Source organism: Juglans regia, chromosome 10 (assembly GCF_001411555.2).
Source record: "Juglans regia cultivar Chandler chromosome 10, Walnut 2.0, whole genome shotgun sequence".
NCBI classification, from domain to species: domain Eukaryota; kingdom Viridiplantae; phylum Streptophyta; class Magnoliopsida; order Fagales; family Juglandaceae; genus Juglans; species Juglans regia.
In genome coordinates, this window is record NC_049910.1 from 27,367,641 (window position 1) to 27,439,729 (window position 72,089).

General features: G+C 36.4%; 1 protein-coding gene across 1 annotated transcript; it reads left to right on the plus strand.

Annotated features, from left to right (window-relative positions):
• Positions 1 to 39,084: 39,084 nt before the first annotated feature.
• LOC108979236 (protein SIEVE ELEMENT OCCLUSION B-like) lies at positions 39,085 to 42,543 on the plus strand. The gene is made up of 7 exons (XM_035694537.1): positions 39,085 to 39,318; positions 39,515 to 39,622; positions 39,796 to 40,253; positions 40,440 to 40,537; positions 40,674 to 40,753; positions 41,023 to 41,496; positions 41,980 to 42,543. Exons 1-7 carry the CDS (start codon positions 39,133 to 39,135, stop codon positions 42,292 to 42,294), a joined length of 1,719 nt encoding a protein of 572 aa, XP_035550430.1. The 5' UTR covers positions 39,085 to 39,132; the 3' UTR covers positions 42,295 to 42,543.
• The last annotated feature ends 29,546 nt before the right edge of the window (positions 42,544 to 72,089 follow it).

A 72,089-nucleotide genomic window follows, 5' to 3' on the forward strand; every position in this document is an offset into this window, starting at 1 on the left:
GTTTTTTTACCTAATACAGTAGCATTAGCATCTTGTAAGCACATGAAATGGGTTAAAATATGCTCATTTGGTTGGTTTATGGATGATGAATTGTTGATCAAGTTTCTTATATTTAATTGATGAGTATAGGAATCCAAATAAATGGACCACTTCCTATGTGCTCTTAAGTGTATATATATGGAACCCCATGATCAATATTTGTTCTTAAGGAATATGAGAAATACTTCATCAACATGATGGGAACGATTTGATTTGGTAATAAGAAAGGCTAGTTTCTATTTGGGAACTGATCAGAGTTCTTATGATGTAATTCAAGACGACTAATTAATTGTAGAGTAGAACTGACCGAAACCTAATTATAATATTTTCTTTTTCTTTTTCGCATTGAACAACTATATGTAACGCCCCGGTCCAGCAGGGATCGAAGAGTTACTTCCTATAACTTAAAACTCACAATTCATCAATAAATTTATAGACTCCAAAATATAACGTCATCAGAATACTACAAAGTCTCTTAATAAAATCCGCCACTTCTCAGAAATCTTCTATGAGTAATCCACTATACTTAAATAATCATCTCACTGATACTCCATAATCCTGATCCTTAGCTAGTCTATTAAAAAATCATCTGAAAAATGAATGGAGATAAGGGGTAAGTTATCAACAACTCAGTAAGCAAATGACATATACTAGTGTGTAAACATGAGCATTTTCACAGAGTTCAGAATGCAAAAACAAAACATTTCAGTATCAATATGCAATTCTCAAAAAAATAGATTTTATCAGAAAATCAGAGCGACTTCACAAATATTTCATATTCAGAAATCAACTTTTCATATTCAAAGACTCATTTGGCACAACATGACTGAATATCTTCGTCTTATCATATCATATCAGAGCATCATATCATAACAGAGACCATGTTTAACCCCCGTGGTAGGGTTGTGCATCCTGTGGAAAGCGAAGCAGAACATAAATCACCATGTTACCAAAGCGATTGCACTCAGAACAGAAAACCACTATTATATCCCGTGGCAGGCCAGAGGTCACTATTATCTCCCGTGACAGGGCCAGAGGTCACTATTGTATCCCGTGACAGGGCTAGAGGTCACTATTATATCCCGTGACAAGGCCAGAGGTCACTATTATATCCCGTGACAGGGCCACATATCAGAGCAAAACAGAATCAGAATCACCATATCAGAGTCAGAATCAGAGTCAGAAAGTCATGCCAAAAGTTTTTCAAATGCCACATCATAACATAGTACAGAACAGAACAGAATCAGATCACAAAACATACCAGTCATGATAGAAAATACTTTCTTCTTAAACAGAATCTCATGAGTAATGCAGAACAATTATCTGAGGTTGTTTTCAGATTTCTTTTCATAACAAAACATGCACATTTTCCAAAAAGGACCTCAGTTCATTTTATTTTAATGCAAAGTCTAGCATAGGAACCCCGCTTACCTGGACTTCTTAGCTTTTTAGAATTTTCCTCAAAAATGCCGAACAAAAATTAATCGTCACCTATAAAATAATCACGTAACTTCCATAAATTTCCAACCAACCACGTATTTCGATATTAAAACTTAAAAATGCTAAAAGAACCTATTTTAAGAACCTCAAAATCTAAAATTCTCATAATACCTAAAATACCAACATTTTCTAAGACCATCACTATCCACTTAATCGAATTCGTACTGGAGAAGAAAATTTATTGAATAAGTATTATGATAATTATAGAACTCAATAAAAATTAATATTCAAAATATCTAAAATACCAACAATATTTTATAACTAAAAAGAATACACTAGTTAATAAACTTTTCCTAAAATAATTCATGAAAAGCTCACGTCTTAAGAAAAATAGATTTACTTACTTTAATTAACAATATTATTAAAATACAATACAATACTTATTGAAACTTAAAACAAAATTCTATTTAAATATAAACTCAACACAAAAATACTTCTTAGCCGAAAACTCAAACCGTGAACGTTCCTAATATATATTAGGTTAAAACTGGTAAGTGCCCAAGTTAAAACTTTACTTATAAATATACACACACACACACATATATATATATATATAAATATATACATAAACACCCTATACGTAAAACAAACGGTAAACATACAACAGAATAAATGAAAAACATGCAGCGACGGCAGGGACTCACCGAGATGGTGAAGTGCGACGAGAGGTGGTGCACTCGATGGCTATGCACTGGACGAGAAAGAGAGAGAGAGATGCACGGTGAGAGAGAGCTTACGGGAGAGTAAACCGAATGTGAGAGACAGAAAACAGAGAGGGAGATTACCGTGCGGCGGGGTGGCAAGAGGCGGACCTAGGGTGACGGAAAACTTCACCGGCAGTTTCTGGAGCCGCAACGTGAAGGAGCTCACGGTGGTTAAAGGTTGCAATGGCTCACAATAGGAGGAGAAACATCCTCTGTGTCGGGAGTTGAAAACAAAGGCTTGCGGGATGGCTATCGAAGGCTACACTGGTGGGGGTCACGGTGGCGGTGTATGGCAGCGTTGAGGAGGAGCATGCGGCGACTTGACTTCCTTGGGAGGGTGCGTTTTCTAGGAGATGGTTGGGTAAAACCGTGAAGATGCAGGTTGGCTTTTGGCTGGCCGTGCGCGGGCGAGTCTCTTGCCGTGCGATCCGCGTGCTCAGCGTCTCACGTGGTGCAATGGTTGCCCGCGGTTGCTGACCTCCTTGTATGAGCGGAACGTTCTCATGGTAATGGCATGCTGCTGCGGCTGAGGCCGAGACAGACGTGATGGCGCACAATGAGGCGTTGAGCCTTGGTGATGGACGTCTACTGGCGTCAGTTTTACGTGCGTGGAGATTGAAGTTGGTGTCGAACTAGGAGGGGCTGCAAGATGGTGAACTCTGGAGGCTGGTGGCAGAGACGGCACAGGGTAGTTTCGAAGGTCTAGGGTGTAAGTGTGAAAATATACGGGTGCTAAGAAAACCCTAGAGAAAGAAAAGAGATAGACGTGCACCGTGTAGTGACGTGCATGGGAGAAAAAGAAAAGAAAAGAAAAAAATAAATAAATAAAACAATAATAATTAAAATCCAACAATAAAATTATTCATTAAAGAAAAAAGCAAATTTAAAAACAAACATTAATTAATATCACCAAAACACAACAAAGTAAATTTCACAACTTAAGAATTATAAAATAAATCCAACGAGAAAAAAATTCGATAAATTTTTAAAACAAGAACAATACTATTTGAATTAATAAAAAAAAAATCTTCCGCATAAAATAAATAAATATGCTAAAATACGGGGTATTACACTATATGTATTTTAAGAAAGCCATAAGGCGAATGAGGAATTAATCCATCACCATAGTTTTTATAAGGACATGTATGATGTATGGACTTAATATTTGGTTGAATTTTCTTAAAATTATATCAGATTTTTTAATTGAATATTTGTTATGAAATAGCTTTTTTGTAGTATTTGTGTTTTTAGAAAGTTGTTATATATATATATATATATTTTTTTTTAGAGGAAAAGCTAAGGTGATATTTTAGTCATCTTCAATGCTCTAAGAAGAAGCCCTTCCAATTCTTCTCAACATAGTACCACAATCCAATAGATGAGTTTAAACATTAATTTCATGAACATTGATTATTGATATGACCTTGTGAATTGTTTTAAGAGTTTCCAAACTCATCATCCCCACACACTGCATAAAACATTTTTTTTTAATTTTTTTTGGGTTTTATTTTTCTTAAACTAATTGAATTCGGCTACTCATCATCCATATACCACACATTATGTAAGAGAAAAAAAAAGAGTGGTGTGTGGTGTGAGGATGAGGAATATAATTTTTCTTGTTTTAATAGTATTTGAATTTATGCAAAGATAAATGATGCTATTATTGAAAATAGAATGAAATTGTATTACAAGAAAAACAATTATTTGTGATGGGTTATTTGCAACAAGAATGGACATATATTGATAAAAGGCCGATAATTTTCATCGCAAACAATTGATCACATATATATAAGCGTTTTTCTTGTAGTAGAATTTACTGCATAAAGTGATACTACTTGTAAGTATCAACTTCTCGTTGTATTTAGTACATTTTTGCTACATTATGAACTGATTTGTTTTCAAATTCTATATAAATATTATTTGATCTGATCATCCTTTAAACTCCTTAGAAAAACGGTTGATGTTTGAAAGGAAATGATCTCTTCAAGATGGTTCTATTTAATGAATTTCGCGAATAAGCTGGTAAGAATTAGTATGCACAGTGGAGTTTCTTAAGGCCGTTGTTGATACAAGCTGATTTTATTTTCTTAAGAAGCTATATATATATATATGTGTGTGTGTATATATATACATATATATAGAGAGAGAGTGGTGCTAGATATAAAATTCTACACCTTTTTTCTGCCGAATGGTGTAGACTTTGTTTATATTTTTTTTCAAACATTTTCTAAGCTCGTTTAAAAATTTTTAAAAATTAAAATTTTTTTTTCACAAACTCATTAATCATCCACCGATCTATTGGACAAATCTATATGTTTTTATGTATGTGTACGTGTGTGTAACTTAGATGTATGAGATAAGAGAATCTAGTAGTTTGTCATAGGTAATTATAGTATTTTAATCAATTAATTACATTCATCTGATGCTGTATATTTATAGTAATTGGTGTCTGGCAATACCTAATTACTAAGCTTTGATAAATAATAATCGAGACAAGCATATACTATATATATATATATATATATATATATATATAATAGCCATATGTAGCACTCATAGCTGAACAATCTTTGTTCCTTACAAAGACTTCTTAATTCAATACGCGCTGCCAAGACCGAAACTTTCTCTCTAAACCCAGCTCATTCAGACCGGCTAGAGGGGGTGGGGGCTTCGGCTCCTTCCCCCTTCACTCTTTCCCTCTACTTCTCTGATTTTCTTTTGTATTTTGTTTTTTTCTTTTTCATTTTTCAGGCCAAATAAAGGGAGAATCGCCGTTGGTGGTCTTCGGGGTCCCTATAGCCAACACGCGCCCCACCAGGAGGTTGCCTAGCCGCCGATCTACACGTCCACCGAACACGGCCCCAACCAGAGTGGAGCGTAGCCTGCACGCGCGGGACGAAAATTCCGAAGCTCGTCGGCACGTGGCCCTCACGCGCCACCAAGGAGCTCTCTGCCGTTGCAACGCGCGGCAGCTCCCAAACCGGCGACTCTGGATCTTCCAAGACCGACCGTCGGTTTTCCCTTCCGAGGCGTTTTTTGTGCACTGTTTTTCCCTTTTAACAGTGTTTTCTCTATGTAATTTATTTATGCATTGTCTTTATTTTCAAGAAAACAAAAAAACTCAAAAACATTTGTCCCTTCGGACTTAGGTCCAAAGGGTGTTGTCCCCCCTCCGCTTAGTCGGTGATGTTGGGGTTTGGTTTCTCCATACTCAATCTAGTTGGATATGGAGTTTTATGTTTGGTTGAACTCTGTTGGGAACAGAGTTGTGCTATCTCTTAGACTTCGGTTTTTAGAGATAAGCCGTCTGGATTAGACCATGTCAGTCACATTAGTGTACTGAGATTCTACTAACGTTTGTAATTGACTTCTTGTTTAAAGTCAAATATGTATGTCCTCTTAAATGAATGGAATGAGATCCTTTTTATCAAAAAAAAATATATATATGTAGCACTCATAGCGGGTGCTTACCTTGGATGTTTTTATACAAAACAAGCTAAGTTCTTTAATGGCAAGACAGATTCAGATTTCCTTAATTATGGCAAATCATGCATGATTATTTTATTGCGGCGATTTGTTTCAGAATATCTTTTAGTGTCTTTTTATTTAAGAAAATATGTGCTTTATCCTAAATTTTATTATCTCCATTAATTAACCTCGTAATGTGACATATTTTAAATAACTATTCATTTAAATATTATATATATATATATGAAAGTTTCTTTTCTTGTTTGGTATCGTCACACCATGGTTTGTAGATAGCAATTGAATGTTGAGATGAGATGATTATTCATAGCTCTCAATTTATCTCTTCTTATTACATCTTTCTCAACATTCAAACATCACTAAACTACAAGCACCTTTAACTTTCATTCACCATAATTTATTATCTAATCATTACATAATTATCACAACTTTTTCGACTTTTGAACAAAATAATTAGTCAACTTTTTTAAATCCCAAAACAAAAATTATATTCTAACAGTATTATAAATAATATTGTTCTTTCAAAATTTGCTCTTTCCTTTCTTAAAACCTCATAAAATATCCCTCCTTCATATTATTCTACTATTACTCATGCACATATCATTTTATTACTATTTATATTATTTGTTTATTTTATTTTATCTCAATTTAGCATTCAAACGAGTCCTAAATATGTATTATAAAATTTGATGCTAGATATACAAGTCTATCCCTCTTGCATTGGAACCTATTATATATTGTTAAGAAATACAAATAAAACACCCATTGTCATTAAATAAAAAAGATAATTATTATTACTATTGATGGCTAGGATGGCTATGATCAATTCAAACGAATAACAATTTTATCTAGAAACATAGAGAGAGGAGAAAGTAGCTAATTATTAATACTCAACGACCAAGTATTAGTTTTACATACCAAGTCACCATGAGAAACTTCTTTAATTAGTTCCTTTACAATCACTTGAAATTCAAGCCCACACATAAACCTGCCACCTATTTGTGCCTACATGGTACAAATTATGATCATTCTCTTACATACTCTTTCACATTCCTTTCTCGATCATCTTTTAAATTCAAGGACGAAAGGAATATTGGTTCCTTAATATCCAAATTAACTTAAGCAATTAGTAAGCTAATTTGGATATTCTTCATAGTATGCAATAAATTTGTTCCCTATGATGTCATGTTCAACCATAATGAGTTCAATCAATTGCTGAAAATAATTCTAGCATGAACAGTCAGATCTATGTTTGATTAAGCATGACAAGTTTATAGCCGTTTTTTTTCTTATTCAAGTATAGGATTACTCTTTTGATTTTTTCTAGTACTTCAACAACAAGTATATGTTACTGGTAGCTATGCACCTTGCCTTTAAAGTATGCGAATAAATCTCAGCAAATAGGCGATTTTTAAACATGCACCAACATAAATCCCTCTTTACACTTTCTTATCCCATATGTACATAGAACATCTCCAAAAACCTCTCCTATCATCGTTCACCGAGTCAAATAAATGAATTTGATGACTCCTCTTTTTATATGCAAGATGGACAAAAGCTGGATGAATTTGGGTGATAGACTTGTATCACCTACATATGCTGAAGGTGTTAAGAATTTCCTCACAATGGCACGAAACCATTACATGGGAAGTGATCGCATTCGGTGTCCTTGCCTTATATGCTGTAATAACCTCTTCTTGCCTATATTTGAGGTGGAGACTCACTTGTTCATAAAAGGGACCAATCCAAATTACACCCAGTGGATATTTCATGGGGTGGAGGAGACACTTCCCATGATTGACGACGACATAAATTCGGGGGTTGGAGTCGGTGACGAGTACATTGATGACATGGACCGTATGTTAGATGACATACGGGCAGGCACATTCAGAGATGCTCCTCAAGACGACACTACATCGCCAACTCAGCCATCAATACCACAACCCTCCCCAAACTCAACTTTTGACCAACTATTAGAGGATGCTCGACATCCCCTTTTTGACGGTTGCACAAAATTCTGAAAGCTCTCATTCGTCGTCAAGTTGTTACACATTAAAACGCTCGGTGGGTGGTCAATTAAGTCTTTTGATATGCTCATTAGCCTTTTGCAGTCTGCCTTTCCTGATGCTAAATTGCTTAGTTCATATGAGGAGGCAAGGTCATTGGAGCGAGATTTGGGTTTCAACTACCACAAAATTCACTCATGCTCCAACGACTGTATTTTATTCTGGAAGGAATATGCTAATCTTAATGAGTGCCCTATATGTAAGGCTTTGCGTTGGATGCCAAATACACATGGGTCACGAGTGATCCCACAAAAAGTGCTTCGACATTTCCCTTTGATGCCAAGATTGCAGCGTCTCTTTGTGACAAACAAGATCGCATGTGATATGAGATGGCATAAGGAGCAGCGGGTACCCGATGACACTAGTATGAGACATCCTGCTGACTCTGAGAAGTGGAAGACATTTGATCAAGCCCATTGTTGGTTTGCTAGGGATGCTCGCAATATTAGACTCGGTTTGGCAAGTGACGGCTTCAATCCCTTCAACAACCTGGCAAAGCCGTATAGCATTTGGCCAGTGATTCTTGTCCTGTATAACTTGCCGCCGTGGTTATGCATGAAAGACCAATTCTTCATGATTTCGCTCATTATCCCTGGCCCAAAATCACCGAGGAATGACATTTATGTGTATTTGCAGCCATTAATTGATGAGTTACTTGAACTCTGAGAACATGGGGTACCTACATATGATGCTTCCACTAAGGAAATGTTCATGTTGCATGTTGCGTTATTATGGACAATTAATGACTTCCCTACTTATGGGAATCTTTCTGGGTGGTCAACAAAAGGAAAATTGGCATGTTCCTCTTGCAATGCAAGCACAGATTCCAATTGGTTGGAGTATGGCAGAAAATAGTGTTACATGGGACATCGACGTCTCTTACAGGTAAGTCACATTTGGCGGACGAGAAAATGGTTGTTCAACGGTAGAGAAGATCATCGCATGCCACCAAATTTGCTTGAAGGAGAGGGTCTCTTAACTCAACTAGAAATGCTTGGAGATGTCCAATTTAGGAAAACAAGTAAGAAGAGAAAACGCACTGCTGATGGGTTGAACTGGACAAAGAAAAGCATATTCTTCAACCTACCTTATTGGTCAATGCTGCGGCTTCGACATAATCTAGATGTTATGCATATTGAGAATAACATCTCCGATAGCATATTGGGCACTTTAATGGATATTCTTGGCAAAACAAAAGATAACATAAATTCTCGGCGTGACCTGGAGAACTTGGGCTTCCAAAAAGAATTACATCTTAAGCGTGAAGGTATACGTGTTACAATGCCACGTGCATTGTACACATTACATGGAGATGAAAGGAATAAATTATGTCAGTGGCTCACAGAGGTTAAATTTCTAGATGGGTCTGCTGCCAATGTCACGCACTGTGTTTCTGTCTGTGATTGCAAAATCTCTGGGCTCGAAAGCCATTACCATCATGTTTTTTTGCAACGACTGCTTCCTATTGCTGTTGGGGGGTTCTTAAGGAGTGATATTGCATTGTCTTTGACTGAATTTAGTAGTTTCTTCAAAGAGTTGTGCTCCCGAACACTAGATGTGAATCGCTTATCTCAGCTTCAACTTGATATCGTCACCATTCTATGCAAATTGGAGATGATATTCCCGCCTTCTTTTTTTGATATTATGGTCTACCTAGCTGTCCATTTACCAGGTGAGGCCATACTCGAAGGTCCATTTCAATATTGGAGGATGTACCCCTTCGAAAGGTATCTCGGCAAATTCGAGCGGTATATTAAGAATAAAGCTCGTCCAAAAGGTTCAATAGTGGAAGTCTATATTCACATCGAGTGTTTGAGATTTTGCTCGATGTATCTCCAAGATGTTGAGATGAAGTTTAATCGAGCGGACCGCAATATTGATGGTGGAGAAGAGGATACTATAGATGGATTCAAAATTTTCAACTAAAAACTTCGTCCATTGGGTATAACCCGTAAGGTGCGATTAGAAGATAGACTTCGTACCTCAACCATATGGTACGTCCTTAACAACTGCACTGAGATTGGACCCTATCTCGAGTAAGCAATCATCATGACTTTCAACGTCCTTTTTGAAACAACCAACTTGATATCCATAGTCCATTACGTTAATAACGAATATTGATTGTCGATTGTGTTGACCAAATGCAGGGAGCGCTACAACAAATGTAAGGTGTCAAACCCAAATTCTGTCGATCGCACGCATCAAACTGAGTTTCCAACTTGGTTCAAGCAACGTGTAAGTCCCAACAATTGGGATAGTCATCTACTTATAATAAACCTAACCTTTCTTGATGCTATGTGCTTGGAATTCAAAGTTCACAATTTATCCCGATATTCATGTAGGTTTAGGACCAGCGTACAGGAAACCCACCAAGTGTATCCGCTGATTTGTATGCGTTAGCTTGTGGTCCTGGCCCTTGGGTTGCATCATATGCTGCCTGCATTATAAATGGTAAACGATTCCATACGAAGCAGCTTGAACTTCGTCGGCGATCACAAAATTCAGGGGTGTTGGTAATTAGTGACGAAGATACTAATAATGTAGACTTTTATGGTGTTCTTAATGATGATGTAGAGTTACGCTACATGGAAGGTCATCAAGTGTATTGGTTTAGTTGTGTTCGGTTTAATGTTGGTGATAAGAAGCGTGGGGTACGAGTAGACGATCATCTAACTAGTCTCAACATGGACAGAACTTGGTATAAGGATGAACCATTTGTGTTGGCATGGTCTAAAAAACCCACTTTTGAACGGGTGTAAACGAAGACCCGAGATTGATAGGGTAGGGCTTAGGGATGTCGGTGAGGCTAGTGGTGGTGGTCGTTGGCCGTGGGTGGCGGCGCAATAGGCGGTTGAAGTGCAAAAACACCCAAAACAGAAATAGAGTTGGAAGTGCTTCACCAGTGACAGATCGGAGGTGGGGTTGGGTCCAATGGATTGCTAAGAGGTCGAGGATGATGTGGTGAGAAGATTGTGGCTGGAGGTGGCGCGACGGCGGCGCGGCGGCGCAAGGAGTGCTACGGCTTAGTGTGGTGCCTGGGGGCTATCGGCGGCGAGTTAGGGGCTAAAATCACAGGGGGGTGATCGCCGGTCAAAGGGGAGGTGAGAGGGAGGGGCAGTGTCGGTCACTGCCGGGGCACGGCGGCGGGCTGGGGCAGGATGCATGGACGGAGAGAAGAGAGTGGGAGAGACGTGCAGCGCGTAGGAGAAGAGGAGAAAAAGAAAAGAAAAAGAAGGAAAAGAAAAAAAAAAGAGAAGAAAAAGAAAAGATGAAAGAGAAAATAGAGGGAAAGAAATGAGGTACAATCCTCATATCTTGGGTCACAAAAATGATCCAACGGAAACGATTTTAAAACAGCAAGTAAAATAAAATAATTCAAACGTAATGATTAAAATGAAAATAAATAATTAAACCCAACAATAAGTTAATTTAATATGAAAAACAATTTAAATGTATTACAACAATCAATTATAAGAAAGCACTTCCGAATAATTTTCACAAAATTAAAATCATAAAAATAAACCCACTAAAAATCCAACCAATTTAAAAACAAGAGAATAAATTTTTAAATTAATAACAAATAATCTTTCAATTAAAAATTCACTAAAATACGGGGTGTTACAGCACCTATGGGACATGTGGTTTTACCCAGAGCCGAACTGCTCTGATACTACCTGTGGCGCCCCCGACCCCCATGTAAGGAAACACAAGAATTGAGACGCCAGGATGATGACAACACAGTCACGCATCCCAACGTAAGTGCCAAGTGTGTGTACATGCAACAGTGTACAAAAAAAACAACGCATCGGATTAGTCAACTAAGTACCAGAATTTAAATATAATTTAAACATCAGTAAAAGGGTTTAAATAGTTATACAGTCATCCCAAAATAAAGTTTAACACATGTCCCAAATAACAAATGAGTGATCTCAAATCATTCCTCGGGTGGAGCCGACTCCTCAGGCTCACCCTCATCTTCATCTGCATCAAAATCTACGTTACCGTAAAACGGTACCGCAGGTAAGTATAAACCAAACAATTCTCAGGAATAAAATGCATTTAATGCAACCAACATGCATGCATATGATAAAATATGCATTATTCTCAAAACATCATTTTCCCCGAAAGTGAATATTTTCAAACACACGCCAAAATCCCAGTTGGCCCAAAAATATTCGTAAGCACATTTTCCAGAAAATGTTATACACAAAATCCAACACATGCTATTTTCCCAGAAAATAGCCCATTTTTAACGTATGCACTATGATCTCCCCTATGGGTCATCCGCACACCCTGGCTTCGTAGCGATGGCCACTTCCGTGCCCAACACGTTCGTGGTAAAACATCCACTACACAACAAGCGATGTCCAGTTCCGCGCCTAGCGCGTATGTAGCCAAGCATCCTCTAGTCCCTACCAGCAGAAGGACCACGGAGTCGGCACGAGACCCTCTAGTCCGATCCCATTGTTGCTTGGCGACAATCCAGGGGACGTCACTCAGTATATTACGCTCCCGAGTGACCAGAGGAGCTCCACCGAGATAACACCCCATCTCGGCTTGGGGTTCGTGATACACACGCACCCAAGAAATCATTTCACATGAAAACCCAGTTTTCAAGAAACACATGAACATGAATGCAAAACATGAAAAACCCAGTTTTCCTTTACAAACATGATCATGCATGAAATCATGAAATTTACATGTACCGACACTAATCAACAACCATCAATAACCAATTCAATCAAATCCAACCAAACAACTTCATTCATCAATCCATCCGACCCCTGTACTCCTCGGACTCAATCTGGCAAAACCAATCAACAGTTCAAATACAGTGTAATGTGTTAGTGCAAAAATACATTAAATTCACAAGAATTCTTTGAAAAATACTTATAGCGCTATATAGCAATTTTCAAAGGATCACGAACCTGCAAGAGGTATCAACACAGCTACAAAACAGTGCCAAATGCACTGTGGCCGTGGGTCTCAAAGACTCACTTTTCAACGGAGACAAACAAAGACCCAAAATTGATAGGGTAGGGCCAAGGGAGATCGGTGAAGCTAGTGGTGGTGAAGGTTGGCCGTGGGTGGCGGCGTGGGCGGCGATAGAAGACCAATAACACCCAATTCGAAAATGTTGATGAATGTGCTTCACCGGTGACGGATCGGAGGTGGGGTTTGGTCCAATGGGTTGCTAGAAGGTCGAGGATGATGTGGTGAGAAGATGGTGGCCAATGGTGGTGCGACGATGGCGCGCGAGCACAAGAGGTGCCGCAGCTTCAATGGGCTCGTGGTGGCTAATGGCGGCGTGGCTGGGGCTGGAAATGGAGAGGTGGCGTCGCCAGTGGCTGGGGGAGCTGGGGAGCTGGGGAGCCGGGCGGTGTCGACCACCGCCGGAGCACGGCGGCAGGCTGTGGGAGAGGGGCGACGCACGGGAAGAGAGAGGGAGGGAGTGTGCGCACGGAAAAGGAAGAACCAGGAAAAGAAAAAGAAAAGAAAGAAGAAAAAGAAAAAGGAAGAAAAAGAAAAGAGAAAAGAGAAAATGTAGGGAAAGAAATGAGGTCCAATCCTCACATCTTGGGTCACAAAAATGATCCAACGGAAACGATTTTAAAACAGCAAGTTAAATAAAATAATTTAAACGTAATGGTAAAGTGAAATTAAAATAATTAAATCCCACAGTAATTAATTTAGAATAAAGAGGTTTTAAACGTATAACAATAATTAATAATAAAAAAGCACTTCAAAATATAATTTTCACAAAATTAAAAATCATAAAATAAACCCACTAAAAATCCAACAATTTTAAAATAAGATAATAAATTTTTGAATAAATAAAAATAATCCTTTAGTAAAAATACACTAAAATACGGGGTGTTACATATACTACGTAAATTCGAGTAGATCAACCATCTTTTTTTTATGTAACTGTCCATGACACTTACCTCGGGAGGTACTGTAACTGTTGAATATATCTAGTTGAAAGATATTAGGGTAGATTGAAGCGCACTGGTGGGAATAAAGCTCGAGTTGAAGATTTAATAGCAGAGACCTATATACATAATGAATGGTTGACATTTTGCTCTATATATCTTTGTGGTGTTGAGACATGTTTAATCGTGAAGAGCAGAATGCTGATCTTGCTGCTCCTCCCCCTCATGAGCTATCAGTGTTTTTCCAAAATGTACGACCCTTGAGTGCACAAATGAGATACAATTTAATTGGTGGAGAGTTAGGAAAAGCTCGGTGGTACGTGTTGAATAATTGTCGGGAGATTGATGACTATCTCAGGTATGTCGCTACATATTTAGAATAATTTTAATTAAAAAAATTTAACTATAATGAATGTGTTCAAAGATTCTATTTTTTTGTACTTCTATATAGTGAGCACATGGACAAACTTAGGACAAAATGCATAATAAATATAAAGACAAGACACGAAGAAGAATTTCTCTGATGGTTTGAACAATGAGTATGCATTTAAATGTCCCATGATGCAAAATATTTTTTAACCATTTTAATTCTTTCTAACTTTTAATAATTTTGTTACTATTTCAATTGTTAGATTTTGGACTAACGTACTCATGATCCTGCATCAGTTTTTTCTAAATTGCATGCATTAGCCCATGGTGCCTCTCACAGAGCAATTCGATATACTACATGCATGGTTTGAGGTTATAGATTCTATACTATGGACTGTGAACGTAACAAAAGACGCAAAACTATGGTGTGTTGGTTGAGTAAAGTCATAGAACAAATGATATTGACTACTATAGTATCATATATGACATTATCGGATTAAGATACATGGGTGAGAATGTGACATATGTTTTTAAATGTGAATGGTGGGATCAAGACGGTGGTTGGGGTTCAAAACATAGAGATAGTCACTTTATAAGTGTCAATACTGTATGTAAATGATACGAAAATTATCCATTCGTATTGGCTTGTCAAGCTACCCAAGTCTATTACTTGGTTAATCCAATAAAATGGGCCTATGAAGATAATGGAGAGATAACTTGGCGAGTTGTACATAAATTTTTTCCTCGTAATATCTATGTTGCAAGAATGGTAGTGGATCACAATCATAGTGGATATGAAGATGCCACTCCGATTATAGAGGCCTACCAGGAAGATGGACAAGGTATTAATTTATTTGTTGCTCTCGGTACAGTTGAACTAATCCCCTTATGTAGAGATGATGTCTCACCTGTACATCTCAACCCATCCGTATTAAATGATCATTCAATTGAAGTAGTGAGGAAGAAGAAGAAGAAGAGTTGGAAGAAGAAGAAGAAGAAAAAAAAAAAAGAGGAAGTCAATGAAGAAGATGACGACGATGAAGATGTAATTGAAATCGATTCTGAAACAAGTATGGAAAATACATTTGGAGATGAAGAATAAAAGTATTAAATATTTTATTTACATAGGTGACAGTACAATACATTTTTTTATAAATTATTCTATACTATTTTTTTTTTAAATATCTAATCCTTTTCAAGGATGCTATCAAAATAACAATGAATAAATGTGCCTTCTCCCCCAAGTCTCAAACCCATTTACGACTCCCCAACTGAGGACTTCGCTCCTGAACAAATTGATATATAGGAGACAGACAACCAGTCCACACCTACCAAGAAAGAAATTTTATTGATAATTAATTATATTTCAATACTTTAGGGACTGTATTTAATAATTTTAAAAATATTAACTGATGCCTTGTCACGTGGCCTTGCTCTGAAAAAAATTAGAAGGCACTGAAAAATCAAGGTCAACATTCCTGATAACTTCATTGGGGGATTGGATGATAGTGCACCATCGCTTTCCTCCTATGTCGGCACAATAGTCTGAGCTTATGCCTCATTTTATGTGCGATCATGGAGAGATGTTCCGAATGAGGCTAGGGATCACATTCGGAGTCATATACTGATGAATTTATATGCAATAATAACTTATTGTTTTGATTTTATATTTTTGACGAAATTCACTTTTTAGGATGAATTCGACCTCAATTTTGGCCGTAGTGAGGATGTGCGAACTATGACTGAGTTGATGGCTATATTATTTCGGCATCACAAGGGACGATGTTATGACCACTTCAAGAAACTCGAGATGTTGGAAGAGGCTGTTCAGTCCTCTTTTCAGAAAATGAAGTTAGATGATTGGAGAAAGTGTTGATGCAGTAAAAATCTCTCAACAGGTCGGAAGGAGAGAAATAGTCATTCCCGGCCCAATGGGACGACTTGGGTCTCGTTCGATGTTGTTTAGTGCCCCCGACAGTGTTCTGGTATTGCTGTACGGTGGCGATGAAAACGTCTATGGAGGTGAATGGAAAACATAAGTGCAAAGAAATAAGAGACATGAACACATAGATTTAGGTGGTTCGGCATAATGCCTACATCCATGGGCGTTTGGAGAGGAGAAATTAACTATAATATTCATGTTACAGTCAGGGGTGATAAATGGTCGGTCCGGACCGGACCGAGACTCGACCATGGTTTAGAAGAATGAAAAGTTTCGGTCTGATCCACGATCCAGGGTTTTTCCACCCCGTACCGAACCGAATGAAAAAAAAAATATTTTTTATATATTATTTATATAATAATTGTACAATTAAAAATATAAATTTTTAAATATGTTATTAATAATTGTTAATATTCTATAAATTAACAATATTTTATATATATCTTCATCTAACCTATCACTATTAACAATATGAAATTTTAAATATGTTATTAACACTTGTTAATATTTTATCAATTAACTAATATATAATATCAATTAGTTAATTATATAGTAATTATTTAAATTAATAATGTAATTTTCATCTAATTTATTATCATTGACCATATAAAATATTTTTTTGTTGAGTTTGTTATATAATCGACATTAATAAGTCACTTAGTTTAATTTAGTATTTTAAATAAATATTTTATTAATTGATTTGAAAAAAAAATAATAATTAGGCCGAACCGAATGGACCAGATCGATAGCTATCGGTCCAGTTTGGTCCTAATGGGTGTTCAGTCCAGTCCGGTCTAGAAAAAATGACGCCAGACCGGACCGAATCAGACCGGACTAACCGATTTGCACCCTTAGATTACAGTCTCTCACGGTCTTTTATATTTCATTGTATAATGGTGATGCTGAATATAAATTTACTAGAGAAGAGGCCTTCGTTGGAGCTCCCCTATTTGAAGGAGTTGTCGAAGAGGAAGAAGAAACACTGAAGAAGAAGAAGATGCCGCCCAGACAGAGAAGGGAGAGACTTTATTTATCTTGATTGCATTTTCCCACGTGCACACCTGTAGGTAAGGTCAAACATTTGCGTGTCTGACCACCCCCTGACATGCCCCTGCACCCACCATACCCCCTGACCCCCCTAACAACCCACTACTTCCTGCCAGCCCCATGTCGATCCCTTGTTGTCCCCTAGCCCTTACTTTTAGCACTCTTTGCAGGCCACCCTGCCCCCTTGTCCCCTACTAGGCCCAAGGCCAATATCTTTATCCCCTCATAGGAAGTGTTGTGATCTTTTTTCAGGTCTAGATTATCAGGTATTCTAGATTTATCTCATATAACTTATATACTAATATATTAGCTCCATATATTATAATTAACATTCTTAATTAATCTTGTAGTACTTAAATTCTATCAATGTATAGAATAGAATGACTTTGACAATCCACCATCGTGCCGGTTTAATGTCATTTCAACGTCTTGTCGATAAAATGGTAATTAGTAACTTATTAAAGTTCACTCATTTTTATTATATTCTTCTATTTAAGTACTAATATTATTTTTTGAAATTACTAATGTGGATTTGTTAGAAACGTGATTATCCTGAAAATGTCTCCCTCATTCATGTCAATGCTAATAATCACACTGATGAGAACAGTGAGTGGATTTTTCCTGTCGCTAAAGATAATTATGTAAGTGAGGTTATTTTTTGTGAATAAATTATGTAACTTGTGAATAGATATTATGTTTGATTCCTTATTTCTTTTAATATGTTACTTATTATGTGTTTTCTTTGTAATTGCAGGAAAAAATGATTGAGTTGCAGCCAACCTTGGAGGAATCATCTCCCAGTGACATTAACATATTCACGCAAGTGCTTGGGAGCAAGTCTGGTTTGGTAAGAGATTTGAGACGTTCTTTAAAGCGTGTCAGGTTCATCCTCTACGACCTTGACTTCGGAAGTTAATAATCTTACCAAAGATTTAGATGCAGCAAGCCAAGAACAAACGTTCGAACATTGCTTCACATTCAAATAGATATGTTCGGACGACAACCCAACATCTGAACGTTAAACATTTTACATTCGAATGCTTCACCATTAACATTTGAATGCTACATTCAAACATCTTTGAGCAAATGTTCGAACGTAAATATTAATCATGTGAAGCAAAAACAACGAACGTCTAATTTTTTTTTAAGTTTGAATGTCAATCGGTTGGGTTAATGTTCGAACGTTGGTTTTCACGTGCGAACGTTACTAATTTCTATGATGGATTTTAACTATTACAAAAAAACTTCACATTCGAACGTTACATCTCATTGAAGATTTCGAACCGTCACAAAAAAAAAAAAATTGTGATAGTTGAATAGTAAACCGTCACAAATTACTTTATGTGATGCTTTTTAGGTGACAGTCGTGATGACGGTCTCAAATCCTCACAAAAAAGTATTTGTGATAATTTACTTATTTTTTATGAGGGTTTCATCTGTCATAAAAGCTAAAATCTGTTATAGTCACGTGGTTCCCCTAATTAACACTCCATCCACAAAATAAAAAATAAAAACTACTGTCAGCTTGCTCCTGTCTAATTATCTATGGAAGATAACCTTTATTTCTTCTGATGTGATACACGAGTTTATCGATCCTTTCGTGATCTTCACGGCCATTATGTTCTTTGGGTGATCTTCATGGCGCCATTATTTCTTCGGCCACTAAGGACAGGAAAAGGAGTCGCAAGGTACCCTTATTTACATGATGATCAAACATCATCATCACGATTAGTACTATTCTAATTATCACCAACATGACTTTACTGCAACCACATGTACTCTTTATTCTTGCAACCAAACAATTGTAGATGGACTTCTTTCATCCAATTAATTAGAGGCCATAGAAGCGGCGGTGATTCAAACCCTAATGATCATGAACAAATTAAGTACTACGTACTCTTGTTATGAACAAAATTTCAATTTCTTGAGACATGATAAGGTTAAAACTTTGATTTGTCCCGCTCGTTATTTTCATGAACTATTAATTAAAGGACCCCGGCGGCCAACCACCAAAGCAGCGCGCATGGACAAATCAATATACTATTACCAAGTATTTTGTCAACAATTATATATATAGAGTCATAGACCACATAATATATAGCATTCTGCCCAATGGACTCATGTTGTCATGTTTTCTTAACTAAGTAATCTGTTGAGTCGGGGGCAAAACTAGAATTTGGTGTCTGGGGAGCGATTGGCAAAGTTTGCAAATGGTCCGAAGCAGAAAAGCATGATCTAAAGAACTATATAATATGATTTTAATTGGAATTCCATGGTGCGTAAGTAATTATAGGACCCAGCCACAGTCAACTATTGAGCAAAAAAATTCCACGGTGAATATATTTTATATGATTGTATCACTGAAAGAAAAATCTTCCACAGCATAAGTTCTACCGTATGAAATCGACTCATGACAAGGAATAATCTTCCACAGCATAAGTTCTTTTTTTTTTCAGTGTAAAAACAACAATTCCTGTCATAATATTTCCTTTGTTGAGGAATAATCCCACATTGACTGTGGACAAGATCTTGGGCATGTTTATAAGCAATGAGCAATCATTTCTTGTACAACCGGTTTTATGAGATGAGTTAGGCCCATTAATTTCTTCATGGTATCAGAGCCTGCCATAGGACGAATGGGGGTCCAGTACACTACTTATCCCGTGACAAGGACCAGAAAAAATACTAACCTACACGTGAGGGAGGGTGTTGAGGAATAATTACACATTGACTGTGGACAAGATCTTGGACATGTTTATAAGTAATGAGCAATCCTCTCTTGTACAACCGGTTTTATGAGATGAGTTAGGCTCATTAATTTCTTCATCCTTTACTTTTGCTAAAAATGTTTGGAGGTTGATTGCATTGGTTCTCCTAATGAATACACCATCGACTATTTTAACCATTATAAAGAAAAATAAAATCCAAAATACGGCCTCTACATCCCTAACATTACTAGTGTGTCTTAGAGTGTTAAGACCCGGGCTTGTAACTACCCTTTTTCCCTCGACAAATTCTCCCACACCTTCTCAAATCTTTTTATTCTTCTTGTTCTCCATACTTGTGAAATGGCCATATAGACTATTAAATAAGGTTAATTCAAATTACCTAATTCTCATAATTCTGGATATTTGCTCGTCTTACAACCAACGTCAAATTATTGTGATTGCAACTCTATAAGTTAATTTTCCTAGAAGTTAATGAACTATTAGTAGTGGCGATTTAATTAATTGCCAGTGTCCAAGAGTTAATTAAATACTTATAACTCTCCACCCATATGGACACAACATGAATAATTGGGTATCCATTACAAACATAGATAAAAAAAAACAATTCTACACATCATTTTGGATTTTTTCATTTCTAATTACACAAACTCATGTGACACATTTTAATCGGTTTCATAACTCAACCACTTAAATGGAAAGCCTCCTAAATGTGTCTTATAAACTTGTGTAACTAGGGAAGATGAAATTCATACTAAAGAACAATACGTCTATTAAGAAAAAATCTATTTATAAACTAATATAGGGAACAATACTCTCAACACCATTGATATGGAAAAAAAAAATTGATTTATAAGAGATCATTAAAAAAATTTCAAATGGTTGGCCTTCTGCTAGACGCAAATTTACTCAATTGGTCCAATTGATTCAGAAGTGCCAAGACTATAACTAGACAAGATTCAGAAAAAGCTCCACTAGACTAGTAACTCGTCCATCTAAGCTTAACCAATAATTAGTCCTATTCTATTTTGGAATATCAGAGGAGTGAGAACTTCTCAACTACGATTGAGGAAAATTATTAAAAAAGATAGGCCTAATATTGTAGCTTTGGCTGAACCTTTCTTGATGGAGGATAAAATTCCAAATATTTTGAGCAAATTTAGCTGTGACTCCTTTATTACTAATGAAGCGGTAGAAGGGAAAATTTGGTTGTTATGGAACTCGGCTGTCTCTATTCACTATTTGGCTAACTCTAATCAATTCGTAGCTGTGAAAGTAGAGGAAAATGGGCATGTTTTTATCCTTACCATTGTGTATACTAAGTGCAATCGGATAGAGAGGAGAACTCTTTAGGAGGACTTGGAGACTACTGGCAATGGTACTATTCCTTGGATCCTTTGTGGTGATTTTAACATCATCAAAGAAGATTCGGAAAGAAGAGGTGGGCACCCCCGCCCATTTGCTGCAATGGACGAGTTTAATCTGTGTACTCAATCTTGTGGATTGCTGAATATAGGCTCTAAAGGTCCAAAGATGACATGGTGGACTTCAGAAACCTCTTTGCAAGTTTGTACATTATGGCCTTATCGCTTGCAATTTAGGCAATATGTAGGAAGGGTTTCATAACAAACCTCCTGTCGCCTGCTATTTTGCATTCCAGGTCTCCCAATCCAAAAGTAAGAAAATGGGTCTCTAGATGCATCAACCTCAAGGCATACTCTATCTCCGTCCATTCTCATAGCATAGGTGGTAGTATTATCCCGACGAATAAATCGAGCAATCGGTGCCGTAAGCAATTTAAATACCGAAGTGTGATAAAAGTTTGGAGGCAAACCTGGCAGGAAAACCCACACAGGTACCCAAGGAGGCTCGCAGTCTTTGTTAAATTCTGGTGTCCAGGCAAACGGTCGGTAAGGAACTCCATTAATATCACAAGATTCCCTAGAAAGAGCTTTGTTAAGATTAATCTCATTCGATAATCAAATGAAAACATTACACAGGCGTTGCATCATCGAGACCACTGGCACAAATGTTAATCCCCATCAACTTCAGATAAATGCTCTGATGGAGTCAAGGGATGGCCGTTGTCGAAGGAACTTAAGGACCAAGGAAAAATGAAACGAAGTAGCTGTTCGATCAATTTCCTTTGCAGAGAACAAAAAACACAATTCCCCTTCTATAACTTTTGGTGCACGAAACGCCAATTCCATCTTTGGAAGAGGTTGTGGAGCCACTGTGACTAGGTCGGCATACGACCGTGAGAGGCCTTTCGAAGGTGGCAAGGCCTCAACGGCCGCCATGTATGCTAAGAGGCCGCAATGAAACACTAGCAGAGCTGTTTTTTTCTCATGAGCAGATCACATGTTTGTTTACTGCTAGACTTAATTGCCAACAATGGAACTCCATTGTAAGTTAGAACATAATAAAGAGTAAGAACTTTCTCATTCCTAATCAATATGGGATCTCATACACCACTTACTCTTATCACTTATCATTCAATATGGGGTATCATACGTACAATAATAAGATGATCATATTTTATTTTAGTTGCTAACTTAATGGTAACTACTACCAGTCATTACATAACGGATACAAGAGGAAAATTACTTGAAAGTACTACTTGTGCTTTGCCTATGCCACTTACTTCTTGAGCTTATATTCCACCCAATGCCATGTCAAACCACTTCCATTGTATACCTTAGTCTAGTGATTGACTTTTACCAATACACATGACCCTTTCAAGAAAATATCATCCCAAGTTCTTACTCGAATTTGAGGCTTTAAGCGGGATAAAGAGTGACAAATGAAATGGGTCTTACAACATTTATTGTTCATTTTATGTTGTCCAAAATATTTATACGGAAAATAATAAATATTGTAAGGTCTACAGTCTACTTCATATGTCACTCACTCTCTCACTTAATGCCTCGAGTTTGGACAAGAATTTGAGGTAATCTTTTGAATATGATGCAGATGTCATCACTAGGGCCACGTGTTAACTAGCAAGGTGTGGAGATGCGGTGGCACATGAAGCTCACACAAGGTCTTGAGTAGTGCGCAAGATGAGCCTCATGCACCAATCGTTTTCTAACGATTTTGCAATATATAGACAGATTGATGGTTAGGGAGAAGCGTGGGGTGGTGTTTGTATGTTTTTGTCATGGGAAGGTAGCAAATCAAGCATGAGTTCAAACTAGAGAAAAATAAAACTATAAAAAACTTATAAACATTGGGGAGAGGGAAGAGCTCTTTTTCAATGGGGAAAAGTACAAGAGAAGTATTAATACAAATAAATCTTATACAAATAAATTTATACGCTGCTGTCTTAATGTAATGCTTAAGACATACTTGACAAAAAAAAACTTTACAATCTAATGGATTACGTACAATAAACTACGTTAGTGCATAAAATTTACTGTATAAGGCCATTTATTGTAAAGCAAACATTTCCCAAAGCACAAATGGTAGATTAGAGTGTCTATGAGGTCATGTTTCATAGAGACATGAGTGTTGAGACCGGAGATCAGAGTGTAATGCATGGTTGTAATCTTTATTCAAGTAGTTAAATGTCCAGTCTTTCTTATTCAAGTCAATTATTCACGTGATTTAGTGATGAGAGATTATCCTTGGAAACGATACTCCCCTCGTAACGGATCCTGTCAAAGATGTGCAGTGGCAAATCTATGGGATCTCCATGTGCCACTCTTATAAAAAATTGTGCTTGAAGCAGACTGAATGTGGTTTTATGTGTCATAGGATCCATATTTTTTGCAACAATAAGGTGGAACATGCGAAAGAAAGGTAGCAGATGGTTCTAGTTGAATGTGTTCTTCCTCTCGATCTGCATGCGGTCCCTCCCGATGAAGATGTAGAAATCCACGTCTCAGTCATCATCCCGAGCCTCGAGGCCAGTATCATCGGCCTCTGACTAGTCTGCATCTCTAGCTGATGCTGGCTCAAATGGGCGGCCAGTAGATGATGCAGAAGTGCCTACATCCTCACAGGGTGTAGCGTGTGTAGATGTCTCAACTCCTCGACGAATCCCGATGTGCTCAGCGATGACATCTAGTGAAATCTCATTGGAGACATCGCGTACAGTCACGGTGTGAGAGGATGCATCCTGAGGCATGTCACACATCCCATATAGAACTCCTGAACCATTGAGGGGTATACCTTCCCCCTCAATGTGCAGATATTTCCCTAGCCTCTACTGACAAAAACATCTCTCAAGTTCGTCTGCTCCCATATGAGTTCGTCGAACTCATTAATCAGAACCTCTCACTCCACCATAGCAGTACGAGCCCCGATACGAGCAGTGTCCTGAGTGGCTCCTACCCTCCCTCATTTCCTAATATGCAGAGGATGAGCCATATCCTGAAAATAGAAAAGGAAAAAAAATTATTTACAATGATGTATTTGTTGTGTTAATTTTAAACTGCTCTGCATTAACGTTTGAACATAGTAAAATAAATGTTCGAACGTTAATATAAAATGTTTGGACCTGTATACTTTACGTTCGCATGTAAAACACATACGTGTGAACGTATAACATACACGTTCGAATGTAAGAAGTTAATAAATTTAAATGACGTACGTTCAGACGTTTATGTTATATGTTCGAACGTGTGGGTTTTATGTGCGAACGTAAAGGATGAACGTCCAAACATTGAAGGATAAATAAATTTAAAAAGTAGTACGTTTGGACGTTATAATTAAACGTTTGGACAAAACTTTTACGAAAAATAAAGTCTGAATGTAAAACAATACACGTTTGAACGTAGAAGCCTTAACGGCTATGTAATTGAAACATCGTATGTTCAAACGTCTTGGTGAAACGTTGGAGTGTTACAACACATAATGGCTGAGTTAACTCAACCATTATTGAAATCTCAAAAATTCTAATTGCCGAAATGTCACCGTAGAAATGAAGTATACACTTTAAGAAATTTTTCTACTGTGACTATTTGGCCAATGGCAAGCAGTGGTGGCCGGAAAATGGAGTTGAAAATCAGGCCACCAATAAACCCTTTTAAACAAAACCGAACCTAAATCTCAAATAAAATACATGTTATTTGATTAAAAGATGAATGCCTACCTTTTAGTGACGGTTGTGGCGAAGTTTGAGGGCAGCATCGACAGAAGAGTGGTGGCGTGCAAACGGGAACAAAGTTAGATAACAATGAAAGTGACGTTTTGCCGTTCTGTTTTGGCCTTATATACACGAGACATTCGAACGTAATTGTTAGTACGTTCGAACGTTTTTCTATTTATTTTTCAAAATATTGACTATAATATATTATATTATTAATATATGTTATATATTATAATGTATACTATAGTCTATAACATATAGCATAATATATATAATATAATATTATAATATATATAGTATATTATAGTACATATATATACTATGTATTATATATATAATGTATTGTATAGTATATTATATATAATACATTATTATATATATAGTACAATATATATCTAATATTATATTATATATTATAATATAATATATAATATATTATATATATGATCCATTATAAACTAATGAAAAAAACATTAGAGCCACAAGCTCTTATTACAAGCCCAAAATGATATACTTTATTATTACAATCTAATACCCAAAATTCTAGTGTACAAATTCATAAATAGATTAATTGGAATATTCAAATTACTCTCCCTAATGAATGACAATTAGTGAATTTGTGAGTGCTATTTATATTTCTAAAGTTTAGCAATATGTTTATACATGTTGTTTTGATTTTATGATTACTCTTGAAATAATTGTGATTTTTATTTGTGAATTTTATGAATAGTTTGTGAGTTTGTGAGTTTATGTTGTTGATTGATGAATTAATATGTATAGAAATATTGTTGTGGGAATATTATTGTTGTTGTGATATGGATTTGAAATATTGTGATTATTATTTTTAAATTTTTATTGAATATGTTTAACAAGAAAATTATAAGTTTAGGATCTTAATTTAAGTAAAGATTAAAGACGGAGCTGGCCATTAGATCAGTAAATAGCAAGATAGTTTTAATAAGAGGATCGATCCCTTTTGTTTTCAAAGTAATGTTCAAACATCCTCCATGATTGTGTTACAAGTAATAAATATATAGAGGACTGACTAGCTAGCTAGCTTGGTTAGCACGTTGTAGTTGCGTACCTTCATTTGTTGCATTTGTGGCTATAAAATGGGCCGTACGTATCTTCAGACATCGATATAGGTGTCCATTAAGTGAGTCTTAGTCGTACGTGCTTCTGTTGATAGTCGTAGTTACATTAAGTGTCTATATCGATAGTATAAAAATTTTTGTGCAATAGGATTGAATGAAGTTGAATGTCATATATTTAAAAATGGTATGGATCTGGATTGGATGAAGTTGAAAATCATATATTTAGATGAAATTGAAGTGTTCGATCATGATCGCTTTCCATGCACGTCCATCGGGGATCTTTTCATAAATGTTTATTCATGTGCTTTGTATTCAAAATCATGTGAACGTGCAAGGGGGATTTTAAAAGATATTTAATATTATTTTATCATGAACAAAGAGCTTGATAACATTCTGTTTTTATTATTTTCTGCTAAAATGAATTGCGATCAAATTCGGCCACAAAGTATTCAACGTGGCCTTAGCTTGTCCGGCTGAATTTGGTCATTCCAAGATAGTTTTTACAATTTTTCTCACTTATTTTATCTCATTTTATCTAATCATTATAATTTTTATAAATTTTTATATAAAATAAAATAAATAATTTAATTTTTTCAAATTTTAAAATAAACATAATATTAAAAATAATATATTCTAATATATTTTATTTTAATTTTAATTTCAGCTCAACTCATTTATTTTATTTCAGCTGTAAAACTAAATTGAGTAGGCGTGCTAACTAACAGGTGGTGGTGGGTTAGTTGAGAGGGCGGGGGCCGGGAAGCCTCCGGGAAGCCTCTCCTTCACGCAAGCAACTGTCTTTTTTGTTGTTCCCTATTTCCAATTATTTGCTTTTAGAAATTAATTGTTATAATTTTTATTCTAATTAATATTTAAAAAATAAAGAAAATTTAATTTTAAATATTGCAGTCTTACAAAGTGCAATTTTAATTTATTAGTTATGATGAATGGGATTTGTAATCAAGTCGTATCTTGAAATATGATATATTGAAGAAGAAAGCAACGAAACCCCACCTCCCATAAATGAAATAAAACTACAACTATACTTTTTTATTCTAGTACCTACTTTTTGGGTCCCTCATATTTTGTCTTTATCTAGACTTTTTTGTCATTGTTTCATTCTTTTTTCATTCTTAATATCGTCTTCGTCGTCGCCTTCTTCTTCCAAAGACGAGAATGACTATGGTAATGATAGTTCAAGCGAAAGAAGAGCAGGAAATTTTGGTAGTCTCTTTCGCGTAGCATTAGGAAAAAAAAATACTACACTAGTTATGTAATAATTGTTTTGTGAATTCTAGTGTCAAAAAAAAAACTGGGTTCAACTCGAAGCTCAAAATCAAAAACTCCAGATTCAAACTCAAATTTTCGACCCAGAACCTAGATGAATAGCGCTATTTGTAACATCTCATTAGAAAGCTCAGACCACATTGGTTATACTCCAAAAGGACTAGTCAATTATATAATTAATGGAACCCTATAGTAAGTTGAAATATTATAAAGAGTAATAACTTCTCATTCCTAATTAATGTGGGATCTCATACACCACTTATACTTATCACTTATCATTCAATATAGGGTTGAAAACCGAAAGTATCGATGCAATTTCGGTCCAAGACCAAAACCGCACCAATAAGGAGAAAATGTCTAAATCTCGACCAAAACCAGCCAATGAAGGGGAGACAACCGTTGATGTTGCTCTCGGTGTAAATCTGGTCAGTTTGTCAGTGTCTTCGGTGGCACAATGAGAGAGAGAAGGGAGAGAACGTCAACGATTGCGCCTGTTGTCTATCATGAAATCATTATGGGTTACCTACTCCAACTCAGCCCTCGAACACAATAATCACAAATTCACAAACACCATTGATTGACAGAAGTCGAAGAGGAACTTACAAAGAGGAACGAAGAGGAAACAAAGGAATTTACAGAGGAAATCTTTCTGTTTGCCAAGATTCACAAACACCTATTGTCCTTCATAAAATCTTTCTCTAGAGTGTATGAAATGGAACTTACAGAGGAAACAGAGGTCGTAACTGTGCTGCGTGAGAGAGAGAGAGAGAGAGAGAGAGAGAGAGAGGAATGAGAAACAGAGAGGGTCAGGAGTGAGAAAGTGAAAGAGAGAAATGAGATCGGGAGAAGATGAGGGAGGGGAGGGGTTTATTCAAACCCTAATTCCAAACAACACCATTTAAACCAAACGACATTGTTTCATTTTTAAAAGTTTTTTTCTAAACGATACATTTGAAATGACGCCATTTCACTTAAGTGAAACGACACCATCGTTTTACTTAATATATATATATATTATATCAGCTGGTTTGGTGGTTTGAACTTGGTTCAAACTGGAACTGAATCGGTCGACGTCGGTTTCATCAAATTCCCACTAACTACCAATCCGTTCCTAAATCTGGCAGTCGGTCTCTGTCAACGACGATTGGTCCAGCAGTTCCTGTACACCCCTAATTCAATATGGGGTATCATACGTAAAATAATAAGATGATCATAATTTATTTTAGTCACTAACTTAAAGATAACTACCACCGGCCATTACATAATGGATACGTGAGGACAATATTACTTGAAAGTACTATAAAATTGTATAGATCCGAATAGTGGAGCATTGGACCCGTGACATGCAAGCGAAGTTAGAGATGTTGCAGTCCAACATGCCGTGGTACATATTGCAGCGTTTTCCACCAACAGTTGACATCCAGGTCATGAAGAATGAATATTGCAGCTTAAAGAATAAGCCTATCGTCGTGGTGATAAACCCACAAGGGGAGGTGGAGCATCCAAATGCTCTCCGCATGATTCGGCTATTCGAAATGAGGGCCTCCCTTTCACGGCGGAAGCTGAAAAAGCGATAATGCCTGAAGGATTGCGTCTTCAATTTAGGGCGAAAGTGAGCATGCCAGAGAGTGGCCCGAGGCAGGTAAAGTTGTTTTCGAAAGTCTAAATACATGCATACGTACACTTAAATGGAAAGAGATGGTGAGGGGGCTTGGCCTGAGATATACATTCACATCAACTTTTTCATCTCACTCAATTTATCTCATCTCATCTAATTATTACAATTTTTTTAAACTTTCAAATCAAATTCAACAAACAATTTAACTTTTACAAATCTCAAAACAAAAATAATATTTTATTAATATTTTTTTCAACTTTCGACTCTAACAATATTCTAATAATTTGTTTCATTTCATCTCAACTAACCATTCAAATCAGGCCTTAGCTATCATATATGTTGTTTTAAGCAGAATCTATGCACAGTGTACTTTCCAACACAATTTAAGGTTTGACATCACTTGTTCAACATCATCAGGATGACAAGAATTACACTTTCAAGTGCTATGGAATTGCCAACACCAGCTTGGAGGCAGGATTTACTCATAATTTAAATATCATTCGTGGATATCTGGCTTCAAATTGTGATCCGGAGATTCGGATAAATATGAATTTGATTGGAGCAGGTAACAGTGGATGGGTTGAGCTCTGCAAAGGTACTCATGGCGACATAGTAGTAGTCGGTGATCAGGGGACACAAATTTTGAATGTCTTGGAAAAATTCTGTAAATTAGTTTGGCTTCGATATATGTTTCATGGATTGCTACGAAAGGCTTAAAGCTGGGCGCCTACCATGAAATTGACATCTCAATCGTTAATGTTGGAAAGATCCTCTAGTGTCCGATGTTTTTTACGTTTGCATTTGTGTAACCATTCCGCCACTTGACTACGTTGGTAATAAGCAGTGGACAATGTTATGGATCGAATGGATCCATGTAGTTTTTTAATGTTCTTGTACGTGTAGCTTAAAACTTTGCATGTTTTGTTTGTACCATTCTGCTCTAACTCCAGTTTCGTTCTAAAACATGCTCCAATTTAATGAATGTGTTAGAAAATACACAAACGTGCCTGCACACATGTCAGTTATTGTTGATATGCCAGAAATTATAAAATTTGAAATTCAAATTTTGAATTTAAAAACAAAACTAACAAAATGAGTCTTGTAAGTAAAAGTTGTAAGTATATATAGCACTATTCAAAACTAAAAAGTACACATGCAACGAAAAAGAAATATGAGATGTGTCGGAGGCTCACTAATTTAGACTCTTAGGGTTGGTTTGGGGCATAAGACAAAACACAAAATTCTATTCTTATCTCATCTCATCATTACACATTTTTCAAATTTCCATATAAAATATAATAAACAATTCAACTTTTTCAAATCTTAATATACATTTTTCAAATTCCACAACAATAATAATATTAAAACATAATATTTTAAACTTCAAAACAAAATATAAAATTCTCATCTCACCCCCCAAACCTGCCCTAAGTGGTGGGTAGGAATTTTCTTTTCTCCTCTGATATCTCGGGAATCATTTTCCAGTTATATTGGAGCTAAGCCGATACAGAAAATAATTTCAAATTTTTATGCATCTACTTTCTAATCAATACATGAAATTAGAATTTTCCCCAGAAATTAGGTGAGTAGATATATATATACTTCTGATTCAGATAATATATGGCTGCATTCCGGAATTTATTCACCTATCTTCGGGGAGAGAGTGTTCAAATGGGTTTCGGATTTTCACTTACAGTAGGGAATTGGACACAAATTAAGATCGGAATAATGGTCTGTATCACAACAATTTTGCGAAGCTATGGCCGGGTGATTTTAATTAAAATTGCAACAATAATCATTTGGCAACAAAGTTTTCTAAAAGTACAAGTCATTAATGTTCTTTGAATTATCAGAAAATAAATTAATACCATGCCTATAACACCTCGTACCCGGATGGGGTCGGAGATAATTTTCAAAGATTCCATACACATAAATTCATCTATTTCCACCAAATATACATATATATTAATCCTCCACATGGTCATCCATGAATGATTCAACAAATAAATCAACAACTTCTCAAGTCTTAATAAAAGTGTCAACATCCCAATAAACCAAATCCATAGAATAAATCAAATCTACTAAATAATAGTCTCCGGTAATCTTTGTACTTATCCCCTACACTCAAAAATCTTGTACCCTTATTCTAGATCCTCAGCTGAAACATTTGCATCCTGTGAAAATATTATGGAGATAATGTGTGAATTATCAACAACTCAGTAAGCAGAAAATATATACTAGTGTTGGTGAAATACACAATAATATAATAAAAATTACAATAAAATTAACATTCAAACGAAACCAGTTTGAACTTAGGCACAAAAATATCATTCTCTTTAAGGTGATTTCATCTGCGATATATAAAATCTCAAATTATCCGGTGTAGCAGAAATTTTATTGACTTAACTCCTATAAGATGCAATAGCCCAATTGATCATCGTATAACCCGAATCAATTATGCACAAGTGATTGACCTCAAAACTCTCCAGAAAAATACCTTTTTTTTATCTAGAAATTATACTCTCAAAAATATATACTCACTAAGCTTATTTTTCTTATCTCACTTTCTCTAAAATACATTCTTCTATCTAGGAGTGTGCATCCGGATCCAGATCCGGATATCTGGCTACAATTGGATCCAGATCCGGATTTTAAAAATTGGGCGGTTATCCGCCCGGATTAATCCGGATTTAATCCGGCTGGATAACTAGATTAAATCCGGATATTGGGTTATAACCGAATATCCAGGTTAAATCCGGATAACTGGATTTAATCCGGGTTACAACCGGATTTAATCCGGTTTTTTTTTTTTTTTTTAAGACAAACTTTTAAAACAAATTTATAGCATGTTTTTTTTTAAAAAAAATTCTGATACCATGCTTAAATTGTCCATATTTTGAAAAAAATAATAATTTAAACACTTTCTAAAGTTAATTTATAAAAAAAAAATTAAATAACAAAAAAAATAAAAATACAAAATAAATAATATTGTTGTTACATCACAATGCAAAACATAAATTTGCAAAGAACAAAATAAATAATAATACATCACAACTAATTAAACTAATACATAACAATGCAAAATAAATAACATTGTTCAATATTTTCTGATTATGCATCCCAGCTTTGATGATTCATTTTCTGGAATAGTTTCTGTGCATCAGCTTGATTTTGAACAGGGACAGACTCCACCACTGCACCAATAATGAGCTCTTTGCTGGCTTGGCCATCACCGACTGAAGGACCATGATCTTGAGTGGAGAATAACATCTTGTTAAAGGCTTATATGCTTATTTCTAAAATAGTAATTAAATGAAGGAGCTCATAGATATAATGGGACAAGAACTTCAGGAAACTCACACGTATGTTTGAGATTACATCAAAAGCCATGAGGCAACTCAAAATCAAGGTACAGATACCTAAATTCTGGTAAATTGATGGTTCTCAACAAGTAAGGAAGCTATTACTTTTAAGAAAGTGAATCAGGTATACATACAATATGGTATGCCTGAATTCTCCTTGGCCAAGTATGACTTTCGAATTCTAGGTGGTCCATACAATAACCCAAGTTCACTGTACTTTATGGTTTTTTATGGTTGACGAAGGTAAATTACTCATCTGTCCTTTATATGTATAGCTTCTACATTTAGCTTACCTCATAATAATTTTGTATATATTTTGAGTAAAAGGATTTGGTTCTTTAATGAAAAAGCAAGAGAAATACGATTGATCAAGATCCATGGATTACAGAGGTAATATCCAAGTAATACTTGACCTTGATCACCTAAAAAGAATTAGGCCCCATAACATAGAAACTCAAATGTTTGTGCCTTTGAAGAAACGTGAATAGAACACCACATTAAATTACTTTTAGTCATGAGATTTATAGTATATTACAGCTGAATTGCATAGCCTAAGCATACCTAAGCCCCAGAGAATTAATAGTCATATAGACATTAAGAAAAAGGAAAGAAATTGAAAACATAAACACAAAATCAACCATGACTAATTAATGGGCATCATGTCATATAAGCTATAATGACCCAAGTTCACTGTACCTTCGTCAACAATAAACACAAAATCAATCATGACTAATTAATGGGCATCATGTCCTTTGCATTGACTAGAGGGTCTAAAAAAGCATTATTGGAGTAAGTAGTCTATAGCTAGTCCGATGAATTTGATAAAATGGATATGATAAACTTAATGCATGCCTTGTATATTACTCCTAGCTAGCTGTCACAACCCCTACTGGCATGTGATCAACTTTATCATCGTCTAATTAAAGACGGCACACGACAAGATGTCATGATCAGAACAATATTTTTTTTATAATTTTATAATTTAGATATTTTAAAAAGATTTCAAGGGAATAGATAATATATAGTTCACAGTATTGAATATTATTACTCATTAATAATATGAATTTCAGGATTAAATAGAGTGTGGCCCATGTATTATATCTATCTCGATTCAAATTATAAAAAATCCTCAAGTAATTATAAATCTACATTTCATTCTTCATATTACTTAATATATAACATTGTCGTCTCAATGGTAGTCTCATTAGTAATGCCATCTACGTTGATATGTTTCCACAAAATGATGTTATATTTCTTGAAAACAAATAGTATAAACCACCCTTGACTCTTTTCTCCCCTTTTTTTTTAACTCTCTTTTGGTCTCTCATCTGAATTTCCAGACCCCAAGACCTCTTGAATTAATATTGATAATTCATCAAAATCATGTCATACATAAGAAAAAAAAACCCCTCTCATTCTCTCTTTCATAACTCGGTCGTTTACAATCAAATCCTAAAACATCCAAAAATACAATAAAACCCTAAAACACAAAAATCCCAAAACACAAATCGTTTACAAAAAAACCCAACACTCATAATCAAAAATCCCGAAACCCATCATTTACAGAAACCAACAAAGTAGAGAAAGAGAGATGACCATACCGTACAAAAACTAACAGAGTAGAGAAAGAGAGATGACATAGTAGAGAAGGGATTGAGAAATATATTTTACAAGCTTAGACTTCAAAAATGTTGGATGGTAGCCTCCACGTCTCTCCCAAATGCGCAAACTGCAAAGGACTTCGAAAGGAGAAGATAGGTTGCGTCGAAGAGAGTAGGAGAAGAGATGCTGCGTCGAATAGAATAGGAGCAGAGAAAGGATAAGACTCAGAAGAGATAGACGGGATTCAAATGAGAGATTCTGAAGTTAGGGATTTTGCATGGGACGGTTTTTTCTTTTAATGACCCGGTTACGGATAACCGGGTCAAAGAATCCGGATCCGGATCCGTAACCGGATCCGGATTCTTCTCACCCTCCCGGGTGTAATCCGGGCAGATAACAGCCCGGATACACCCGGATTTCCGGGTTCCGGACCGAACCGGGAAAAAAACCGGTCCGGATGCACACTCCTACTTCTATCGTCCCGTACAAAGAACTATAAACAATATAAATATATATAAGACTAAGAAGGATTCAGGATGTATAAAGACGTAAACGGGAAAAGAATGAAAATGAATCAAATGGCCAACGTTAACAGCTTAAAGAAGCCAACGTCTACAACTTAAAAACCCTCTTTAATAACCCATCAAAGCTAACGTTCTTCCGAAAGAAATAAACGGCAACTTTTTCATGCCCGTTAAAAACAACATTGAAGATATATATCTATCTTTGGCACTTGAATGCTGCCATATTTTGTTCCCATAATAAACACGATCGTTTAATTTGCAAAAAATGCCACAAAACTTCAATTAATGGAAACCAACTGTTATGACCTCTTAAAAAACGTTATTAATAAAAGTTATTTATTAAAAAATACCAACAACTAGTATGTAAATATAAACATTTACAAAATTAACTTAGAATGCGGATAAAAATATTTTTAATTTTATGATGCAGAATCAACACACGTTATCAAAATATTAGAGCAGAGTTCAAAACATTCATATTTGAAAATATTTTGATATAACATAATTGAGTATCATCATAAATATATCTTATCATATCAGCGCATTCTTACCAAAACAGATGCCATATTTATGATAGTTATGAGCTCAACGCTCCTAAATTCTTAAGGAGTTTGGACTTTGGAACCACATGTGAATTAATTGGTAGTGTCAGCTCGTACTTTGTTGAGAGAATTTAATAAAATATAATAATAAATTTATTTGATTGACCGTTAATTTTCAAATAATCAAAGGAAAACGTTTGTAACGTACACATATCTCAATTCATCATTATAATTTTTTTAAATTTTAATATAAAATATAATAAATAATTTAATTTTTTTAAATTTTAAAATAATAATAATATTAAAAAATAATATTTTATCATCTTAACTCAACTTAATTCATTTAAATATCTAAACGCAGCCTAAATCTTAACAATAGATCCGATTGACCAAAAACTGAAAAGTCCACATGCAATGAAAAAGAAATATGCAGAGATGTGTCGGCGGTTCTTTCGTGTTAATTAATGGAAACAAGTGGTGGGTAGGAATTTTCTTTTCTCCTCCCTCTGATCGGGAATCATTTTCCAGTTATATGCATGCATCTACTTTCTGACCATGCATCTACTTTCAAAGATTCCATAATCATAAATTCATCAATTTCCACCAAATATACATATATATTCCTCCACAAGGTCGTCAATGAAATGATTCAACAAAAAAAAATCAACAACTTCTCAAGTGTTAATAAAAATGTCAACATCCCAATAAATCAAATCTACTAATTACTAATTTCAAGTAATCTTTTTACTCGTCCCCTACACTCAAAAATCTCGTCCTCTTATTCTAGATCCTCAATAGAGTACATTTACATTCTATGAAAATATTATGAAGATAATGAGTGAGTAATCAATAACTCAATAAATAGAGAATATATACTAGTATGTAAATATGAGTATTTATAAAATTCAGAATGCAGAACAAAACATTTTTTGTTACAGAATGCAAAATCAATACACGTCATCAAAATATCAGAGCGACAATTGAAAACATTCATATTCGGAAATCTTTTGGCATAGCATAACTGAGCATTATAAATATATTTTATCATATCAGCGCATCATGACAAAATAGATGCCATATTCATGTGCTTTGTATTCAAAATCATGTGAACATGCAAGGGGGATTTTAAAAGATATTTAATTTTATTTTATCATGAACAAAGAACTTGATAACATTTTGTTTTTATCATTTTCTGTTAAAATGAATTGCGGTCAAATTTGGCCACAAAGTAAGTATTCAACCTGGCCTTAGCTTGTCCGACCGAATCTGGTCATTCCAAGATAGTTTTCACAATTTTTTTCTATTTATTTCATCTCATTTCATCTAATCATTATAATTTTTATAAATTTTTACATAAAATAAAATAAATAATTTAATTTTTTCAAAATTTAAAATAAACATAATATTAAAAAAAATATATTCTAATATATTTTATTTAAATCTTAATTTTAATCCTAATTCAACTCATTTATTTCATCTTTGCTGTAAAAATTGTTTTGTGAATTCTAGTGTTAAAAAAAAAAAAAAACTGGGTTTAACTCGGAACTCGAAATCAAAAGCTCCAGATTCAAACTCAAATTTTCGACCCAGAACCTAGATGAATAGCGCTATTTGTAACATCTCATTAAAAAGCTCAAACCACATTGATTATACTTTAAAAGGACTAGTCAATTATACAATTAATGGAACCCCATAGTAAGTTGAAATATTATAAAGAGTAATAACTTCTCATTTCCAATTAAAGTGGGATCTCATACACCACCTATACTTATCACTTATCATTCAATATAGGGTTGAAAACCGAAGGTATCGATGCAATTTCGGTCCAAGACCAAAATCGCACCGATAAGGAGAAAATGTATAAATCTCGATCGAAACCAGCCAATGAAGGGGAGACAACCGTTGATGTTGCTCTCGATGTAAATCTGGTCAGTTTGTCGGTGTCTTTGGTGGCACAATGAGAGAGAGAAGGGAGAGAACGTCAACGACTGCGCTTGTTGTCTGCCATTAAATCATTATGGGTTACCTACTCCAACTCAGCACTCGAACATAATAATCACAAATTCACAAACACCATTGATTGACAGAGGTCGAAGAGGAACTTACAGAGAGGAACGAAGAGGAAACAGAGGAATTTATAGAGAAAATCTTTCTATTTGCCAAGATTCACAAACACCTGTTGTCCTTCATAAAAGCTTTCTCTAGAGTGTACGAAATGGAACTTACAGAGGAAACAGAGGTCGCAATTGTGCTGCGTGAGAGAGAGAGAGAGAGAGAGAGGAATAAGAAATATAGAGGGTCAGGAGTAAGTGAAAGAGAGAAATGAGACCTGAGAAGATGAGGGAGGGGAGGGGTGGGGTTTATTCAAACCCTAATTCCAAACAACACCATTTAAACCAAACGGCGTTATTTCATTTAAAAGTTTTTTTTTCTAAACGATACATTTGAAATGATGTCATTTCACTTAAGTGAAATGACGCCGTCATTTTACTTAAAATATATATATTATATCCGCTGGTTTGGTGGTTTGAACTTGGTTCAAACTGGAACTGAATCGGCCGACGTCAGTTTTATCAAATTCCCACTGACTGCCAGTCCGTTCCTAAATCTGGCAGCCGGTCTCCGTCAACGACGATTGATCTAGCAGTTCCTGTACACCCCTAGCTAATTCAATATGGGGTATCATACGTAAAATAATAAGATGATCATAATTTATTTTAGTCGCTAACTTAAAGATAACTACCACCGGCCATTACATAACGGATACATGAGGACAATATTACTTGAAAGTACTACTTGTGCTTGCCTATGCCAGTTCCTTCTTGAGCTTATCTTCCACCCAGTGCCACGTCAATTCACTTCCATTGCATACCTCAGTCACGTGATCGACCTTTTCCATTGCACATGACCCTTTCAAGAAAATATCATCTCAAATTCTTACTTGAATTTGAGGCTTTAAGCGGGATAGAGAGTGACATATAAAATCTGTCTTATAATATTTATTGTTCATTTTATGTTGTTGGAAATATTTATACGAAAAATAATAAATATTGTAAGGTCCATATATAGCTAGTCTACTTTATATGTCACTCACTCTCTCACTTAATGCCTTAAATTTGGACAAGAATTTGAGGTAATCTTTCAAATATGATCATGTCATCACTAGGGCCACATGTGTTATACTGGCAAGGTGTGGAGATGCAGTGGGACGTGAATTAGCTCACACAAGACCGTCTTGAGTACTGCGCATGATGAGCCTCATGCACCAATAATTTTCTAACGATTTCTCAGTATATAGACAGACTGATGGTTAGGGAGAAGCGTGGGGTGGTGTGTTTCTGCATGGGTTTTCGTCATGGGAAATAAAACTATAAAAAACTATAAAAAACTTATAAACATTGGGGAGAGGGAAGAACTCTTTTTCAGTGAGGAAAAGTAGAAGATCAGAAGTATTAGGTTTACGCCCAAATCTTATACAAATAAATTTGCACGTTTTTGTGCTGAATGTAATGCACGTAATACAATCTAATGGATTACGTACAATAAACTACGTTAGTGCATAAAATTTACTGTATAAGGCCATTTATTGTAAAGCAAACATTTCCCAAAGCACAAATGGTAGATTAGAGTACTGTCTAGCTATGAGGTGTTTCCTAGAGACATGAGTGTTGAGACCGGAGATCAGAGTAAATTGCATGGTTGTAATCTTTATGCAAGTAGTTAAATGTCCAGTTTTTCTTTATATTCAAGGCAACTATATATTCACGTGATTTACCTCTGGTGTAGAACAAAGTATCGCGACAAGCTGCGCAAACAAGGGAGATCAAGTCTAATTAACGCTTCAATTAGCTAGAAAATACTTTAATTACGAAAAGATTATTTAAAAATAAAGTCACAAAATATCATGATTTAGTGCAACAAATTGTAAAGTTGTTTTATTATAAAATAGATCATCTAATAAATTTTATAAAATTATATGAATTTATGAATTTATTTTATATAAATTCTTTATATCCGTAACAATTCTCAATTTAAAAATGGTTCACCCGAGAAAAGAAAAAAAACAAAAACAAAACTCCTCTTATTGCTATAAATAGGCCACGCGGTTGCACTATTAATGACACGATCAAACTTATCTCCTTTTTCGCAAACCTGAATTTCTAACCTACGTCTCAGTGTGCTTTGTAACAGACAATACTATGGCCAACCATGAGATCCTTTTTCCAGAAAATGTAGAGCAAACCATGAATGGTGTACTGCACCTTATAAGCGTGTCATCCATGTCCGATGATTCTCTCCAAAACCTTAAACGTTTAGGAAATTTTTTCTCTCACATCAAACGAATTCTTGACCTTTCGTTCAGTATGGTTGACAATGTTTTACTGGTATATATGTAACTCCGACGTACCGTTCATATTATTAATTTATATGCATTTTTTTTCGCTTTTCTTTTCCCTTCTAACCCCATGAAACATTTATATTCTATAAGTGGACACATACACGACATTTTATTTTTATTTTAAATTGAGGCAGCAGATTATGCGTTTCTGTTTTTAATTTCTCAAGTTTATCTGTTAATAGGGTACTGATCATCCTCCTCATCAAGACCTGGAGAGACAGGATTTGGAGGGCTACAGCTACAACAGTTCTGATGATCTATTGGGCAAACTCCAGCAAATTTCGTCCGAGGTAATTACAACAAAATGCACTTCGTTTTCTTCACACCTAGAGGTTTTTTTGGCAAAATGGCCACCGTTTTTCTTTACCTTTTCCCAACCTCGATCCCCAAAAGAGAAAGAAAGTGATCATTTTACTGTCGAGTTATAATTATCTCAACATTTTCCCATCATTTGTAATGTCAGCTGGCTGCATGCAAGGCTCCTGGTGGGGGAAATGAACTCAAAACAACAATTTCCATACTAAACAAGCTCTCAAGCTGTTCATGGGCTGAGAAGGCAGTGCTGGTAATTGCGGCTTTTGCTTTGGACTATGGAGATTTCTGGGGCCTTGCGCAGTTACACGACTCTCTGGACCATCTGGCTGAGTCAGTGGGAATCACACACCGTGTACCTGCCATGTCAAAACGCCCAGACCTTAAAAAATGCCAGAAAGTGATTGAGGTGCGCAAGTTGATCGAGAACACGTTGGAAGTAATAAGAAGCTTTGCAGAGTTGGAATTGACATCTGAGTTGGCGGAAAAGTACTACAGAAATATACTTGCAACGACCACTTTAGCAAAATGTATCCCAGTGCATGTCTTTTGGGCTATCATAACTGTTGTTGCTTGCACGACTCAAATGTATTGCCTTAGCAGTGATGAGTAAGTTCTTTGTCCGTACTTGATATGTACGTACGTGCTGTATATGCTGATCTTAAGAATGTGATTCGCCATCCATGTCACAAATCATAGCACCTTGTGTTTGTAGGTCTACAAAAGGGGAGTAAAAATAAGGTAATATTTGACCCTTTTAACCTAGTGCAAATGACCATGGTTGCCTAATTTCAGGGACAAGACACTGGAACTATCGCCCTTGTCTGAGAAGATGAAGAGAACCCGGAACATACAAGAGACGCAGGTAGAAGATCAATTCGAACAACAAAGAGGTTAGCCATTACGCTGATTTCGTACGTCCTTGAGGAAACAGTACTGCCTTGAACCCGTTGCACAAACTATATATATAATGTCTTAAACATGGTCTACAATGCTAGCTGACAATGCAAATATCCTTGTTAACTACAGGCGAAGTGGACAAATATTGGGTATTGAGGGAACTTCCAGAAACACCTAAAAAAATTGTGGAGGCTTTCAAGACGGCACTGGTAGTAGTGGCAGTTGTATTATCCACCTTTTATTTTTTTTTACAATACTAGCAAACACCCAATTAATTCTTTTGATCTGTAGGTCCTCTTCATTTAAGAAAAAATATCTTTAAACAATAACACAAGTAGATATATTAAATTAAAGGCTCAAGTAAGGTATCTTATGTTACTACTTCGTTTAAAATATGTGCAGTAGTGATCACATTAATCAGTTTAACATTATTTATTTGACTCATTTCTACTCTTAACTGTTTAATATGCAAACCCAGCTGAGTATCGATGTGCTGAAAAATAAGAATGTTTTATTGTTCATTTCGGACGTCATGGACATCTCCGTTGAAGAAATCTCGATTTTAAAGCCCATTTTTGATGGGATAAGAGATAAGGATGAACCGTATGAAATTGTATGGATCCCAATAGTGGAGCATTGGACCGATGACATGCAAGCGAAGTTCGACATGTTGCAGTCCAAAATGCCGTGGTACATATTACAGGGTTTTCCACCAACAGTAGCAGACATCCAGATCATGAAGAATGAATATTGCAGCTTAAAGAATAAGCCTATCGTCGTGGTGATAAACCCACAAGGGGAGGTGGTGCATCCAAATGCTCTCCGCATGATTCGGCTATTCGGAATGAAGGCCTTCCCTTTCACGGCGGAAGCTGAAAAAGCGATAATGCCTGAAGGATTGCGTCGTCAAAATAGGGGGAGATTGACCATGCCAAACAGTGGCCCGAGGCAGGTAAAGTTGTTTTCGAAACTCTAAATACATGCATACGTACACATAAATGGTATTAGAATTATCTCATGCATCCTCTCAAGTTCACTCTGACAAGTCGGTGACAGGAGAACCACCTACCACCAAATTGATGGAATCCATTGCTGTTATTCATTTTTTATTTTATTGATTTACAATGTACTGTAGTATATATATACAGCAGAAAATGAATAAATGAATAAAATAAAGAATGAATAACAGAAATAGATTCCATCAATTTGGTGGTGGTTTTCCTGTAACCGACTTGCCAAAGGGAAATGGAGAGGGAACTTGAGAGGCTGCATGAGATAATTCTAATAAATGGAAAGAGATGGGAAGGGGTTTGGCCCGAGAAATGCATACACATCAACTTAGCTATCATATATGTTGTTTTAAAGAGAATCTATGCATAGTGTACTTTCCATTAACACAATTTTAGGTTTGACATATCTTGTTCAACATCATCAGGATAGCAAGAATTACACTTTCAAGTGCTATGGAATTGCCAACACCTTGAAGGCAGAATTTACTCATCATTTAGATATAATTCGTGGGTATCTGGCTTCAAATAGTGATCCGGACATTCGGATAAATATGAAATTGATTGAACAAAGTAACAGTACTGGACGGGTTGAGCTCTGGAAAGGTACTCCTGGCGAGATAGTAGTTGATGATCAGGGGACAAAAATTCTGAATGTCTTGGAAAATTTTGAGCAGTGGAAAGCAGATGTGAAAGATTTTGGCTTCGATAAATGTTTCATGGAATGCTACCAAACGCTTTAATTTAAAGGAGCCTACGTACCAGGAAATGGACATCTCAATCGTTAATTATGTTGGAAAGATCCTGATCTAGTGTATGATGTTTTTTTCGTTTGCATGCAGTTGTTATTGTAACCATTCCGCCACTTATGTTAGGAAGATTGATATGCAATTATATGCATCACATCTTGACTACGTTGGTAATAAGCAGTGGCTAATGTTATGGAATGGATCCATGTACGTGTTTTTTAATGTTCTTGTACGTGTGGCAATTTCAGAAGTTTTTCATGCTTAAAACTTTGCATGTTTTGTTTGTACGATTCTTCTCTAATTCCCGTTTCGTTCTAAAACATGCTCCAATTTAATGAATGTGTTAATTAGAAAATGCACAAAAGCATGCACACACGTACGTAGTACTTATTATATGCACCGGCCATCTTCGATCGTTACAATTAAGGACAAGTGGTAGTGATAAAGTATAGTATTGGAGTGATAGTTATGAGCTCCTTATAAACTATAAATTTCAACAATCTTTCCAACCTATCCAAAAATTGTAATGTACCCCATTTTCTGTTTAAAAATATAAAATTACCCATAAGAATCCTCAAAAAAGATAAAGCACGCACTAGTGCAATATTACATTTAAGAAATAATTTATTTTCAAATTATTTTCTACAAAATAAAATGCACTTTACAAAATAAAAATTTTCTTAGAAGTAAATTTTGTAAACAATTAAAAAAATATTTTACAATTGTTTTTACTTTTCATGTTTTTATGTTTTCTTGACTTGTTTATTGAATCATCTCATGTTTTTGACTTCTGTATTTTGCTTTGTCTGTACAAGGCTAGCTATGGTCATAAAAACGAGACCAGTGCTGCTGTTCGGGGAAGTTTTTAATAAAGGTCTTATTCTTCTTCTTTTGTATTGTTCGCATAGGTTATAATTGGTACGTACCTCATGAACCATGCAACCAGTATTGACATACATCTAGTATTCCCAATAATCCTTGTGATCACTATTTCCTACAAAAATAACAATTTCTTATAAAAATGCATTTCTTCTCGTCACAAATTAATAGTTATTCTAGTCATAAATAATTCATCATAAATATTCATTTTTCTTACAGAACGCACTCTCTAACAACCCAACAAGTCATCTACTTAAAGGACCTTCCCCATAGTGCACCACCACTCCTTGAGTTGCGTCGCCCGCGGGGAAAGTGGGCGCATTGAGCCTTATAAGATACATTTTATACAGCAAGCAATTGAGCTCTAAATTTATTTTGAAATATTAAAACGTTGGCAATTCTTATGGACATGAATTATCAAGAAAAGTTAAAAACTATAAATGCATTTTCTAGCCATCGCCAGGTCTAGAGTGCATTAGAAGGGACAAACATTTTGAATATGAGCATGAAATAAAAAGTAACTGTGGGAATTCATTAAAATGGATAGAGTAACGCTATATGTAGTTATAAAGTGTGAAGCTTAGCTCACTTTATTGGAAAAAGGGTGGGTTTCAACATTAAAAAAATAATTTTTTTATGTCGGTATCATTTTTATCCACCTTTTACATTCGAAGAACGCGGTGCCAAATATATTTTAAGTACATCATTCATGCTACGTTCGAACCTTAAATTTCCAAATATTTATAATTTTGCTTCTATCAAATTATTTTTTATATTTCTAGCTTGTCTTTCTCATGACAATATGCAATTGAATAACGTTTTGGATCTGACTCCTTTTGTTTTGTGATCTGTACGAGGAGCACTAAATTGAAAAGCAATGGCTTATCTTTGCACGTAATTGATGATATATATAAGTGGATTAGGATTACTAAGTTTTGTAGGATTACTTCAGTCAAGGTACGTAATCTGTGACGTATATAATATTTGACTATCATCCGTCAAGATGTCACTTCCTTAAAAGGTTTATTGTAGGAATTTGAATGAATCCACTTCTTCTAAATGTACTTCATTTGAATCTCATGCGACCAACTTTTCATTCGAGTTTCTTTGTTTGAAATATAAAATATCTACAACATGGATTGTCCAAACAAGTTTACGTTTGCAATATCGCTGTTCATGGTTCATGATATCAATAATATACAATAATCTTATATTTTATAATACATTGATCACTTGGAAAAATAAATACAATACCCAAGCTAGAAATTAAGATTCTATCGAAGTATAGGTGACACCAACATTGCCAACCTAAGAATTAATTAACAGTTATTAGTATCTAGAGCCTCTATTTCTCTTGATTGCATTTTCCCGCATGCACCCATGCAGGTAAGGCTAAACCTTTGGGTGTCTGACCACCCCCTAACCCCCCTGACAGCCCACTACTTCCTACCAGCCCTATGTCCCTTGCTGTCCCTTAGCCCTTACTTTTAGCAGTCTCTGCATGCCTCCCTGGCCCCTTGTCCCCTACTGGGCCCAAGGCCAATATCTTTATCCCCTCATAGGAAGTGTTGTGATCTTTTTGCAAGTCCAGATTATCAGGTATTCTAGATTTATCCCATATAACTTATATACTAATATATTAGCTCAACATATTATAATTAACATTCTTTATTAATCTTGTAATACTTAAGTTCTCTCAATGTACAGAATAGAATGACTTTGACAATCCACCATTGCACCGGTTCATAGTCATTCCAACGTCTTACCAATAAAATGGTAATTAGTAACTTATTAAAATTCACTCATTTTTATTATATTCTTTTATTTAAGTACTAACATTATTTTTTAAAATTTTACTAATGTGGATTTGTTAGAAATGTGATGATCCTGAAAATGTCTCTCTCATTCATGTCAATGCTGATACTTAGACTGATGAGCACAATGAGTGGATTGTTCTTGTCGCTAAAGATAATTATGTAAGTGAGGTTATTTTCTGTGAATAAATTATGTAACATATGAATAGATATTATGTTTGACTCCTTATTTATTTTAACATGTTACTTATTATGTGTTTTCTTTGTAATTGCAAGAAAAAATTATTGAGTTGCAGTCAGCCTTGGAGGAATCCTCTCCTAGTGACATTGACATATTCACGCAAGTACTTGAGAGCAAGTCTGGTTTGGTAAGAGGTTTGAGATGTTCTTTCAAGCGTGTCAGGTTCATCCTCCACGACCTTGACTTCGGAAGTTAAGAATCTTATCAAAGATTTAGATGCAGCAAGCTAAGAACAAACATTCAAACATCGCTTCACATTCGAATAGATACGCTTGAATGATTAGAATAGATATGTTTGAATGACAACCCAACATCTGAACGTTAAACATTTTACGTTCGAATGCTTCGCCATTAACATCTGAATGCTACATTCAAACGTCTCTAGGCAAATGTTCGAACGTAAATATTAATCGTGCGAAGCAAAAACAACGAACGTCTAATTGTTTTTCATGTTATAATGTCAATCGATCGAGTTAATGTTCAAACGTTGGTTTTCACATGCGAACGTACTAATTTTTGTGATGGATTTTAACTGTCACAAAAAACTGTCACAAAAAAAATCATGTTCGAATATTACATCTCACGGAAGACTTCTAACTGTCACAAAAAAAAATTAAAAAAAAAATTGTGACTGTTGAATAGTAAACCGTCACAAATTACTATATGTGATGCCTTTTAGGTAACGGTCCCAAACCATCACAAAAAAGTATTTGTGGCAGTTTGCTTATTTTTTGTGAGGGTTTCATCCGTCATAAAAGCTAAAATCTGTTGCAGTCATGTGGTTCCCCTAATTAATTAACACACCATCCACGTAATAAAAAATAAAAACTACTGTCACCTAGCTCCTGTCTAATTATCTATGAAAGACAATCTTTATTTCTTCTGATGTGATACATGAGTTTATCGATCCTTTCGTGATCTTCACGGCCATTATGTTCTTTGGGTGATCTTGTTGGCCATTATGTTCTTTGGGTGATCTTCATGGCGCCATTATTTCTTCGGCCTTTAAGGACAGGAAAAGGAGTCGCCAAGGTAATGAGTATAGCATTTACAAATGGTCCGAAGCAGAAAAGCATGATCTAAAGAACTATATATGATTTTAATTGGAATTCCATGGTGCGTCAGTAATTATAGGACCCAGCCACAGTCAACTATTGAGCAAGAAAATTCCACGGTGAATATATTTTATATGATTGTATCATTGAAAGAAAAATCTTCCACAGCATAAGTTCTAACGTATGAAATCAACTCATTACAAGGAAAGTATTTTTTTCTTTTTTCTTTTCTTCAGTGTAAAAACAACAATTCCTGTCATAATATTTCCTTTGCTTTTGCTAAAAATGTTTAGAGGTTGATTGCATTGGTTCTCCTAATTAACACACCATCGACTATTTTAACCATTATAAAGAAAAACAAAAACCAAAATACGGCCTCTACATCCTTAACATTACTAGTGTGTCTTAGAGTGTTAAGACCCGGGCTTGTAAATACCCTTTTTCCCTCAACAAATTCTCCCACGCCTTCTCAAATCTTTTTATTCTTCTTGTTCTCCATACTTGTGAAATGGCCATATAGACTATTAAATAAGGTTAATTCAAATTACCTAATTCTCATAAGTCTGGATATTTGCTCGGCTTACAACCAACGCCAAATTATTGTGATTGCAACTCTATAAGTTCATTTTCCTAGAAGTTAATGAACTATTAGTAGTGACGATTTAATTAATTGCCAGTGTCCAAAAGTTAATTAAATACTTATAACTCTCCACCCATATGGACACAACATGAATACTTGGGTATCCATTACTAACATAGACCAAAAAAAAAAAAACAATTCTACACATCATTTTGGATTTTTTCATTTCTAATCACACAAACTCATGTGACACATTTTAATCGGTTTCATAACTCAACCACTTAAATGGAAAGCCTCCTAAATGTGTCTTATAAACTTGTGTAACTAGGGAAGATGAAATTCATACTAAAGAACAATACGTCTATTAAGAAAAAATCTATTTATAAACTAATATAGGGAACAATACTCTCAACACCATTGATATGGAAAAAAAAAAAAATTGATTTATAAGAGATCATTAAAAAAATTTCAAATGGTTGGCCTTTTGCTAGACGCAAATTTACTCAATTGGTCCAATTGATTCAGAAGTGCCAAGACTATAACTCGACAAGATTCAGAAAAAGCTCCACTAGACTGGTAACTCGTCCATCTAAGCTTAACATATGATTAGTCCTATTCTATTTTGGAATATCAGAGGAGTGAGAACTTCTCAACTACGATTGAGGAAAATTATTAAAAAAGATAGGCCTAATATTGTAGCTTTGGCTGAACCTTTCTTGATGGAGGATAAAATTCCAAATAATTTGAGCAAATTTAGCCATGACTCCTTTATTACTAATGAAGCGGTGGAAGGGAAAACTTGGTTGTTATGGAACTCGGTTGTCTCTATTCACTATTTGGCTAACTCTAATCAATTCATAGCTGTGAAAGTATAGGAAAATGGGCATGTTTTTATCCTTGCCATTGTGTATGCTAAGTGCAATCAGATAGAGAGGAGAACTCTTTAGGAGGACTTGGAGACTACTGGCAATGGTACTATTCATTGGATCCTCTCTGGTGATTTTAACATCATCATAGAAGATTAGAAAATAATAGGTGGGCACCCCCGCCAGTTTGCTACAATGGACGAGTTTAATCTGTATACTCAATCTTGTGGATTACTGAATATGGGCTCTAAAGGTCTGACGATGACATGGTGGACGTCATAAACCTCTCTACAAGTTTGTACATTATGGCCTTGTCGCTTGTAGTTTAGGCAATATGCAGGAAGGGTTTCATAATAAACCTCTTGTCCCCTGCTATTTTGCATTCCAGGTCTCCCAATCCAAAAGTAAGAAATGGGGTCTCTAGATGCATCAACCTCAAGGCATACTCTATCTCTGTCCGTTCTCATAGCACAGGTGGTAGGATTATCTTGACGAATAAATTGACCAATCGGTGTCATAAGCATTTAAAGTACCAAAGTGTGATAAAAGTTTGGAAGCAAACCTGGTAGGAAAACCCACATGGGTACCCAAGGAGGTTCACAGTCTTTGTTAAATTTCAGCATCCAGGCAAGTGGTTGGTAAGGAACTCCATTAATATCACAAGATTCTCTGGAAAGAACTTTGTTAAAATAATCTCATTCGATAATCGTGTGGCGCCCCAGACCCCATGTACGGAAACTCGGGGATCGAGATGCCAGGATGGTGATAACACGGTCACGCATCCCAACGATAGTGCCAAGTGTGTATACATGCCATAGTGTACAATAACAGTGGATAATTAAGTCAACTAAGTACTAGAATTTAAATATAATTTAAATTCAGTAAAATATTTAAAAAGTTATACAGTCATCCAAGATAAATATATTACAAGTCCCAAAATAAAATGAGTGATCCCAAATCACTCCTCGGGCGGACCCGAATCCTCAGGCTCACCCTCATCTTCATCTGCATCAAAATCTGCGTTACCAAAAATGGTACCGCAAATAAGTATAAACCAAACAACCACGAGATTATAAATGCATTAATGCTACCAACAATAATGCATGCATATGATGAAATATGCATTATGCCCAAAACGTCATTTTCTCCGAAAATAAATATTTTCCAACGCAAGCCAAAATCTCATTTTGGCCCAAACGTATCCGTAAAACATTTTCTCAGAAAATGATTTACACAAAATGTCACAACCCCGCCCCAATCCTACGACTGAGACGTGGTCGCGACAATTGGCTTTTTCTTTTTACCTTGTCATTTTTAGTGCCAGTTTATTATGCATATATATTTCTTTTTGGAAAAAGGACATGAACATGTCGTGCATGTACACTGCGTTTCCCGTTTAAAAGCAAGCACCTGATAAACAATTTGTTCCGAATTCAAAACAGAGGACTCTCAGAGCCCATCATCCAATTATCAAAAACATATTGGTTCTAATTAAGAGGGGACTCAGTCCCCCATAACACATATAAAAGGGCATTTAACTTTCCTATGTGGGGTTACCATCACCCCACCATAGAAAATAAGCCATTACCATCACCCCACCATAGTACTTGCACTGTTGCCCAAAGGCATATTGTTTTAAAGTCAAACCAACAGAACGTCCCAACATGGGACCCAAAAATAAAAGCATAAGGAAAACATAATCACTGTCCTCCAAATCAAACCAACCGGGAACTCTAAACTTCAGCCCCTCCCTCCTCAGCAGCACCCAGCTCCGCAGCATCATCATTCATACCTGGACGTTTAAAACATTAACACAAAGTGAGTCTAATAATCAGTAAGCAGTACACCATGCCGTTAACTTAATAGTCACATAATCTTTTCCTTTTTGAAAACATGCAGACATAATTGTTTACTAGTTCTTAACAAATGCTTTCATGCATAAATAATTAAAGAATAGCTACACTTTCATGCATCATTATACTTCATGCTTAACCGTACCTTTCCTGTTTAACAGTACCTTTCATGTATAGTCTTACTTTCATGCTTAACTGTACTCTTCATGCGTAACCGATGCTTCCAGCTTACATGTACTTTTCATGCATAAACAATTAAAGAGATGACTCTACTTTATATTTCACTTTCTTGGGCCAATACACACTATTACGCCCCGTGTATTGGGGTTAGCGGTCTTTTGGACCCGGATTCCACTCGCGGCCACAGGTTAGAACCCCTTTTTGTGGGAGTAGCACTGGGTGCATTACCAGTACTACTTACCCGGCATTGCCATCTGCCCATTCTTTGGTACCCTTTCATTCATATGGCCATTAGGTACGTTCATGCTTTTAGTTCATCTCTTTTATTTCTTTTTAGTTAAACATTTTCATTATCTTCCTTTAATCCAATGCAAATGCTTTTGACTTTAAAAGAGTATTTCATGTCGTGTTACATATAAGTAAGGCATAGATATTTAAAGAGAGCATGCATAAAAGTTTCATGATGCATTACCTTACATACAAACGATTGTAATCAATAGGATGCTTAACAGGGGCTATCAAGAAAGGCTTGTACATAATATATTCATTTATTCTTGTGTAAGAGAACATGTGTGAAAAGAGAGATATTCTTTCATAAGAGAACTTTTGTGTGTAAGAAGCATGGTCATAGCTACTTACCTCGAAGCTTTACAAGTAGTCTTTAAATCTTGCAATTACACTCCTATTCAATGAGAGAAAATAACATATTAAAATTTATTTCACTAAGGACTTTACTACCCATTACCCATACGTGCTCCCTTATATTCTCAAAACTAGAATTAAGGCGCCTTTCTCACTCGTTAGACTATTTTACATAGCATAATTCAACCCTTAGTATTCTCCTCCAAATATCTAGGAAATCTCACATATTATTTCTAAAGCCAATACTAACAAAAGGTACAACTCTTGACAACTTAAAAGTTTCTAAACAAGCTTACTAACTTAGGTTTAAAACTCTTAATGGCTCACTAGGCCATATATTGAGGAGAACATGTTTGAAAATCATAAACTTTAACTCTATTAATTAACAATTAAAGACATGAGTTTAGCAAAAGTAAAACATGACTTAGACTCAAGAAAACATAAGAACAGGGACTATAACATTCTGCCTTGGCTGTTATTCATACCAAGACAGGACATACACACACGGCTTAGAACAAAAATAGAGCATACACACAACACAACTAGATCCAAGAGACAAGCACGCACGCACACTGCTAGCTTCTAAAACAGAGCACTCACACACACACAGCTCGGGTTCAACAAGGATAGAGCATGACTCATGGCAAGGCACCTCAAAGTGCTTGGTTCTAACCCGGAAATTTGGATTTTCGTTTACTAGCAACTAAGTGAGAAAACAATTAAAGAAATGCCTCAAGAAATTACCACGGCTAACATGAAATCCGAAAACCCCCAATTTTGCAAGAAACCCATGAAAAGATTATTACCTACGGGGATCTCTTTTGGAGTCACAGAAGTACACGGCAACAAGGAAAAAGGAAGGAAATTTCGGGAATCTCAACTGGAACATAAACATGAATTTCTCAAATAAAACCCTATGTAAACCTATAAATCTAGGGTTTCAAAACCAGAAATTTAAAGCTAAAGGAAATCTATTTACAAGGTTGATCTTCTTGAATGGTTTCGGTGAAAAGCTCAGGTTTACGAAAACAAGGGAAATCGACTGGAGAAGTGAAAGGGATTTACACGGCTTGGAGGAAACCGAAAGGTCTTTCTCATGCGAAGGAGGGGACTTGAGAAGTTTTCTCCCCTTCGTGCGCCTTAGGGTCGACGGTGAAGAGAAAAGAGAAAAGAGTTTTCTTGTCTCTTGCCTAGAAGCCGTCGGTGGAGTAGAGGAGAATGAGAGAGTCTGTTTCAGCGTATAGGAGAAGCAGAAGGAGAAAGAGAAGGACTCGGGTTGCTTATGGAGGAAGCCGACAGTTTCACTTTATAGGAAAAGCCATTTAGTCAAAGCTTGTCTTACAAGCCAATAAATGGACCGTGGAGATTCAAACATAGGAAGATATTTTCTCACCAACCCATCCTATGGTTGAGAAGGTTTGGGGTCCTATTTTAATTTGATAAGAGTAAAGGATTCAAAGGAAATAACCCACTTTAACATTTAAGACACACCCATTTTAAAATAATTTAATAACATAATGAAACTCTTTGTTTCAAAATATTTAACTTAAAAATATTGATAGATGACATAAATACCTATGTAGTAGGATTCGGGTATTACACAAAATCCATATCCAACACATGCTATTTTCCCAGAAAATAGTCCATTAATCCATTATTATCACATGCACCATGATCTCCCCTAGAGACCATTGACACTTCCTGACTTCATAGCGATGCCCAATTCCGCGCCCAATACGTTTATGGCCAAGCACCCACTACGCAACAAGCGATGCCCAGTTCCGTGCCCAGCGCATTCGTGGCCAAGCATCCTCTAGCCCCCGCCAACAGAGGGGCCACAGAGTTGGCATGAGACCATCTCGTCCGATCCCATTGTCGCCTAGCGACAATCCAAGGGATGTCACTTAGTATATTCAGCTCCCAAGTGACCAGAGGAGCTCCACCGAGATATTGCCGCATCTCAGCTTGGGGTCGTGATACACACGCACCCAGAAATCCTTTCACATGAAAACCCAGTTTTCAATAAACACATGAACATGAATGCAATTACACGAAAACCCAATTTCCATTACAAACATGATCATGCGTGCAAATATGCCATGTACATGAAACATCTCAATAACCAATATCCAACAACACTCAACACAGCCTAAACACACAAACACCTTCATCCACCAATCCATCCGACCCCCTTACTCCTCCGACTCAGTCCGACAAAACCAACCAGATCACAGTGAAATGAGTTAGTGCAAAAATACATTTAAATGACAAGAGTTCTTTGGAAAATCCTTACAGTGTTATTTTATAATTTCTGGAGGATCATGGAAGTGCAAGAAGCGGCATCACAGCAACAGAACAGTGCCAAATGCATTGTGGCCGTGTCAAAGATCCACTTTTGAGTACTGAATTCAATAAATTTGTGATTATATAACTTCAAAAAGTTTGAACATTGGGATAGAGAAGAAATTGATTGGAGAAGGAAGCAAAATACAGGATGTACAAAAACTAGTGAATGCGAAGCAATCGGATCCCAAGGAGTTGGTACATTCCTTCCAAAGTAACAGTGGATAGGTTGTGCTCTGCAAAGGTACTCATGGCGAGATAGTAGTCGGTGATCAGGGGACAACAATTTTGAAGGTCTTGGAAAATTTTGATGATTGGAAAGATGCTGTGAATGAGTTTGGCTTCGATAAATGTTTCAAGGATTGCTACGAAGGGCCTTAAAGGTGCCTAGCTACCTGATGTTGGAAAGATCCTCGAGTATCTGATGTTTTTTTCGTTTGCCTTTGTTATTGTAACCATTCTGCCACTTATGTTAGGAAGATTGATATGCAGTATGCATGACATCTTGACTACGTTGGTAATAAGCAGAGTCAATGGAATGGATCCATGTAGTTTTTTAATGTTCTTGTAGTACGTGTAGCAATTTCAATCGTTTTTTATGCTAAAAACTTTGCTTGTTTTGTTTGAACCATTCTTCTCTAATTGTCGTTTTGTGCTAAAACGTGGTCCAATATTGAATGCGTTAGAAAATACACCAAAGCATGCACACACCGTACTACCCAGGCCCATAACCTGGCCTTGCCCGCGAAGATACCAGCCCCTTTGGGGAATGATGTCATTTAGGTAAGGGATCCCTTTTCTTTTCATCTTTTTTTCCCTCCCTCTCCTCAACGATTGCCTCCTGTTCGTTGTAGAACACCAGCCTCCACTGCTTGAGACCCAACGCCAATGAACCCAGCCACCATGATGATATGAACCCGCGAGAATGAAATCCCATGAACCCACAATCAATTTAAAAACTCCCAAGAAAGCCAAAATCAAGTCAATAGATGGAGAACCTAGACCCGATGAGAACTCGTTTTAAGAACCTAGATTATATTAAAATCTAGACCTATTGAAGAACCCATCTCAAGAACCCAGATTACAAAGGAGGAACACCACAAAAGTTGTGATTTACCTTTGATAAGTTCAAAAGTTCAATCAGGAACAAGAGGAGTAAAACTCAACTCACAATGAATAAATTCATCAAATTTCATAAACTTCTTAACATGAGGCAACAAAGAGTATTTAAACTAAAACTTAATTAAGACCCTAGCCTAAATAATGCCTCATCTTCAAAAAATACCCCTGAGTGAACAGTGCCGCAGCTACAGTATGACTCTACAGTAACTCGGCTACAGTAACCTCTTGAAACCCTAGTTCCTAAAAAGTAACTTTCCAAGTAAGCCCTTGGCCAAAATACAAGGCCATCCCAAAAGCCCTAATTCATAAGAAATAATAACTTTCCCAACTTACTCTTGAATAGGTGCCCCTTAAGTCATTCGCATAATAAATCTAATTATTCTAAACTAATAAAATAAGTCATTTAAATGAATTAAACAAGTTAGGCTTTTGCTATACTCGTCCCAAGTGGATTGTATCGCCTCATTAATCTTTTTGGCTCTTGATCTTGTGATTGACCCATCTGGAACTTGTAAAAGATCTTTAAGACTAGATCCACTTTGGTTCTCATCACATGATCTACCCCAAAAACTTGGATCACCCACCGTAAACCAACCAATCCCACGCACAACCCTTCTTTTTTTCACCAGCCACTATCGCACGTCCTCCACACCAAACGCGAAGCCCAAACTGTGTTCAAACAAAAACAACACCACGCACCACGATTTATGGCAAAACAGAAAACTAATAGCCTTACAGCTCACACACTATAACTCTAGGAGTTTGTCTATACACTATGTATAGAAACTTGTTTCTTGAATATTTGTAATCCCCACAAATCCTCGGTATCATCCCTTATATAGTTCATTCTTTGTAATATTTGTTGCTATATATTCTCAATACAATTAGCATCTCATACAGGTGAGACAAGTTTAGCATAAGTCTTCATGGTATCATAGAGGGAATAGTAAGTTGCAAGAACTTTCTATACAATACCTTCAAACATGTCCACTACCTCCACTCCTTCCGCTTTCATTCAACTGGAGGACTACCCATATCTCGTCTCGCAAAATGTTGCCAATTTTGTCTCTCTTTGCCTCACCTCAATAAATTTTATTCTTTGGAAAACCTACATGCTAAATATTCTTGAGAGTTATGATCTCCAAGGATTTATCTCCGCTGAAACCAAGCCCCGTCCTCAATATGTTGAAGGAGATGATGTTGGTTACCAATTTAATCCTGCCTTTGTAAAATGGTACAAATCAGACCGTTTGGTTAAGGTTGGCTTATTGCCACTCTATCCAAAGAGGTTCTCGGCATAGCTGTCAGCCTCAATAGTTCCGTTGAGGTCTATAACGCTCTAGTTCACATCTTTGCTCGTAGCTCCTCTGATCAAAGCCTTGCTTTAAAGCAACGGCTTACGTTGATTGCTCGCGGCACAGATACACTGTCTGTATACCTCCACAAAATTCAAAACAATTTGCGATGATCTTGCTGCGATTGGAAAGCCTGTTCCTGACAACAAAAAATCATGGTGGTTACATCACAACTTTGGGAAAGACTATGAAATGTTCACCACTACCATGCTTCGACCCCCCTATTCCTGCCTACTTAGAAATGGTCACCTTGTTTGAAAGTTATGCTGAAAGGCACAACAAAGGCACAACTTAGATGCTAAAGCAACACCTCATATGACTTTCTATGGCCAACACAACAATAATAAAAGTAAAAGGCACTATATGTAACACCCGAGTCTAGTAGGGCCTACCTTTTATATATATGTATGTATGTACGTACATATGTACGTGTGTGTAGAGACTAATTTAAGACCTAATGACCTGAGCCAAAAACCCTTGTTAATGCCATTTACTCCTGTTCCATGCACGACATCTTTTTCCTCCCCTTTCTCATGGTTTTCAGCAATATATATATATATATATATATTATACATATATTCTTGCAAAACTAGGGCTGCACATATGAAAATAGAATCTCATACTCTCTCCATCTTTAAGCCATTAACAACGTTGTTAGCTATCACGGCAGATCTCTCCTAATCGCAATACCATGGAACCACTCTAAGCCACCATCACATAGCCCCATCACCCCACACCCGCTCGATGGTTTCTCGTTCCTGTTCCTTCTTCCCCACGTCTCCACGTCCAGCAAGCACTCAACGAACACGGCAACACGCCACAACCGCTGTGACCTGTAGGGAAACCAACTCAGTTGGTCAATTTCTTCCCACAGCCCACGGCAAAACAACAGTTCCTAGGTTTCTCTCCTACGAGCATTCTCTCCCTCTATAACGCCCCAAACCCAAGTGGCTTGGAGAATTACTACCTGTCACTTATAAACATGTCTCCTAACACATCCAAAGAATAATCTCCAAAGACTTCATAAGTGAAATCAATCTCATATCTTCTAAATAATATCATTACAAACTCCACACAAACTTTGATGCAATAATAATAAATCAAAGGGGTCCACAATCTCCCGATAATAGTAACATACCAAACTGACAAAACCATAGGTTGGAATTTATTAAGTTTCTTATAAGATTTAATAATTACGTTAAGAAATGAAATTTAGTTTAAGAATTTAAGTTTTTGTGAATTATTTAAGAATAGCTCGAGTATTTCTACTAAATTATAAATTAGTATTTTAAGTAATTTAAATACTATGAATTATTGATTTTAGTGTTAAACAAATATTGGTTTGACTATGTTTTAGAATTTCGAATTTAGTTAAGTAGGATATTAGCACTTATTTTAGTTCCAAACAATTTAGTGATAGTTATTTATTGAATATAGGTCTCAAGTTACGAAGTATTATTCAAGAAGAAACGCTTCGAGGTAAGTAAATTTGATCATAAATTAGGATCATTACAGTTAGCTTATATGTATGTATTATTCAAGCCAGTTCTTTGATAGCCATTATTTATGAACCGCTCATGTACAAGCATGTCATCCAGCATAGCATATGATCATGTCATTCCGCATCATGTTTCAGTTTCAGAAATTATAGTTATGTATGTATTATGTCATGCATCTCATGTGTATAAGACACATAAGCCATCTTAAATTCAAGTGTAAGATAAAAATCAGATCAGTTAATAAGATGGCCATTCAGATGCATGGTACCAATGCAGTTCAGTTTCAGGGTGGGGTGCAAGCCACGAACTCAGTCGTGGTCCACCATAGTATGCTAGAATACTATCAGCAGTTCCCCTTGCTGCAGCGGGATGTGGGGCTGGTGCACAACCTTGCACACAGGGTTAAGTGTGTTGGCCAGTCAGATAAGTAAGATAAATCAGTCAGTTAGTTCAGATAATTCAGTCATACATAGCATAAGCATTAGCATGAACAGTCATGAATTTTAAGTTCAGCATGAAAGTTCTTATGAAAATGTTATGTTTATTATGTTTTCGTTATGATAGATTTCTTACTGAGTCATCGACTCATTTTAGTTTATTTTCATGTTTTTAATTACCCAGGTGAAGATGATGATTACGAGCAGGCAGGCCAGGAGTAGAAGGAGCATTTTAGTTTTGTTCAGACTTTTTAAAATAAAATGTGTCTCTTATGACGAATTTATTCAGTTATTTCTTTAATGTTTTTGGGAAGACATTTTTATTAGACCTTTTATTTCATAATAAATTATTTCAGTTTATTTTTAAATTGTGAAATTAGAGAATCGCTTGCCGGGTTTATTTTTCATGAAAAAAATACGTGACACACCTAGCCTACGGGAAGGGGGTGTTACAATTTGGTATCAGAGCCGGTCGATTCTGTAGACTTTTCAAAAAAAAAAAAAAAACTTTTTGTAAAATTTTTTAGTTAAAGTTACCTAGGATGCTCCTAGCCTGCTCGCGAGTAATCAAGGTTTGTTTAGGGTTGAATACTTTATAGTTTTTACTAGTTAGAACAATCAGTATAGTTTGTTTCATTGTCATTGTTTTTACGTTCTTACTAGATAATTGTTATTATGACGTTTGACGTAGATCATGGCCCCCGGTACTAGAAATCACCCAACACGAGAGGGATCTTCTGGTTCTAACCAGAATGATAACCCGGACCATCTGGTCGCAGCTGCTACCCAATTCTTTCAATCTATGGTTAGCGGCCAATTTATGGCGCCTAGAGCTCCACAAGCCGGTTGTACTTTGGAGCAATTTTCTCGTCAGCATCCTCCTACGTTTGATGGCAGATTGAATTCCATGGATGCGGAAAGCTGGATCGATCGTATAGAGCAGATTTTTGAAGTGCTCTACTGCACTGATGATCAGAAGGTGAAATACGCCACGTACCACTTGACTGATATGGCAAACAAGTGGTGGAAGTCAACCCGGGCTTTGGTTCAGCTGGAACTAGGGGAAGCAGTCCCCATTACTTGGGAGCATTTCAAGAAAATCTTTTTGGACCACTTCTTTCCACAAACTCTTCAGGAGTCGAGAGCTCGCCAGTTTATGGATCTTACTCAAGGATCTATGACGGTAGCGCAGTATGCTACAACGTTCATGGAGCTTTCTCGTTTTGCTATTTACTTAATTCCGGATGAGGAAAAGAAGGCTGAAAAATTTGAGCGTGGACTGGATCGTAGGATTCGAGAACGTGTCCGTACTCTCAGGATTCGGAGTTTCACAGAGCTAGTCACCCGAGCTACCATTGCTGAAGAAGACCTCCAAGAGAACATCGAGTACAACAATCAAAGGAAGCGCCAGCAACAGCAACAACCCCAAGCAGTGTCGCATAAGGACAAGAGGCCTCACATTATGAATCATCAAGGTCAACCACCAGCAGGGCAAACTTACCCCACGTGTGCAACATGTGGGAAACGACATTTGGGAAGGTGCATGTTTGGCCAGAACGTGTGTTTCAAGTGCGGGAAGCCAAACCATCTAGCTCGGGACTGCCCAGTTAAGAAACCTGGGGAACCGGGTAGGAACGGAGGACAGAAGACGCATGCTACAGCGAGAGTTTATGCCCTTACCCCTATTGATGCTGAAGCATCAAATGATGTAGTCACAGGTACCTTTCGCTTTCCTAAATTTAGATATCTTTATAGAACGATGAATAAATTACATGATCCTGATAGCTTTAAGTTGTTATGTCATTCATATAGGCACATTATCGTTGTTTTCACGTCATGCCTCCATTTTATTCGACTCTGGTGCTACTCATTCTTTCATTTCTAATCATTATGCACATTTGGCTGAGAAGATACCTGAACCGCTAGAACCTAGTATGTCTGTTGCTACGCCCTCGGGAGATCATATTATTTGTGATTCTGTGCTAATTGGTTGTCCGATAGAGATTCAAGGGAGAATTCTACCTGCGGACTTAATCGTATTTGATATGTCCGGATTTGACGTGATTCTGGGAATGGACTGGTTATCCCAGAACCATGCCTGTGTGGATTGCTTTAATAAGAGAGTAGTTTTTAAATGCACAGATGGGGAGGAGTTTAGTTTTCAGTCTGTACGAGAAACTTCCCCTCCTCGTGTAATCTCAGCTTTGCAGGCCACCAGACTTTTGAGACAAGGGTGCATGAGATTCCTGGCGAGTTTGATTTTACCACCAGAAGATGGACTCAAGATTGAAGACATAAAAGTAGTTAGAGGTTTTAAAGATGTGTTTCCTGAAGATCTTCCAAGAGTACCTCAGGATAGAGAAGTTGAGTTTGTGATTGATCTCACTCCGGGAACGGCGCCTATATCTAAGGCACCCTACCGCATGGCTCCAGTTGAGTTAAGAGAACTCAAGGATCAATTACAAGAGTTACTAGAGAAAGGTTTCATACGCCCCAGTGTTTCTCCATGGGGTGCACCTGTACTTTTCGTGAAGAAGAAGGATGGGTCTATGCGTTTATGTATTGACTACAGGGAGTTAAATAAAGTAACTATCAAGAACAGATACCCTCTACCTCGGATAGACGACTTATTTGATCAACTTCAGGGAGCCCAAGTCTTTTCTAAGATAGACTTGCGATCCGGTTACCACCAGTTGAAAGTTAAAGAGACAGATGTGCAGAAGACGGCTTTTCGAACACGCTATGGACACTACGAATTTCTTGTTATGCCGTTTGGTCTAACTAATGCCCCCGCAGCTTTCATGGATCTTATGAATAGGGTATTCAAGAATTATTTGGACCAGTTTGTGATAGTTTTTATCGACGATATTCTCATTTATTCTCGGAGTAGTGCTGAGCATGAAGAACATTTGAGGATTGCCCTTCAAACACTAAGAGAAAAGAAGTTGTATGCAAAATTTAAGAAATGCGAGTTTTGGTTGCACGAGATTTCCTTTTTGGGACACGTGGTATCAGCAAAAGGAATTTCAGTGGACCCAGCAAAGGTTGAGGCAGTGGTAAAGTGGGTTAAGCCTAGTAATGTCAGTGAGGTTCGAAGTTTCTTAGGCCTCGCTGGTTACTATAGAAGATTTATAGAGGGCTTTTCAAGTATTGCAGCTCCGATGACAAAGTTGACAAGAAAGGATGAGAAGTTCATATGGACAGATGAGTGTGAAGACAGTTTCCAAGAATTGAAGAAAAGACTAGTGACAGCACCAGTTCTTGCAGTTCCTTCGGGAGATGGAGGATTTGTTATATACAGTGATGCTTCACTAAAGGGTTTAGGTTGTGTTTTAATGCAGAATGGGAATGTTATTTCATACGCTTCCCGACAACTAAAGAGTTATGAGCAGAATTACCCGACCCATGATCTGGAACTTGCAGCAGTGGTTTTTGCCTTGAAGATATGGAGACATTATCTTTATGGTGAAAAGTGCGAGATTTATACCGATCATAAGAGTCTGAAATATTTCTTCACACAGAAAGAGCTGAATATGAGACAACGAAGATGGTTGGAACTTCTGAAGGACTATGACTGCAATATTAACTACCATCCTGGTAAAGCAAACGTCGTGGCAGATGCACTTAGTCGAAAGTCATCCTCTAGCACTTTGGCTACGATGTTTACCCCTCATAAGCATTTACTACTAGACATGGAGCGAGCTGGCATTGAGGTAATCCAGGGCACTCAAGCTAAGTTGAATAGTTTGACCTTAGGTTCAACATTGATAGATCAAATTAAGGTCGCTCAAGCTAGTGATACGGAGTTGATAAGGATTAAAGGGGAAATAGCTGAAGGTAAGAGACCTGATTTTCTAGTGTCGGATGATGGCACTTTGAGATTTAGAGGAAGATTATGTGTACCCAATGATAGAGTAATCAAAGATTTGATCTTGAGAGAAGCTCATCGTTCACTCTACACAGTTCATCCGGGGAGCACCAAGATGTATCAGGATCTGAAACAACACTTTTGGTGGTGTGGGATGAAGCGTGAGATAGTGGCATATGTAGCACAGTGTCTGACATGTCAACAAGTCAAGGCAGAGCATCAGAGACCCTCAGGTACACTGCAGCCACTCCCTATACCAGTGTGGACTTGGGATGAGATTGGGATGGACTTTGTTTCAGGGTTTCCGAAAGCATTAGGAGGTCAAGATGCAGCATGGGTGATTGTTGATCGACTATCAAAATCAGCCCATTTTATTCCCATTCAGATGACGTACTCTGTGGATAGATTGGCAGAATTGTACGTTAGAGAGATTGTCAGATTGCATGGGATACCGTCTAAGATCATCTCTGACAGAGATACCCGTTTCACTTCGGCTTTCTGGAGGAAGGTACAGAAGGAGTTGGGAACTCATTTGACCTACAGCACGGCATTTCATCCTCAGACAGATGGTCAATCAGAGAGGACGATTCAGATCCTAGAAGATATGCTTAGAGCGTGCGTGATGGAATTTAAGGGTAGTTGGATTAAGTATCTACCCCTTATTGAGTTCGCTTATAATAACAGTTATCAGGAAAGTATTCAGGCAGCACCGTATGAAGTTCTCTATGGGCGTAAGTGTAGGTCACCACTCTACTGGGATGAAGTAGGAGAGAGGAGGATTTTGGGACAAGAGATTATTCAAGACATGTGTGAGAAAATATCAATTATTAGAAAGAAGCTCGCCACAGCTCAAGAGCGACAGAAGAAGTATGCCAACCAGAGACGGCGTGAGTTAGAGTTTGGTATAGAAGATAAAGTATTCTTGAAGGTTTCACCGATGAAAGGGGTAATGCGTTTTGGTAAAAAGGGGAAGCTAAGCCCGAGGTTCATAGGTCCCTTTGAGATCTTAGAAAGAATAGGTGCTGCAGCCTACAGACTAGCACTTCCACCTCACTTATCGACAGTGCATAACGTGTTTCATGTCTCTATGCTAAGGAAGTATGTTCCAGATCCTGCACATGTTTTGGAGTTTGAGCCACTTCAGATTCGAGACGACCTCAGCTATGAAGAAGTTCCAGTGAGAATATTAGCACAGAAGGCCCAAGTGCTACGACGCAGAACCATTCAAATGGTTAAAGTACTTTGGAGTCACCACAACGAGAGAGAAGCCACTTGGGAACACGAAGAAGACATGAGAGAAAAGTACCCCGACTTATTTAAATCAAGGTACGTTCCATCTCGGGGACGAGATTTTCTTTTAGGGGGGGAAATTTGTGACATACCAGTTTTGGTGATAGGGTATATTAGTAATATTTCCTAGTAAACTTTTATTTTAGAATTTATATTTTTATGAGTATAGTTTTATCAGAATTTGTATTTATTTTATCTCTATATTTTCTATTATAGTTGCTATTTATGATTTGTTAGAGTTTTGTTTTAATAAGGATTTCTAAAGTGTTTCAGATTACGTTCACTGCGATGTGTGTTTTGAAAATTTAAAGTTTAAATTTTATTCTAGTCTCCAAGCCTCATCACTTTGTTAGCCGCTGTTTGACAAATTCAAATCACCAATCCGTAAGTTCATCCACTTTGTTTCAAATTTGAAACCCTGATCTCATACTCTTTCTCATCCCGTAGTGTGTAAATTCGAGTCCTAGTAGGAGTCTAACTCTCATTAGAAAAAACCCTATCAGATAGCCTTTCTATCGTCTTTATAAATCCATCTAGAATATCTGATTCAAACACAAGAAAAATACAAAGAAAACTCACTTGTTTTGGAGTTCTCTTCTCTGACCCGCAGCCACCCACTTCTTCTCGCAGTAACTCCACGCCACTCAGAGACGTGGGACTCCCTTCCGGCGTCACAGACGGTGCCGACCAGCCCAGCCCTAGCTCAGCCACCTCTTTTCCGGTAAGGCCTCGACCGCCATCAGCTCTCTTTCTCTCTCTTTTGTTTCGGTTTAGTAGTTCCTCTCTCTAAACTCACTCTCTCTCTCTTCCTTCGGTGTCGCACCACCGTAGAGACCCTCCTGTCGCGTCGCCGGTCGCTCCCTGCAACCCAGCGCCGCCGTCGCCCTCAGCCCCTCTCGGTAAGCTCTTCCATCGTAGAACCCTCTCTCCCGAACTCTCTGTGTTGTTTGCCGTGTACTCAGGTTCTTGAGGAACCTGTGGGTTCTTTTGGTTGGGCCTTGGGCCTTAGGCCCGTATGAGGTTGGGTTTGGGTTTATTTATTTGGTTTGGGCTCCTGTAATAATGTTATTTTCATGGGCCAGAGTTTTTAACCCTTTTTACAGATTATAGTGATATTTATTTGAACTTATATTTTAAGTTAGATTTGATCTCATTTTACTTCAATAATTGTTTTAGTGATTTATATTGAGTTTAATATTACTAGTTGAGTTTATTAAATAAATATATTTAGTTAAAGGTTCTTTTAATAAATGTTTAAAGAATTGGAAGGATGTTTTAAAGTATAATTTTTAAGTCTAATATTTGAGTTAATATTTCTTTTGTCAATTTAGTAAAGATTTTAATAAAATTTCTATGTTAAGAATTTAATGGAATTTATTAAGTTTCTTATAAGATTTAATAATTACGTTAAGAAATGAAACTTAGTTTAAGAATTTAAGTTTTTGTGAATTATTTAAGAATAGCTCGAGTATTTCTACTAAATTATAAATTAGTATTTTAAGTAATTTAAATACTATGAATTATTGATTTTAGTGTTAAACAAATATTGGTTTGACTATGTTTTAGAATTTCGAATTTAGTTAAGTAGGATATTAGCACTTATTTTAGTTCCAAACAATTTAGTGATAGTTATTTATTGAATATAGGTCTCAAGTTACGAAGTATTATTCAAGAAGAAACGCTTCGAGGTAAGTAAATTTGATCATAAATTAGGATCATTACAGTTAGCTTATATGTATGTATTATTCAAGCCAGTTCTTTGATAGCCATTATTTATGAACCGCTCATGTACAAGCATGTCATCCAGCATAGCATATGATCATGTCATTCCGCATCATGTTTCAGTTTCAGAAATTATAGTTATGTATGTATTATGTCATGCATCTCATGTGTATAAGACACATAAGCCATCTTAAATTCAAGTGTAAGATAAAAATCAGATCAGTTAATAAGATGGCCATTCAGATGCATGGTACCAATGCAGTTCAGTTTCAGAGTGGGGTGCAAGCCACGAACTCAGTCGTGGTCCACCATAGTATGCTAGAATACTATCAGCAGTTCCCCTTGCTGCAGCGGGATGTGGGGCTGGTGCACAACCTTGCACACAGGGTTAAGTGTGTTGGCCAGTCAGATAAGTAAGATAAATCAGTCAGTTAGTTCAGATAATTCAGTCATACATAGCATAAGTATTAGCATGAACAGTCATGAATTTTAAGTTCAGCATGAAAGTTCTTATGAAAATGTTATGTTTATTATGTTTTCGTTATGATAGATTTCTTACTGAGTCATCGACTCATTTTAGTTTATTTTCATGTTTTTAATTACCCAGGTGAAGATGATGATTACGAGCAGGCAGGCCAGGAGTAGAAGGAGCATTTTAGTTTTGTTCAAACTTTTCTAAAATAAAATGTGTCTCTTATGACGAATTTATTCAGTTATTTCTTTAATGTTTTTGGGAAGACATTTTTATTAGACCTTTTATTTCATAATAAATTATTTCAGTTTATTTTTAAATTGTGAAATTAGAGAATCGCTTGCCGGGTTTATTTTTCATGAAAAAAATACGTGACACACCTAGCCTACGGGAAGGGGGTGTTACACATAGCCACCTCCAATCAAGGGTCATTCCAGCCCACAACTTCCCCCTCCGTGGGTCTATAGTCGTGCAAGGCACTTTTCATTCCATTTTATCACTTCCTTCCCCCGTTCTTAGAGAGAAACCCAAAAGAGCTCTCTCGGGCAGATTTCTGGGACTTTTTGCGTGGCCATTTACAACCCTTTGTAAGTCTTTTTTCACGATGATTCCTTCACATAAGTTGTTCTTCTTTGAGTCTAGTTTCCTTGGATATCTTATTAGTCTCATTACATGCCCATTTGATCGGTCAAAAGTATTTGTAACCATGGAAAGGTCATTCCGGGCGTGAAACTGGAGAGTATGTTATGTTTTGGAAGTTTTGACCAAGCTAATGGACATATCTTGGTCCGAAAATTTTATGGAGTGTTGTTAACATGTTTTTATGAATTTTCATTGAGGTTTTGTTGCATGAATAAAGCTTTTGATGTTAGATTTTCTTAGAGTTAGAAACTTGAAAACTGGAAGTGGAAATACAGTTTCAGTTTTGTGAAAGTTGGAATATTTCGTGGTTTGATCTTATTCCAAAGGCTTTGATATTTTTATATGATTATCCTAAGCCTCTTATATACATGTTAGGATTTTATTTCGAAGATATTTAGTATTAGTTTTAAATATATGATTTTCTATGCAAGAGGATTTCGGTTAGGCCTAAAATTTGATGTTTATGAGTTGGATCCGTGTTTTATTAAATTTTAGCCATGTGATTTTAAGTTTGATGGTTGGATCTTATTTAGGACACATTTTTAAACCATGTGATGTGTTAGTTTGAAGATCACATGTCTTTAAATAATGGATCAAGAGATTAATAAAAGTTAGTTGGGAAAAACAGTTTCTGTTTTGGACTAAGTTTAAAACCAAAAACTCCAAGTGTTGTTTTGTGATTTTTGGTGAATTTTGTTTGATGATTTAAAGCATGGTTGATCTTAGGATGATGTTATGAATATGTTAGAAGTAAGATTTGATTTTTTGGAATTCTTGGAGATGTTTTTTATTAAGGTCAAAACTTGTGATTTAAGGGTTTTCTTTTTGTTAAAAAGTTTGATCTTTTTACAAAAAGTTTGGTGTTGATGATTAGCTTTTCTTAATGGATATTTTAAGTGTATTTTTAAACTTAGGATAGGATGATCCTTGTTACAAGATTTTGGTTTATTCATGAGTTTTGGAACTTGAAAGAATTGCAATCAAAATCAAGTCAAATGACCTATGTAGATTTCGGCCACAGTGAGTTTTTCATAGTTGTGATTGGTTTTAAATTTTTCTGAGTTGATATTTGAGTTTGGGACAAAATTTACATGAAGAATGTAAATTTTGGTAATTTTTGGAATTAGGATATCAAATTCTTAAGTTAGGAGTAAAATGGTCATTTGCCCACATGTAGAGGGTATTATGGTAATTTTACTCTAAGTTGTCTCTTTTCACATTTCTAATTGTTAGTAATTAATTTCTAACTTTTAGAATACCCTCTTACAGTTCCTCGTGTTTCGCACTTTATTCTAGTAGAACGCGACGATCGAGGTAAGTTAGCTTTTAACTTACTATCAGTTTAATGTGTATGAGTGATAAATAAGGGAACTAAATTGTATGTATGCATGTTATTATATGTGCCATGCCAAGTTATTACATATTCATCTGTTACAGAGAATTTATTCTGTCATGAATTATTCATCTGTTACACAAGATATTCTATCACGTATTCCTATACATTGCAAGTATGTCATGTTAAGTTAAGTATGTCATCTGTTATATGTATTTCATGTCACGTAATATTCACTGTCACATGTTACACCATGTTAAGAAATGTTGTCTCTTATATGGTATGCCATGTTACGAAATGTTGCATGTTACATGTATGCCATGTTATTAAATGTACTCTATTACATTTATGTCTTGAAGTATGTCATGTCTGTCATCTTACGTTCATGTCACGTTATGCTACGTCAGGACTTTTGTCTTTTATGTCACATTCATGTTACGTCACGTTACGAAATGTCATGTATGCCAGTTAAGTTATTCATGTCAATCACGACCCTAAGTGCTAGGACGGGAGTAATATCCTAGTGGAACTCCTTTGTTCACGCTGGAGTGTCTAAATAGGTGTGAAATTCCTTGGGTTTACGAAGTACAGTCAACAGGTTGCGAATGGGGCCTAATTAGCTGGTCACCGGAGCGCGCCAGGCACTAACGCCGATGGTGCCACATATTATGTTACGTGTGTCCACAGCAAGTGTGGCACAAACAAATAAGTCATGGGGCCACAACAACTGTGGAGCATGAAGTATGGGGCCATAACAACTGTGGAGCATACACTACGTGAGACACAGCAATTGTGACACATAGAATACATGGGGCCACAACAACTATGAAGTATGTATTAACGCACTCACAGTTGGTATAGAAACCTGTGATGTGATGCTGTAATCGGCAGGGACACACGGCTCAAGGGGACCTGTGTAGCACCCATATGGTCACTTTAATGATTAAGTCTATTGAATAAGATTTTAAGTTCATGTATTTCACGTTCAAGTCATGTTTCAAGTTCACGTTATGTTATGTTCAAGTTTACGTTCACGCAATCATGGTAATCCCATCAGAGAAGAATATGTTTTAAGTTCATGTTATGTTATGTTCACGTTTACGTTATGTTCCAAGTTCACATTTATGTTATGTCATGCTCAAGTTCATGTTCAAATTATGCATGTTCATGTTAATGTTATGTTTCAAGTCCATGTTATATTTCAAGTTCACGTTCATGCTATGTTTCAAGTCCATGTTATGTTTCAAGTCACGTTCATGCTAAGCTTCAGTTTCAGTTTAAGTTATGCTAGTTATGTTATGTTGTATGTCAAGTTATGCTATGATTACTTATGATTTGATTATGCATTCATGCTTTTACTGCCACGCATGCATCATTAACCTGTATGGAAGTTTTTTGTTAACTTGCTGAGATTTGTAATCAAATCTCACTGTGGTAGTCCCAACTACCATTCCCCCCGAATGGTAGATTTTGTTATAGGATCTGAAGGAGAACCGGGAATCGACCAACTGGAAACGGTCGACTAAGCGACGGTGCGACGTAGATGGTATTACAATAGTTACCTCAGATTACTACTTGTATTTGTGGAGTTTAATCTCCAGCAATCTTTTGATCACAACCTTATGGACTATTATTGTGATCTTAGTTGTTTAGTATGTCGTTAAGTATGGAGTATGTTTTAAGTATTTGAAATATTTCAGTTTGGTGCATAGTATTGTTAAAGAAAAAAAAAAATTATTATCCACTGCAAATATTGCATAATGCTAGATGCATGTTAGGAACTTTGCATCTTATATGTCATGAACGGGGACAAGTAACCTTGTGTTGCATGTCCCGACGCTTCAGATGTCCGTGCGATCCCAAGCGGAATTTGGGGCCGTCACAGTTTTGGCACGAGATCTCGAGGAGAAATTCTCCTCAAGAGCACACCTAATAGCAAGTGAAGTGATATAGTTGACAACTTGGGCAAGCACACCTTCAGAGAGAGAAGAAATGAGAGTGCTAAGGATGAGGTTATCCTATCGGACCCAGTGAGTTGGGTGATAAATACAGTTTTGGGAGGCATAGGTGTGGTTCTATCGAGATAGCCAAATAAATCTTGGCCACGGAAGTAAGGCACGAGTTGTGCTTTCTAGAGAACATAATTTTCAGAGGTAAGCTTTATAGTGACAACATTATTCATAGGAAAACTAGAAGGTGGATGTAAGGGTGGGGTGGGAATGTTGGTTGAAGATGAGGGAAAGGAAGACATGTTTTTCACGTTTGTCATGCTTGGCCAATCTGATACCATGAAAGACAAAATAACAACACAGTTTTTGAATACCAATATTCACTACAACAAAAATTAGTTTTTGTGACAGTTTGGAAATTGTGACAGTGCCCAAACTGTCACAGAAAAGTAGCTGAGAAATTGCGTTACGTTTGAATGTATACATATTCACGTTAGAACGTTCCCTAGACATTCAAACGCGAGGTCTATTTACGTGCAAATGTGAAAACAAATGTGGCGCCAACGTTCAAACGATATTGATTCTCATGTGCAAATGTTAATTGATTTAATATTAAAGTTGGATATTTCAAATTAAAAAATATTGAGAACTGAAATACAGTGATTTGATATTAAAGTTGCATAAGCTAACATTAAAAAAGATTGGAATTGAAATTCAAAAACAGTAGATATATTAAATAATAATATTGTTCATTACATATGATAAAAATAAAGTACAAAATACTCAAAACGTGTTGGTTACATATTTATTAAAATCGTCAGTCAATGCCTTGGCCTTTATGTTTAGGATATCTATCCGATTGAGAACATCGGCGACAAAATCTCCAACACTCTATTCTACTGACTCGATCTTTTGGTTGCAGTAATATCTAAGACCATTGCATCAACCCAAGTAGGTCGTGCATCTCCCTTAGATGTACCCATTGGCAGCTAATTAACAAGATCTGGTACAGGGCAGGCTTACGTCGAGCATGCCCCTTCTCCTGTCTAATGCTCTGACGGTGTGTGGTAATGTCGATGGGGCTCATCTGGTCTATCCTCCACTCCTCCACCATGGGCTGCACGCCTTGGGCTAGTAATAGTTTGGTAATGAAGACTCCATATGGGAGGTTGTCCATGGAGACGACGCTCGCCTCGTAATGGATTCTCTCAAAAATACGAAGTGGTAAGTCGATCGGGTCTCCACGTGCCACTTGTATAAGGAACTATGCACGTTTCCGGCTAAATGTGGCCTTATGTCCCATAAGATCCACATTTGTTGCAACAATAACATACAACATGCGGAAAAAATGGAGGAGCTATACCTGGCTGAAGGAGTTCTTCCTATTGATCAGGTCTTGGTCAGTCCTAGTGAGGATGTAGAAATCGTCATCTCGGTCGCCATCCTGCTCATCAGCATCCCCAGCCTCCAACCGGTCACCTGGGCTAATAAATGATGCAGAAATGCCTACATCTACATCTACTCGCATCCATAGGCTGAGCATCTCCAGCAATCGATATCTTAGCTACGTGACTGATCCCTAAAAGCTCGGCGATGACATCCACTGAGACCTCGAACTGAATACCATGTACTGTCAAGGCGTGAGAGGATGCATCCTTAGGCATGGAGCACATATGCATATAAAACTCCCCGAACCATGTGCAGATACTCATCCAACCTCTCGTAACAAACACATCTCAGATGCTCTTCTGCTCCCATATGAGTTCGTGAAAGTGGTTGATCGTGACTTCTCGTTCAAACATCACTATTCAAGCCCCGATTCAAGACGTGTCCTCTATTTTTCCTTCCCTCCCCCTTTTCCTATTAGTCAGAATATGAGTCATAACCTGAAAGAAAGAAAAACAATTGAGCAATATTAATATTATGAAGCATCTAATCTAAATTATTTTTGGTACACATTCGAATGTAAAATTTAACGATCAGAGGATAAGCTTATACACGCGAACGTTTTGGTTATTACGTTCGCAAGTTAGATTATCTAGTATAAGCATTTGAACGTAATATGATAAATGTTCGAACGTGACGGGTCAAATACACATTGGAACGTATAAAGCATATCTCGTTCGCATGTGAGGAAGCTGTTCAATGTATTTAATAATACGTGCGAACGTACATAACTATTAGTTCGAACGTATATTTGGTTTATGGCAATTGAAAGGTTTTACATTCGCACGAATTACAAATAACATTCGCACGTATGTGCTACTCAAGAATATGAACGATCATACGTGCGAACATTACATATGTACATTGGCATGTACAATTTAAATTCGCACGCATACTAAATATGTTTGCATGTACTATAGAATATTCGCATGTTATATGATTAACGTGCGAACATGTAAGTCGTCTTCCTCATTTGGAAGATATAACATTCGAACGTTACTATACATAAATGGGTGAGTCGACTCAGTTATTCCCGTACACGTCAAACACAATGAAAATGACCAAATGCTACCATTGAATGAAGTATAAACTTCAAGAAAGTTTTCTACAGTCGCCGTTTGGCCATTAGCAATCCTGCCAATCCATGGTGGCCGGAAAATGAAGATGAAGGTCTGGCCACCAATAGGTTTTGGGAACCATCAAAACCTCCATTAAACATAAAAAAAAATGTACCCAAAGGTTAAAGAGGGATGTCTACCTCTTTTGTGATGGCTGTGGCGGAGTTTGACGGCGGTGGCAATGGTGCAAGCGGTGGTATGCGACGGACGCTACAGATTAAGTGAGAGAGAAATGTGAGTTGTGCCGTTTCATGTTCGGACTTCATCTTTTATACACTTAACTTTCAAAAGTTTAATAGTTACCATCCAAACGTCAATTGATGAGAGAGAAAGACATCCAAATGTTTCAATTATAACGTCTGAATGTTTAATTACTTAATTCCCGTTACATGCGAACGTTTTGTTAGTACGCCCGAACACTTGTACTCAATGCCGAATACATGCGAACGTTATGTTTGTACATTCAAACCCCTCTACAATAATTTTTTTATAATTCATACTAAATAATATATTATATATACACTATACTTATGCACTACGCAACAGTATATATACTATATATATTAGTTTAGTGTTATAAATTAGTTTAATAAAGTGTAATTAACAACTAATTTTGTTGTCTAGCATATCATAAGCTAATAATATATGTTATACTCATACCACTATGTACTAGTATATAAGTTATACTAGTACATAGGGCACTATGCACTTCTATATATACTATATACATTAGTATATATACTATATATATTTGTCTAGCATTGTTAATTAGTTTAATAAAGTGTAATTAACTACTAATATTGTTGTCTAGCATATTATAAGCAAGTAATATATGTTATACTAGTAACACTATGTACTAGTATATAGGGTACTATGCACTAGTATATATACTATACATATTAGTCTGGTGTTGTTAATTAGTTTAATAAAGTGTAATTAACAACTCATTTTGTTGTCTAACATATTATAAGCTAATAATATATGTTATAGTAATAACACTATGTACTAGTATATAAATTATACTAGCACATAGGGCACTATGCACTAGTATATATTAGTCTAGTGTTGATAATTAGTTTAAGT

Coding starts and splice junctions, on each gene's coding strand:
- LOC108979236 (XM_035694537.1), top strand. CDS start 39,133: ATGGCCAACCATGAGATCCTTTTTCCAGAAAATGTAGAGCAAACCATG. Junction 39,623..39,795: donor TCCAGCAAATTTCGTCCGAG/GTAATTACAACA, acceptor TTGTAATGTCAG/CTGGCTGCATGCAAGGCTCC. Junction 40,754..41,022: donor AGGCTTTCAAGACGGCACTG/GTAGTAGTGGCA, acceptor ATGCAAACCCAG/CTGAGTATCGATGTGCTGAA.